We start from the raw sequence: 72089 nt of genomic DNA, 5'->3' as shown, positions 1-72089 counted from the left end.
AAAATTGAAAAAAAAGTTGACCTGATTTATAGAGAACAACATAAACCCTTAAAAAGGACAAAACGACACATTTTTTAAGGCAGTAAAGTCTAACAATTGGATGGTGATATAATATGTTTGTTTGGTCTTCTAGAATGTATAAGGAATACATTTTGCACCACTAGATTTTACTATAGATTTTTCAGGCAAATAAGATTCTTGGATCCAAGAACTCAACACTAAAATTAGTGTCGTCGTCAGTTAAATAAATTTCAAGAAAAAAGTTAATCTGATTTATAAAGAACGATATAAACCCAAAATGAGAAAACAAACAAATCCTAATTTTTTAAGGCAATGAAGTCTAATAGTTGGGATGGTGATATCATATCATATGGTGGTTGGGTCTTCTTGAGTGTGTATAGGGAATGCATTCTGCACCAATAGATTTTGTTTTAGTTTTTTCAGACAAATAAGATTCTTGGATTGAAGAAGTAGCTCAATTTCACATATGTAAGAGTTAAGACTAACCACAATTCAAGCAAGGCATTCCTTGAGTACTAGAGGAACTAAATACGTGATAGTGTTTTATTTATTTAAAAAATAATTTATGGAGAAAAAAATAATGAATTGGTGTGCATTCTAATTTAAATAAACTTATAAGAAGGGAGAGAAGTCAAAAACGGGGCGTCGGTTGTAGGCGATTTGATCTAACGGACACCCTTTGAACTTAATATGCCTCATCTAACACCGTTTGACCAATATTTCCCGAAGTAACACCCTTTCGGTTGAGGTGGCACAAAGGCGCATCCCTGAGGACGCGCTTTACCTGGGTTTTAGCTGACTGGGATGCCACGCGGGTAAGGCGCATCCCTGGGAACGTGCTTTCACGGGATTTTGTTGAGTCAGATGCCACGCTGTTTTTTTAATAAAGATTTAATTTTATTATTATTATAAATTAGTAATATATTATGTAAAGTGTTTCAGTTATAATTTAAGAATTATCGAATGTATTTTTTAAATGTGTGTTAAAGGTGGAGTGAATTTAGGTTAAAATGTTATATGTTTCAGGGATTTTGGCATTCGCCCATTCCACGCGACATTAATTGGATGGAACTATACAGTGTTCGACCCTCGGACAATGAAACAATAGATGAAAACCAGCTTTGATCGTATTGTAGTTCTAGGAAAAATGTATGAAATTATAATATTACACATATGGTTATTTATCTATTATTTTTTTTCTATTTTGATTATCGATCTATTAATCTTATCACTTAATTATTTAAATGTTATCAATCAAGTCATCTGTTGTCAATATTTAATGGAAATATTGATGCATCAGTTAATAAAATTAGTATAATTACACATTTAATCTTTAATACTTATATATTTTATCAATTTAATCTTAATTTTAATTTCATTTAATAAATTAATCCTCCAATTAGAACATGATATGTGTCATCGTATACATAAAGTTTTTTTTTCTAACTTTTAATTTGTTTAATTTAATATTCTTTTCTCTAATTAGAAGGTAGAATTATTATAATATTTTAAAATTAATAATAATTTTTTATAATAAATAATATTAATTATTATATTCAATAATTATAATTAATCATTTTAAAAAATTACCAATAAAAATAATTTATAGAATATTAACCAAATATCATAAAATAATTTTTAAATACTAATTTTTAAAAAATATAATTTATTTAGGTGTACATACATTTAGAAATTATAGAAAATACAATTACATTTAAATATTAGAAACAAAAACTTTCATTGAAAATATAATTTAAATATTTTTTCTATTGTGCCCGATGTTTCTGCAATGCCTACATCTTTTTTGTTTTGTTGACTTCTCCCGAATATCCATATCACAATGTATTTTAGTCGATTTTGGACGACCTGAGTCCCTCAATAGCAACGGATCTGGTACAATTGCAAGCCAAGTTTGAATCTCATCTAGGTCTCTTTCGTTACCTATGGGCGGAAACTCAAATTCATATACCTTGAATACTTGTGAAAGTTGGTATACGAGATCAACATAATTTTTGTAGTCTAAATACGAATGTGAGCAAGTTGCAATGACATGAGAGCATAGATATTTGAGTGCTTGAAAGAAACCACAATCACACCACATCTCTTGCAGATTAACTCTGAAAGAGTTAGATTCAATCCCTTGCAGCGGACGTGGCATTTCGGTTACACGAAATAATTCACGGGTGCGAGAAAAATTTGTAACCAATATCCCATTTGATGCAACCACTTTTTTCTGTAAATCAGTTACTAGTCTTGGGTGGTAAATATGGTCGTTCTGCATCCAAGTAAGAGCTTGTCCACCGAGCTTTGCAAAGAGTTGACCCAAACGAAAATAAGTCATTTTGACTAACGCCGGTGACTGGTAAATGACGCGCCCCTTTAAGGTTGAATTGATTATTTCAGCTAAGTTGGTTGTCATATGCCATAGCGATACCCCCCGTCATATGTATTTGTCCACATTTCTTTGCTGATGTCCATAATGTACTCGTACCCCTTCTTATTTTTGCCAAACAATTCTTGTAGCATAGACTCAAACCTTTGAGGTAAGAGTTCGAAACCTAAGCCATTAAGAATATGTAATAGTTAACATGAAGTATAAATAAGTAATATGAAAATGATTGAAAATTTGGAAAAAAGTAACATACCCATGCGCACGACTAACTGACGTTCATCGTTCTTCTTGTATTTTCCATAATAGTTTGCAGCAATATGACGGACACAATAACGATGTTGATCATGTGGAGGTTTCCACATTGGACCCAAAGAGTCCATTGCTGCTTTTATCCCGGCTTCTCGGTCTGAAATAATGCATACTCGTTCCCTTGTGACAACATATAAACTTAAAATTTTAAGGAAAAAATCCCAAGACTCAGTGTATTCTCCTTGAACGAGGACAAACGCAACAAGAAGAATATTGCGGTTACCATCTTGGACTAGAACAATAATAAAGCTTGTTTGTATTTCCCATACAAGAAAGTACTATCAATTTGGACAAATGATTTACAATACTTCACTGCATTAATACACTGGGGGTAAGTCCAAAAGACACAATAGAATTGGTAGCGATCGCGAACCACTCGATCATACACGTAATGATGTTGAGTTTCGAACTCAATAATTGTCCCGAGATTAAGTCTTTACATAACATGAAACCAATTGGGCAGCTCATTGTAAGAGGAATCCCATTCACCATGAAGTTTGACAATAGCATTATGTTTTGCCAACCAAGTTTTTTATAGGAGACGGTGTACCCATATTGTGACTGTATAGCAGAAATCAACAATGCAACAGCTATATGAGAGCTTTGTTTCACAATGGGCATGATTGCTTGGCAAATGATGTTGGAGTCCAAGTTGGGATGATCTTGGTTTATACCTCTTGCACAATACGTATGAGGACTGTTGTATCTAGTTAGTTCCCATAAATTGTTCTTGCTCTTCCTCTTTGATACACAGACCATCCATTTACATCCGTTGTCACGTTGGACACAGTAGCAGACATATTTCTCCATGGTAGATCGATCAACTCGATACTGAACTGAGTTACGAATATTGTAACTCTTTATTGTCATCATTGCTCCCTCTTTCGATGCGAATTCTATTCCAATATGTAAATCACCGTCATTGACTGATGACTGAAGTCCATAGTTGCCAATATCAGGGAGATCCGAAAATTCAGGCTCGTACATTACTTCATAATCAACCCCATACATATGTGCAGAAAGTTCGTATAACACCCCCAACCCGTATCCGACCCGGATCCGAGTCCGAAGTGTCATATTGACTTTTCAAAAACCTTTACTTGTATAAAATAGTGAGTAATTAAAATTTATTATTACATATAACTTATTCAAAACTTTTATTGAACTATTCAGAGCTTATACAATATATTATTTAAATACATGCCAACTAGAACTTTATGTATTAAAATACATATTATTCACCTTTCTTCTGATCTGACCTTTGGTAATGAGAACTGACATGTCTTGCTCCACATTGCTCTTTACTCTTCTCACTTCTGTAACCTACGTGTGAAATAATCACACGCTAAGTCGATGACTTAGTGAGGCAATAAACATAAAATTATAACTATAGCTTGTAATCATGCATGAACAATTACTACTATCACTCATACCCTTATTCATGTAACAAATCTGTAACACCCCCAACCCGTACCTAACCCGGATACGAGTCCGAGGTGTCACATTGACTTTTCAAACTTTGACTCTTGACAAAATTCAAAGAAAATTTAAAGCTTTCATTAAAGTAAAAGCAGTTTAGTTACATAATTTGACCACAATAACCAAAATCGATCAGAGCATATTTAACTCAATCAATTAGTACATGCCAACTATATTCAAAATAACAAAAATCATTTAACTCATCTATTTTCTGATCTGAAATCTTGTAAGGGAGATGCTGACCTGTATTGCTCCTCACAGCTTCTATATTCACTTTTTGTAACCTGCTTGTGAAACACTCACACGCTAAGTCGATGACTCAGTGACGCATAAAGAAAACACATCTAATGGAATTCATACCCACTAATCATGCATGATTGTTTTATGCTATCAAATTATACAACTCATTTACATATACATCAACATATATTCATGTATATTATGTAACAGATACCATAACCCCTATCACACATATATCATATCATGCAATTCATATCACACATCATATACATATATCACATACATTGTTCTCATATCACCAACCTGTTTATCCTTACTAATTCCCTTGTCATTACTTCAATTCCGTCATATGAGCATATAATGAATATAAACATATTATATATTTTTTAATATGCCACAATACGTTACTAATTTCTATAATCATATAATAAATAAACGCATAGCATCTCATATCACCATGACATATATGCACTTCTACCATGTCACGAGAAATACACATATCATTATATAAAAATTATGTTCTCTTTTCAAAGCCCATGTACACATGTGAGAACTATAGATATGTGAGTCTATAGAGGTTGTGCACTATGCTGTCACCACAGCTCGTATAATTGCACCGAAGTGCCACGTAGAATTGCACCGAAGTGCCGCGTAGAATTGCACCGTAGTGCCATATAATAATGTCCATAAGGACCACATATCATTCCTTAAGAATCATATACATATACTAGGGATCAAGTATGTGTCTCACCAGACTTCACACATGTTCCAAAGAATACATATATGTCCCGAAGGACCGCGTAAACCCTCGACTCTTGGCATGCCAACTATACCCCTAGCTCTCATGACACATAACATGGGCATTAATATTTATGTTAAAATACATTCACATATACACATAGTCATGTAGTTCTTTCACATAGCTCATCGTCATATAAATCACATATCCCATATACATATAAACTCATGGTTCACTTACGCGTAGAACATTTCCATATAATCGCATAGTCATATAATATTTCATATAACATATATTTTCTCTTTCATATATCTCATATCATGTATCATATCTTGTGATCATATAATCATGTTACTTATAATCATATAACTTCTACTCATAGGGTTTAACATCATTAAACTTAGTAATATTTTCATATTTTTTTAATATACCACAATACTTCAATTCCCTTGTAATTGGATACTAGAAACTTAAACGAACTTATTAAACGAACTTATTAAACTCATATTCACAATTTTCCTTTAAGGGGGAATCAGTTCCCTCCTGTGGGGGAATTGGTTCCCCTATGAGATTCTGGAATTTCTGGTTCGATTGAGGGGGTATCGATACCCCTTGAATGGGTACCGATTCCCCTAGCCCAGAAATCATATTTTCAACACGAAATTTACTTCATTTCATCTTAAACACTTCATATTTCAACCTCTTTTATATACTAAACTCAAACACACATACTTAAGCCCATTTGTACTCGTTTAACCCATCTTAATTCTCAAAATCGTATCCTCTTAATGAAATTCAATAATTATACTCAAATTTCAACATGTTCTAAATTCCTTTCTATCACTCCAAATCTCTTAATTCAACTATTGACAAGTCAAATTCAACTTAAAATTCAACTTATCAACTTTATTTCAAGATTTCATTCAAAAACTCAAAATCTTTAATCTCTCCTAATTCCACCATCCTTTGCTTTTAAGATGATTTAAGCTTTCCTTAAGCTTAATTATCATCCAATAATCATAACCAAATCCTAAATTCAACTAAATATCAACTAACAAGAGATCTTACCTTTGCTTATGGCTTCACGGTGGAAAAGAAGAGAATGAAGAAGAGAAGTCTGGAACTCTCTCATTTTCCCACGTTTATAATACTAAAAAAGGGAAGATAAAAATCTTTCCCATGAAAAGACCATTTTGCCCCTTTAGTTCATCCATCTTTGCTATTTAATCCAATATTAAAATTCTTTACTTAAATCCCAAGACTTTTAAATTTCATTTCTAAATTGAACACAAAACTTTCAAAATTTGCAATTTAGTCACTGACCCTAATTTGGGATGTTACAAAATCCCTATAACATATATGCAATTCATATCATTACATATAAAAACATATACACATATATATTCATCACTCATCATTTCCATCATTAGCCTTATTTCATTATCAATATTCTTATTGTTTATATCACTTAATACATATCCTCTTATACCTAGCATTTTAACCAACATTTGCCTCATTTAATCATACAATACACATATCATCATATAAATCATATAATACCATTCATATCACAAAAGCATACAAATCACATGTAATATATTTGTTGTTTTTCTTATTAGCCCATGTACACATGTGAGAACTATAGATATATGAGTCTATAGAGGTTGTGCACTAATGATGTCACCACAGCTCGTATAAATGCACCGAAGTGCCACGTAGAATTGCACCGTAGTGCCGCTTAGAAATGCACCGAAGTGCCATATAAGGTTGTCCCTAAGGACCACATATCATTCCTTAAGAATCATATACATATATATCCCGAAGGACCGCGTAGACCCTCAACTCTTGGCATGCCAACTATACCCTAGCTCTCATGACACATAACATGTGCATAATCATTTATGTCATTTCACATTTTCACATAAGCACGTAGTTCACTTTCACATAGCACGTAGATTATGTCACATAAGTTGAATCACACATACGTATAAACACGTAAATCACTTTCACATATCACGTAGCTCATATTCACTTTTCATACTATTTTACATTTCTTGTCACAATGTTTATATCTTATTTTTATGTCTTATCCTATATATATAGATATTCACATGTTCATATAATCCATCATTTCATCATCTAAATGTGTATTCATATAATTTATCTATATATATATATATATATATATCATTTTTCCTATACTTGTATTCACATCATTTATATTCTCCTTCTCATAATCTCATATGTCCTGATTAATAGCTTATATCATATATGTATAAAATAACTTATCTCATATCATATAGCTTATACCTCATTCTATGATATTCACCTAGATCATATCACATCTGTCACACTCATAAACATATATCACTTCTATTATTTCATTTATATACTAATCTAATCTATTTACCTAATTCAATTCATATAGTACATATAACGTTCTAATATGATTACGTAGATTTCCATCATACAACCCATATATCATAATTTTATTTAAGCATATGTATATTTCCCATCTAACTCATCTTATATGTTTCTATTATCACTTATGTTCAAGTCTCATATCATCATATAGGCCAATATTATCTATCTTGTTTCAATTCTATTTCAATGATATAATTCTATTTTACTATTTCACATAAATGTTCATACCACTATTCACTTACCCAACTCACATTCTTATTGTTTATATAACCTTTACACTTGAGTACTTCATTCCCATCATTTCTTCTAAACTCACTTTTTACCGTATTCCCATATTATTACCTAATTTATCCCATATCATGTATTCGCATAATCTTATATTCCATTTCTATATTTATCTTAAAGTTCTTATCACATAACTTCTCTTTTATATTCATATAATTTCTTATCATATCATCATAACATAGCATATATTCATATCAACCATGAAATACATATACAATAACATGTCAACACATACCATAACATATAACTCAGACACTCATAACAAACACATGTTCATGTTTCATGCACAATACTATAGAAATTAGACTTGTCACAAGTCTTATTTCCCATTAAACATCATATATATAAAATAATACGCACTCACCTTGGCCTCACTATGTTCCAATCCATTTTTATAATTTCCTCTCTTGCGATCAAATCATAACTTGATAATCGCTCCGGGACTTGTTCGTGCTCGATATCTATATAATCATACATTGATACATATTAGTATCCAATTGATATACACTAATCTATCATTTCTTAGACCAAAAGAAAGGTATAATTCTATTTCCCTTGAAGTGCATCGATGCATTCTACAGTGTATCGATGCATCCCTTAAAATGTGCATCGATGCACTCCTTATGCATCGATGAGTTAAATTGCATTTGATGTTTCCATTTTTAATGGGTGCATCGATGCACTTCCTGTGCATCGATACACTCTGAACAATTTATGGAAATTTACCCTTGATGCATCGGTGCACCTCGAATGTGCATTGATGCACATAGCCCAGAATTCATTTTTAAGCCCGAAAATCTACTCAAATCAACTCAAATACTTCATCTTTCAACCCCTTTCATGTTCTCAACTCATATACACATGCTTAAACCAATTTATATCCATATAAACCATCTTTAGCTTCAAAATTCTTTTCCTCATATGTAACTCAAGAATTAAACCAACTTTGCAATATGTTTTAATTCTAATTCTATGGCTTCTAACTTCTTAATTAGACCATTGACAAGTCAAATTTAACTTCCAACTCTAGTTATGAACTCTATTTCAAGATTTAACCCAAGAACCTCAAATCTTTAATCCCTCCTAACTCCATCATACTTTGATTTTAAGATAACTTAAGCTTTCCTTAAGCTTAGTTATCATCTAATAATCATAAACCAACTTTTATTTTAACAAATAATCAACTAACCACAAAACTCACCTTTGCCATAGTGACTCGCGGCTGAAGAAGAAGAAGAGAACTCTGGAATTTTATTTTGCCTTCTTTTCTCTTCCACGTGGCTTCCTTATCTAATAAAGGAAAAATAAAAATCTTCCATGTCAAATGACTATTTTACCTTTTACTTCATTCAATAATTACTAAATAACCTTCATCATATTTCCAATAAATCATTGAACTATTCAATTATCCCACTTTAATCACTAATTCCTAAAATTTTACAATTTGGTCACTAACTCGGTATTGAATATGTTACAAATCTCCCCTCATTTACAGAAAATTCGTCCTCAAATTTTCACTGAACAAATCAATAAGAACACATCTTCTATTGTTCTCATATTACCTCATTTCTTAATCTTTTATTCCTTTATTTCTTCAACTACTTTTTTTCTTTATACCTTTATCTACTGTCACTTTAATCCCTTTATGTCTTTTCTCTCCTTCCATTATGCATTTTCCTTTGACCATTTCTGCGACTTCATATAATATCACTAATCATGTAGACAGTAGCATCCATTTTCACCACCCAACATCATAAATTCATCTCTAATTGCCTTACAATAATAACCAAATTCGTTTTCCATCATCATTTAACCAAAAACAAGACCTTAAATATTCTTTAAATATGATTCAACATACACTTTAAAGAATCTTTTTATATCACCTTGCACACTTTTCTTACTTTTATATCAAAATTATCATCTACACTTCTATATAACCCTTATCGTATCTGATCCTTTAACTAAATTCCTTTCATTTCTTTACTCCATTACTCCTTTATTTATTCCTTATACCCCAAATCATATATTTCCTTTCATGTTCACATACTCTTGTCTTATCACTTATACTCATCTCTATGTACCAATCTTTATGACATCCTAATAACTTTAATAACTCATTTACTTATACAAAATTTCTTTCTTTATCATTCTTATACTTGTATTTTCCTTCCTTAAGGTTCCATGCAAATACTTATCTTCTTTTCTACATCATAGCTATCTGATCAGAATACACAACTACATTAATTTCATATCATAATTGATTAACTCAACTTTACCTTTTCTTCCAGTCTTATAACCTTTACTCTGATAATTAATCAATAGCATCTGTCCAATCGAGGGCACAAACCCTAGTCAGCCAATCACATACATCATTTCCAATCGAAATTATCTCAAAATTCGTTTACTTAACTTGTCAATTTCACCTCCATTCTCATACATCATGAAATTTCCGTTATTCAAACTCAACATCATACATTCCTTTGTCTTATAAACTGATCATTGATATATACATTCTCAAACTCTTCTTAGCAATCTTCAGCTTTACTCAAATATACAAATCTTTATTTCCTTTACTATATCACCTTACTATGGTCCAAATATACAATTGTATCCAGATCCATTTTATATTTGGTTGTCTTATCCTGACAACATCTCAAAATATTAAATTCTATACTTTTTCCATCAGATAATATGGTTAGCCAACGCTAACTCTATCCATCCAAAATGCAAACCCTTATTCTATCCACATTCTTGTTTATACACGATACTATTCCTTTATTTCAAACTCATCAACTCTGGCTGTATATATCTTATACGCTTGTCACTGATGCACTTATTCTCGAATTCTCCACAAATTCTAATCACATCTTTAGATCTTCTAACATCCTTATGGTGACACTTTCTCACCATATTCTATCTTATTCACTTTATAACAAAACTTCTCCATATATTTTTTTTCGATTCGAAACAGTGAAAACCTTTTATCACTATTTAAATATGATTTCAATTTCTGAAATTAACCTTTAATCTTATAAGACACTTTCTGAGGTTTCTGCTCTTCATCCTGCATGGCCAGGGTAGGTGAATTGCTATCACCATCAGATTTGTCAGTTATCAATTCACTTCGATAATTTCTATAATCAATTTTTTTACTATATTATACAAATCTTGTTCTATTGGCAAGACAACATACTCCTTACCCTATCAGATCATAAATTTTCACTCTGAGTTGGCATGTACACATTTTATGACACTTTGGACTTTACTTTATGCCAAGAATCAACTAAACCGTAGCTCTGATACCATTAAATGTAACACCCCAACCCGTATCCGACCCGGATCCGAGTCCGAAGTGTCACATTGACTTTTCAAAAACCTTTACTTGTATAAAATAGTGAGTAATTAAAATTTATTATTACATATAACTTATTTAAAACCTTTATCGAACTATTCAGATCTTATGCAATATACTATTTTAAATACATGCCAACTAGAACTTTATGTATTAAAATACATATTATTCACCTTTCTTCTGATCTGACCTTTGGTAAGGAGAACTGACTTGTCTTGCTCCACATTTCTCTTTACTCTTCTCACTTCGGTAACCTACGTGTGAAATAATCACATGCTAAGTCGATGACTTAGTGAGGCAATAAGCATAAAATATAACTATAGCTTGTAATCATGCATGAACAATTACTACTATCACCCATACCCTTATTCATGTAACAAATCCCTATAACACATATGCAATATATATCATTACATATAAAAACATATACACATATATATTCATCACTCATTATTTCCATCATTAGCCTTATTTCATTATCAATATTATTATCGTTTATATCACTTAATACATATCCTCTTATACCTAGCATTTTAACCAACATTTGCCTCATTTAATCATACAATCCACATATCATCATATAAATCATATAATACCATTCATATCACAAAAGCATACAAATCACATGTAATATATTTGTTGTTTTTCTTATTAGCTCATGTACACATGTGAGAACTATAGATATATGAGTCTATAGAGGTTGTGCACTAATGCTGTCACCACAGCTCGTATAAATACACCAAAGTGCCACGTATAATTGTACCGTAGTGCCGCGTAGAAATGCACCGAAGTGCCATATAAGGTTATCTCTAAGGACCACATATCATTCCTTAAGAATCATATACATATGCCAAGGATAAAGTATGTGTCTCAAAAGACCTCACACATGTTCCAAAGAATACATATATGTCCCGAAGGACCGCGTAGACCCTCGACTCTTGGCATACCAACTATACCCTAGCTCTCATGGCACATAATATGGGCATCATCATTTATGTCATTTCACATTTTCACATAAACACGTAGTTCACTTTCACATAGTACGCAGATTATGTCACATAAGTTGAATCACATATGCGTATAAATACGTAAATCACTTTCACATATCACGTAGCTCATATTCACTTTTCATACTATTTCACATTTCTTGTCACATTGCTTATATCTTATTTTTATGTCTTATCCTATATATATAGATATTCACATGTTCATATAATCCATCATTTCATCATCTAAATGTGTATTCATATAATTCATCTTCCTATATATATATATATATCATTTTTCCTATACTTGTATTCACATCATTTATATTCTCCTTCTCATAATCTCATATGTCCTGATTAATAGCTTATATCATATATGTATAAAATAACTTATCTCATATCATATAGCTTATACCTCATTCTATGATATTCACCTAGATCATATCATATCTGTCACACTCATAAACATATGTCACTTATATTATTTCATTTATATACTAATCTAATCTATTTACCTAATTCAATTCATATAGTACCTATAACTTTCTAATATGATTACGTAGATTTCCATCATACAACCCATATATCATAATTTTATTTAAGCATATGTATCTTTCCCATCTAACTCATCTTATGTTTTCCTATTATCACTTATGTTCAAGTCTCATATCATCATATAGGTCAATATTATCTATCTTGTTTCAATTCTCATTCAATGATATAATTCTATTTTACTATTTCACATAAATGTTCATACCACTATTCACTTACCCAACTCACATTCTTATTGTTTATATAACCTTTACACTTGAGTACTTCATTCCCATCATTTCTTCTAAACTCACTTTTTACCGTATTCACATATTATTACCTAATTTATCCCATATCATGTATTCGCGTAATCTTATATTCCATTTCTATATATATCTTAAAGATCTTATCACATAATTTCTCTTTTATATTCATATAATTTCTTATCATATCATCATAACATAGCATATATTCACATCAACCATGAAATACATATACAATAACATGTCAACACATACCATAACATATAACTCAGACATTCATAACAAACACATGTTCATGTTCATGTTTCATGCACAATACTATAGAAATTAGACTAGTCACAAGTCTTATTTCCCATTAAACATCATATATATAAAATAATACGCACTCACCTTGGCCTCACTAAGTTCCAATCCATTTTTATAATTTCCTCTCTTGCGATCGAATCATAACTTGATAATCGCTCCGGGACTTATTCGTGCTCGATATCTATATAATCATACATTGATACATATTAGTATCCGATTGATATACACTAATCTATCATTTCTTAGACCAAAAGAAAGGTATAATTCTATTTCCCTTGAAGTGCATCGATGCATTATACAGTGTATCGATGCATCCCTTAACATGTGCATCGATTCACTCTTTATGCATCGATGCATTAATTACATTCGATGTTTCCATTTTTAATGGGTGCATTGATGCACTTCCTGTGCATCGATACACTCTGAACAATTTCTGGAAATTTACCCTTGATGCATCGGTGCACCTTGAATGTGCATCGATGCACATAGCCCATAATTCATTTTTAAGCCCAAAAATCTACTCAAATGCTTCATCTTTCAACCTTTTTCATGTTCTCAACTCATATACACATGCTTAAACCAATTTATATCCATATAAACCATCTTTAGCTTCAAAATTCTTTTCCTCATATGTAACTCAAGAATTAAACCAACTTTGCAATATGTTTTAATCCCAATCTATGTCTTCTAACTTCTTAATTAGACCATTGACAAGTCAAATTTAACTTCCAACTCTAGTTATGAACTCTATTTCAAGATTTCACCCAAGAACCTCAAATCTTTAATCCATCCTAACTCCATCATACTTTGATTTTGAGATAACTTAAGCTTTCCTTAAGCTTAGTTATCATCTAATAATCATAAACCAACTTTTATTTTAACAAATAATGAACTAACCACAAAACTCACCTTTGTCATGGTGACTCACGGCTGAAGAAGAAGAAGAGAATTCTGGAATTTTATTTTGCCTTCTTTTCTCTTCCACGTGGTTTCCTTATCTAATAAAGGAAAAATAAAAATCTTCCATGTCAAATGACTATTTTACCCTTTACTTCATTCAATATTTACTAAATAATCTTCATCATATTTCCAATAAATCATTGAACTATTCAATTATCCCACTTTAATCACCAATTCCTGAAATTTTACAATTTGGTCACTAACCCGGTATTGAAGATGTTACAGTTTGGCTGATGTTGTATTTATGGGAACGTCATCCTCATCATCATCATAGTGTACGTTAAACTGTGGTGAGTCAGGTTCAATGAATAATCTTGTTTCAACACCATCTGCACCTGGCTCCAGAAGAGGTTTTTCTAGTGGAGATGAGGGTTCCTCAGATAATCCAATGTTGATGTCAAAGAAGTTGCCACTTGCGTATCCTCCCCTTGAACTTGAGTTCATTGTATCATGTTGGTTGTGAACAGACTGTCGTCTCGATGGCATTTCTATGTGTAAGTCGAAAACAATGACAAATGAATGTTTGCCCCTTGAAGTAGATGAGATGTTGCCATATGGATTATTGGTGAAGCCATGTGGGTTAAGATCATAAGGAGTTGTTGATGAATGCCTTCCTATTGAACTTGATGGCATGACATCTGGTGTTGGATTTACCATTAATGATGTGAAATCATTACATACTAGTTACGTCGGGCTATCAACTTGATCAGCTTGATATGAAATGCCAAAGTGAGAGGAATATGAGAGACCACGAGAAGCACGAACCTCAGTAAAAGTGGCATACATTTCAATAAGAGATTGCGAACTTCCCATATGAGCATCAATTTTCATAAAAACATCATCATCGTTGGAAAGCTGAAATAGTGTATATGTGAGTGGAAAAAGTTCAGTAGGAAATCTATGCTGAAGTGAAGATAGTCTTCTCCGGCCTGCTACACAAATCTTTAACAATTTTTTTGTGATTAACTCCTCAAGAGTGATGTTTCTCTTCAAGGTTAAGGGGATATAATGATCTGATTAAAAAACAACCCCCTCTTCAGCTTCCTTAATTTCTCCATCATATAAAACAACATCAGAAAGATGACTCATTTTTAGAGAATAGAGGATTGAGATTTTTGAGAAATTTAGAGTTTGAGATTTTGAAAGCTTGGGAGCTAAAGTGTGTTTTGAAAGTTTATAATACGTTGCATATAATAGTGCCTATAACCGGGGTACTATTCATGTGAAGACGCGTTTCTGGGGGCGCACCTTCCATTATTTTGTCAGAAAATATGTTATCATTGCCTTATTATGTCACTCATGTCCCTCGGGGGCACTATTCATGTCAGTACCTAAAATGGTGAAAGCGCGTTTCCGAGGGCGCGCCTTCCATTATTTTGTTAGAGAATATGTTATCATTGCCCTATTATGTTACTCATGTCCCTCGGGGGCACTATTCATGTCAGTACCTAAAGTGATAAAAACGCGTTTTCGGGGGCGCGCCTTCCATTATTTTGTCAGAGAATATGTTATCATTGCCCTATTATGTCACTCATATCCCTCGGGGCACTATTCATGTCAGTGCCTAAAGTGGTGAAAGTGCATTTTCGGGGGGGCACCTTCTATTATTTTATCAGAGAATATGTTATCATTGCCCTATTATATCACTCATGTCCCCCCGAGGTACTATTCATGCCAGTACCTATTATGTTTGAGGGGAAGCAGCGAAATGGTGAAAGCGAGTTTCCGGGGGCGTGCCTTCGATTATTATGTCAGAGAATATGTTATAATTGCCCTATTATGTCACTCATGTCTCCGGAGGCGCAACAAAGTGGTGAAATCGGGTAAATTATAACCTAAATTTAAGTTCTTTTTGGAGGTTGAGCAAGTTAAGGATAAAATCATACATATGGATAAATTTAAGTTCATAACTTAAATTAAAACGTTATGTGAAGTTTGAATAAATTGGATAAAATGTTATGGATAAATTGAATAAATGTGAAGTGATAAAGTCAACATTTATGTTGTGACATTGAAATTGTATGGAATGAGCATCGAAATATTTTTACGAATTATTTTCCATTGTGAGCCTTTGTTAATGGGATTATAACACGTGGGTTTTAATGTATATGTTTTATAATAATGCTCCTTAAGTACTGTGGAATTATTTTTAAATAATGTTTACAAGACAATGTAATTTAATTTCAATTTAAGTACTGTAAACTTTAATTGGAATATAACTTTAAATTTCGAATACAATTTTAAATTTCAATTGGAATAAATTTGGATTTGTATTTTAAAAACATTTAATGTTAAATTTGAATAAAAAATAACATTAAAAATATTTTTGTAACAACCATTAAACATTTAAATAACATTACAAAATTATATAAATTTCTGAAATATAATTATTTAAATAACATTAAAATACAACTGGATCACCGATGTCGTCTTCTCGAATGAGTTCCACATAGCGGTAGTTGTCTATTTCGCTGAGGATTTCTTCGTACAACTTGCTATTAAGTCTCCTCATATTCACTATCATCATCATCTTCGGCATTTTCTTCATTTGGCGTAGATGACGCTGAAAGGCCTGTATAAAATAACGACCCTGGAGGAGTATTACTAACAATCCCACCGCTCATAGAGAATTGAGAAAACTGTGAAAATATTGACATCGATGTCTGTGATCCAGATGGAGATTGAGGTGTCCGTGGAGAAACACCAATAGCCAAATAAGATGCATATGAACTATATGTTGGATCATTAAACATAACCATATATGCACCTCCATAGGGTGTCATAAAACCCTGCGGGCTAGGCATGTAACCTGGTAGGCTAGGAATGTAACCCTGTGGGCTAGAAATATAACCTTGCAGAGATGACATATGAACTGGTGGGCTTGGCATATACCCTTGCAGAGATGGCATCTAAACTGGAGGGATGGCATGTACCCCTGTGGCATCATTATCGGTGGATATGGATGTTGTGGTAGGACTGATGCCGAATCGGTAGCGCCTTCTCTCCGTCCACGAGTCAGGGGACAATGATATTGAGACGGTGGACGTTTATCTCGGCTCCTATGAATGCTAACCCCTCGTGCTTCCTCTGAAAGTAGAAACAACTTTCCATTTTCATTAAACCACTCCATATAGTTATCCGTAACCATATGACTAGTTTCAGGGTAAAATTGTCGAGGGGGAAACTGTGCATACCAGTTCTCCCAAATCGCAATCCAATCTCTGTGTCTCACCACCTAGTTGACCTCTTTCTTTCCTCATCTATCTATGTTATGCATGTCATCTAAATTCCTAGGTGCTCTAGGAATATATTGTGTACAACAAAACTGACGGAGCACACGATCAACCGGATGCCACTCAATAATAGCATAACATATAAGAGGTACAACTGACATCCAAACATCTAATGACCCACTCAGGTGGGGTAAGATGCAAGCCTTTACTTCATCATTCGCATAAGGTATATACTGAAACTGAAATATAAATATACAATTCAAATAAATATAATATTCTAATTATATCTAGCATTTTAAATTAAAATATTCATATTTAAACAAATTTAAAAACATACCTCAGACCCAACTTTTGTATCAATAAGTAAACGGGTTTTCTCTAGTTCAGTAGGGATATCTCTATGATTTTTTCTTTTTATCGACCACCTATGAAATATAATATAAACTAAATATCACCCTATTTAATTAAAAAAATTTAAATCAAAATTTAGTTCAGAAATTACCTCAATAATAAGGGGAATACGTATGGCTCATTAACAATTGGGTATAAGAAAGACATGCGAAACACGCCCATGATTAGAGAAGCAGAAGACATCCACCGATAGCAGTTTTTTATAATTCGTTGCACGACACATTTATCTAAAAAGAAATGCCAAAACTGCAGCGTCCCAATTATATCTTCCAGCTTCATCAAAATCAATCAGATGACGCAACCACATACAATGCACCTGGTTGCGTGATTTGTCGGGCATCAATATTCCTCCAATGATTCATAGAATATAAGCTCGAGCACATGCCTTTGCTTCATCCTCAGAAGCATTTTCATTCAAAACTTCAAAATTAGCTTTCAGCCATGATAAAGCTATTCTACCTCCATTAAAATCTGGCGGAGCAGCTCCAAGATACTTCATGTACATTGACTTCCAATCACCATCGGCCATACCACACATAATATTTCCGTCGACGGGAAGCCCCAGATGCATGGAGACATCCTCCAATGTAATTGTAGACTCTCCACATGGAAGATGAAATGTGTGTGTCTCGGGCCTCCACCTCTCAATCAATGCAGAAATTATGACATGTTCGAGTTTGCAACTACCAATAATATGTGCAATATACCTGAACCCGCCAGAAGAAAAATATGGCAAAATACGTGTTGGTGTCGGTATACGTGAAATTTTAATAAATGTCTCTAAAATACGATCATTTTCCTAATTAATAAGCATTAAAAAATTAAAATTAATATAAATTCATGATAAATTTAAATTAAAAATAATAATAAATATTAACATAAATTTAAAAAATTATTACTATATCACTAAAATGTCTGGAGATATGGTTTGTATCTAATCGCAGCAACATTTCACTTTCCATTATAATTGTAGACAAAAATATATATAATTAGCACAAATAATAATTAATTAATAAGTTTAAATAAATAATAATTATATAAATATTATTTTAATAAAAAATAATATTTATATAAATATAATAATAAAAAATATAAAAACTATTTAAAAAAATACTAACTTAAACAAAAATTTCTTACTACTAATAAGAAATTTAAAACTCAAATTAAAGGACAATTTAATTTGAGTTATATAAAAGAGGAAGAGATGTTTTGGTGTGAAGAATGAGGGGTGAAGGGGTTTATATAGGGGAGGAGGAGGGTGGTAGGTGAGGAAAAAATGGGTCGGCAATAATGGTATTTAATGGAAGACACGTCCCCGGGGAGACGCCTTACCCCCGTGACATCCGACTTAGCAAAACCCCGTGAAAGCGCGTGCCCAGGGATGCGCCTTACCCGCGTGGCATCTCAGTCAACTAAAACCCAGGTAAAGTGCATCCCCAGGGATGCACCTTTGTGTTAACTCAGCTGAAAGGGTGTTACTTCGGGAAATATTGGTCAAACGGTGTTAAATGAGACATATTACGTAAAAAGGGTGTCAGTTAGGTCAAATCGCTTCGGTTGTAGCTTTGACAGAAATATGAGTTCACACATTTTACAGTTCCCAATGGGCAGTGGGAAATGAAACTCTTAAACTCGTAATTAATATTATATCCTTCAAACAACTCACTCATAAACAACTTGTAATAACTTTCACCTAATTTTTTGTCATGAATGATGTATATATAATTTTTTAATAGTTTAGGACGATTATAAGGTAATGTTTGTTTAAAATTTTCTTTAATCGATTAACAATACACACCATGAAGACACACCTACTCATTTCTAATATCTCTAAGAATAACAACATTAACTTTTATCATTGAACTCAACAAACAAATTTATCAATTTATTGTTAATTTATATAAAAAATTATAGAAATTTATTAAAAATACAGTCCTTTAATGTAATTTATTCTATTTATAATAAAAAAATTAAAGTTTAAAAATTTATTATTTAAAAAAATTAATCTCATATTATTATTATTATTACTATTATAATATTCTTTTTATATTGACATTATTACCAAAATATATTATCAATAATAACTTCAGATTCCTTTTAAAAGCAAGAAGAAATGGTGTTGTAGGATGTTTTTCTCTATACTTAATTATATCTTTTTAGTTGATATTAGTCAACTCAATTTTTAAAAAGCGTAAAATACGATTTAGTTACCTAACTATTCTTATAGTTATGTTTTAGTCACCCAACTATTTTTCTTTTCAAAACCATACTTAAAATTATACTTTTTGTTCCATTTTTTCACCCAATGTTAAAAAACTAATGGTGATGTTGGTGTATCACCATAAGATAATACATTGTCATTATTAAAAACATATGTATATCACATTAGTAGTTCTGTTTATTTTTTAACAGTGAGTGATCAAAACGTAATTTTATGTGTAATTTTGAAAAAGAATAGTTATATGACCAAAACTAAATTACAAGAATAGAGTGACTAAATAAGTCGTTTAAAATAAAAAAACAATTATAAAAAGGCAAAAAGGTACCCGAGAACCTTATACTTTTTAAAAATTCAATAAGAGAACTATTTTTTTTTCACTTAATGTAACTCTTAAATATAGAAAAATAACTTAATGTGACACTTTGACCAACAGTTTTTGTCATTGACCGTTACGATACTTACGTGATATTTCATGGTGTCGACGTAATGATCCACAGTGGCTTGTGATATGACTAATGACATGATAGATGGGTCAAATTGTTTTTTTATTTAGTTCGAGGGCTGAACTAGTTTTTTTAAAGTACAAGGCTTATTTTCATTTTTTAAAAATATAAATATTTTAAATTTAAAATATAAAAATATTTAAAAAATTGAATATAATAAAATATCAAAAAAAAAAAATATATATATATATATATACATTATTATTTTTATTTTGAATTTAACCTAATTTTTATTTATATTAATTAAATTCGTTCATCTTGCACAAATTTTATTTTATATGTTTACTTTTAATTTTCTTAAACTCCAAATGCCTTTTTAATTCTATTTTACTAATTTTTTTATAAAATTAAATAAATATTATAAAACCTATAAAAATAAAATTTAAAAGTTATGAAATTAAAATTTATAAATTATCATGAAACTATATAATTTAAAAAGAGAAAATAACCTCAGTGACAAAAAATCCCAGATAATATACGATTTTGATCAACTTTTTTTGGATTTGCGAAAATGACCAACAAAATCGCAATGCGATCTCTAATTCGCATTGCGATCTCCACTATCGCAAATTCGCGTTGCATTTCGCGTTGCGATAATTGAAAATCGCGTTGCGATAGTTGAAAATCGCGTTGCGATTTTCCATTTCGCGTTGCGATTTTCCAGTTCACGTTGCGATAGTTGAAAATCGCGTTGCGATTTTCCATTTCGCGTTGCGATTTTCCAGTTCGAGTTGCGATAGTCTACAGTTATCGTTGTGATTTTCCAAATTCGTTGCGATAGTCTACAGTTGTCGTTGCGATTTTCCAAATTCGTTGCGAAAATCGCGTTGCGATTTTCCATTTCGCGTTGCGATTTTCCAGTTCGCGTTGCGATAGTTGAAAATCGCGTTGCGATTTTCCATTTCGCGTTGCGATTTTCCAGTTCGCGTTGCGATAGTTGAAAATTGCGTTGCGACAGTTTACAGTTGTCGTTGCGATTTTCCAAATTTGTTGCGATAGTCTACAGTTATCGTTGCGATTTTCCAAATTCGTTGCGAAAAGTCGTTGTGACAGTTAAAAAAAAGATTTTGTTTCTTAAGAATTTTCTCTAAAAAAATAGTATCCGCGCGGACGTGTCAAAGACACATATTACCACGACCCGAGACGAGACGAGACGGACGGCAGTGGCGGCGTGCGAGAGTCCCCCTTGTTCTCTCTCACTCAACAAGGAAGTGGGAAAGCCAAGCCTTAAATACCATTCTCTATAGTGTTTCCAATACTATGTGGGATTGAGCATTACCAACACTTGTTTCCAATACAATGTGATTATTCAGGAAACAATTAACAATCATGCACCTTAAAACAACTGAATCAGCAACCAATTGCATTAGTATTATACGATTAAATATGTCATAATTAAAAGTCAATCTACAATCAATCGCGATTATTGCAATTTTAAGCAAAACATTCAAAAATAATATCACTATTTAAGGCTCAATCCCACATAGTATTGGGAACAAGTGTTGGTAATGCTCAAATCCCACATAGTATTGGAAACACTATTGGGAATGGCATTTAAGGCTTGGCTTTCCCACTTCCTTGTTGAGAGATAGAGAACAAGGGGGACTCTCGCGCGCCGCCGTCGCCGTCCGTCCGTCTCGTCTCGGGTCGGGTCGGGTCGTGTCGTGGTCGTGGTCGTGGTCATACGTGTCTTCGACACGTCCGCGCAGATACTATCTTTTTAGAGAAAATTCTTAAGAAACAAAATCTTTTTTTTTAACTATCGCAACGAATTTGGAAAATCGCAATGACATTGTAGACTATCGCAACGCGATTTTCAACTATCGCAACGCGAAATGGAAAATCGCAACGCGATTTCCAACTATCGCAACGCGAAATGCAACGCGAATTTGCGATAGTGGAGATCGCAATGCGAATTAGAGATCGCATTGCGATTTTGTTGGTCATTTTCGCAAATCCAAAAAAAGTTGGTCAAAATCGTATATTATCTGAGATTTTTGATCACTGAAGTTATTTTCTCATTTAAAAATATATAAAAAAAAATAATTATATAATCAAGACGAGCATTTTAGTAAATTTATCATGATAGAAGAAAGTAAGATTTCACCTAAACTAGATCTAAAAAGTATTAACAAATTTGTCTCTATAAAATAAAAACAAAACAAAACTTACATTAGAATTGACTTGTATAAACATAACAATATAATTATACTACTAAATAAAATAAAACTCAAACTAAAATTCGTTTCTAAATTCGATGAATCATTTAACAATAATATTTTCAATCACTCTGGTCAATATATATATATATATATATATATATTATTTTTTTAATAAATTAACTTTTATTTTTAATATTTTATATTAAATTTTTTGTAGATTTATATATTTTAAATCTAAAATTTAAAATAATCTTTTAAAAAATAAATAAGTCATGAACTTTAATTTAACCATCGAATTCAATAAAAAAACAATAGCTTATATGTCATGTCATTAACCATTTTACTAGTCACCATAGACCACCACATCAGTTACTATAGACTATTACATTAATATCGTGAAATGTCATATTAATATCGTAATGATCATAGATGAAAATTGTTAGTCAATAGATTACATTTGATTTTTTTCTCTAAATTTGAAGATCACATTAAATGTAAAAATGATTTAAGAGGTAACATTAATTTTTTGAAAAAGTATATGTACCTCATCTACCTTTTCGCCTTATAAAAATGACTCTACCAATACTCGAATTCTGCCTTATAAAAATGACTCTACTAACACTCAGGTGGTGTTTGTTTTTACTGTGCAAGCTCTTCAAACCACTTATGTCTGCGTCGCGCAGACCACGCGCAGACATTAGGCTTCGCAGACTGTTTGTTTTTTAGAAGATAGAAGCTCTTCAAACGTCTGCGCGAGCTCTTCTTGGTGCAGACTTGGTTTTATGTCTTCAAAGGTCTTCAAACCTCTTCAAGAACAATTATAAAATAAAGTTATTTATTAAAATAATTTTAAATAATTTAATTAAGGTTATTTATTTTAAAATAATTTATTATAAAATAATTTATTATAAAATAAATTATTATAAAATAATTTATTTTAAATAATTTATTAGTATGATTTGATTTATTTTAAAATATGGATTGATTTATTATTGTAGTTGTATGGATTGATTTATTTTAAATAATTTATTAGTATAGATTGATTTATTTTAAAATATGGATTGATTTATTTTAAAAAATTTATTAGTATGAATTGATTTATTTTAAATAATTTATTTGTATGGATTGATTGATTGATTTATTTTAAAATATGAATTGATTTATTATTGTAGTTGTATGGATTGATTTATTTTAAATAATTTATTAGTATAAATTGATTTATTTTAAAATATAGATTGATTTATTTTAAATAATTTATTAGTATAAATTGATTTATTTTAAATAATTTATTTGTATGGATTGATTTATTTTAAAATATGGATTGATTTATTATTGTAGTTGTATGGATTAATTTATTTTAAATAATTTATTAGTATGGATTGATTTAATTTAAAATATGGATTGATTTATTTTAAATAATTTATTAGTATGGATTGATTTATTTTAAATAATTTATTTGTATGGATTGATTTATTTATTTTAAAATATGGATTGATTTATTATTGTAGTTGTATAGATTGCTTTATTATTGTAGTTTTATAGATTGATTTATTTTAAATAATTTATTAGTATATATTGATTTATTTTAAAATATGGATTGATTTATTTTAAATAATTTATTAGTATAGATTGATTTATTTTAAAATATGGATTGATTTATTTTAAATAATTTATTAATATGGATTGATTTATTTTAAATAATTTATTTGTATGGATTGGTTTATTTTAAAATATGGATTGATTTATTATTGTAGTTGTATGTATTATTTAAATTTCAGTATTGTAAAACTAAAATTATTTAAATATCAGTATTGTAAAACTCTTTTAAGTTTAAAAAATCAGTTTATTTATATTTCAGTTCATTTTAGCAGTCTACAGACGTTAAAAAACAAACAATCTTCTTTTTACAGACTGCAAACTTTTGATCTACCTCTTATACTGCAGATATCTATAAATGTGATCAGTAAACTACAAACTTTTTACTTCAGCAAAAATAAATATCACCTCACATCCAAAACAAGGTTTTAACAGTAACTGAGTGGCGGGTAAAAGCTGTTTGTGTTAATTGCTATATTTCAATTTCACTCTGGCTGTCAGGTATAAGCGTACAAACAAATTGATTCCTCTCTTCTCTTTCTTATCATTAATATATACATATATTCTGTTTTATTATTCTCATTATAATAACCATTGATTCTTTTCTCTTTCCCTTCTACTTAATTTATGCATTCATTAGGCATCTCATTTTCAAGTGATTTTTTCCCAATAAAGGAACTGGGGTTAGGTTGTGTTTATGTAATCTTTCTGCAAATTTTCCTTCAAAACTTCAATTGTTTCTCCTCTTCAATTATTCCTGGTTAATGCTCGGGTCGGTGGCTGTGGGTGTTGAGACTTCATTTCAGCTACTTGGTAAACAATCATGAATTTCGAATGAGAAAGGGAAACGGAAAGATCTGTATATGTTGTGCTTCATTTTATATTATTGTTTTCGTTTCTTTCCCTTTCAAATCTGAGGGGATGCTGATTTCTTCATAAATTTTGATTCACTAAGAAATCTGAATCTGATGTCGGTACTTCCTTGTTCATTTTTCCTTTTTAAATGCTTCTGGATTTGATTATATTATGGAAATGAAGGGGAAACATGTTTTTCTTTCCTCCCTGGTTTGCTGTGATTATTTTGTTTGAAATATAAGTTGATACTGGATTTGCTGATAATAAGATGCTGCTGCCACTCCAATGTGTTTTCTTTAGCTGTTGTTTTTACTATGGAATTGTTCATGTTTTGGATTAAAACTTTAGCATTCCTCCGTCTTTAGCAATTTGTCTATTTGGAGTTCTGGGAAAAAACTGCGGAAATAATAAAGACTGAACTTGATCTAAAACAGTCAACTGGATTCTGTTAGATTGAAGAATTTGTGAATAGGATTATGATAATTTAGAAATTTTATTTTCATTTCTTTTCCTACCTTATATGACCGGTGAAAGTTAGCATGTTTTGTTATTCGGACTTTTTCACTACAATACTTGTATTCAAGATTTGTGTTCGAGACACGTTCAGATATCTTAAGTTCAATCCTCTGGATGTATGGAAACGCTTAGGGAAAACTGAGGATTCCTGTGGAAACACATACTTGTATCCTATGTTTGCCTTAGTCCGGTAACATAGCATATAGACCTTGTTAGATGCTAATGATTGGTCTTTTAGATTAGAAAAATCACTGATTTTGTTGACCTCGGGATACAGCGCAAAATTGAATGATCACATATATGTTGTTCCTGTTATGTTCCTTCATATTGTTCATTAGGATTTGATTTGATTCATTGATTTTGAATGAACAGATATATGTCGCTGAAGAATTTGATGGAAGACAAGCAACTTGACTTTAACCGGCCACTTCTTTCCGTGAGACGCTTCACATCTCAGGTTGCAGGTTCTGAATCTGAGGGCAACAAGAAAACTGATAATTCACTCAACAAAATACCCAGTCCGCCCATTTATAAATCTGAACTGAAATCAGGTCCAATTAGGTACCCAGGGACAGTTCCTTTTGTATGGGAGAAAACCCCAGGTCAACCCAAGGAAGAAAAAAATACACAAGCTCGTGCTCTTGACAAGCCTCCCATTGCCCCAAAGCTTCCACCTGGGAGGGCTTTGAATGATAAGCAGCAGCCTTCAATAAAAGGGTCTGACGCTAAAACTTTTGCATCATGCCAAACAAAAATTGTGCCTTACAATTCTCAAAATGTTTCATCATTGGCTCTCAATGAAACTAAACATGAATGTGCAATTGGAGAAATGGAGGAGACAGGGAGCTCTGGCTCAAAGGATAGTGGTGAGGCATATGTGGATGCACTTGATACACTTTCACGGTCGGAGTCATTCTTCTTGAACTGTAGTGTTAGTGGGCTGAGTGAGTTGGATGGTTCAGATATGAAACCATCTGGAATCTTCTCATCAGATCCACAAACCCGGGATTTCATGATGGGCCGTTTTCTGCCTGCAGCAAAAGCTGTAGCATCTGAAACACCACCATATGCTACTAGGAAACAACCTATAGAACGAGAGCCACCAAGACAGATAAAGGAGCTCGTATCTGTGGATAAGCAGCAACCACATCGTGCGTTCAGTCCAAAGAAGTTCCTACATTATGCACAAGATGATTTGTTGGAAGAAACTGAAGATGATTGCTATAGCCAGTCTGATACTATTCAGCTAATGTCTGTGGCTTATTTCCTCAGTTCTTGCTTAAAAATTTCTTCTGCCTTTTGAACCCAATACCAGGGATGAAAATTCAGGCTCAAAAACCAGTGAAACCTGCATACTCTGTTCGTAGGCGAGAGGCTAAATCTTCATATTTGCGACCATGCTGTGAAACTGAACATGAGGTACCTATGATCATTTCTCCTAAAGGGATTGTCTAAATCTAACCTTTTCTTTTTCTTTTCTTTTGTAAATTAAATATTGATATCATTTCATTTTTCGTAGCATGCTGAGGCTGCTGGCAAGAAAGGCCTAACAGGTATTGCTCAAACAGAGGAGGTTATCGAGGATAAGAATAATCTAGGGAGTGGATCTAGCATGAATAGATATAGAAGTGATTGCCAGAATCCTGTTGGAGCTCCTCTTTTTAGGCATTTGCTGAGTAACAATGCATCATCGTCTCCTAGTCAAATTTCCCAGTTGGTACATCAAGAAAAAGGGTTTCTTGGTATTCCTGAAAAAGCTAAGAATTGCAGGGTTGGTAGCGTTGATCTGTTTAAAAAGAAAGGAAGAATTTTCAAGAATTGCTGGCAAGTGAGAGTATTGGCCAGGAATCAGGTTCGGCAAGCCCTGTTGAGAAAACTCTATATGTAGATTCCGTACACAGGGTCTTATCATCCAATTCAGATGAAACAGCACTAACTCAATGCACGAAGGATGATTTAGAGATCCCAGTTAATCCTGGGGAAATGGAGGAGACTTCTTCAATAGATTCTTCATTAAAGGATTCCAAGCACTTGACTCATGTTGTTGATGAGAATGCAGCAGTGCAGCATAAGACCATGGAGTCTGTGTATCCATATTCTCTTGAAAAACATGCTCCTTACTTGCAAATGGACGCATCAGACGGTACCAGAAGGGATCAAGATTTGATTCAATATTCAAGTAAATTGACATGCCTAGGTGTTACCCACAACAGGAAGAATGATATGGAATGCCCAGTGAAGTTTGTGTTAAGTCGACGAGAGCACATACAGGACCCTAAAACATTTATACACTCAAAAGCAGCTGAGCATGGAAAGGTTGATTCGGAAAGCCACCCACAAATTAAATCAAGTAACAGAGGAAGTTCTAGTGGCAGCAACTTAAAACTTCCACTTGCCCTACCTTTACCAAAAGCTCCATCAGAATCTTGGTTAAAGCGCACATTGCCCGCTGTTTCATCGAGAAATACATCCTCATGGTCTTCTCTTGGTACATGTAACTATACTGAAACTCAGGCCCACACCGCCCCGTCCAGTGATCTCAAGTGGGAAACCATTGTTAGATCTTCTAACGTTCATCACGTCCGTTTGCGGTTTTCAGAGGTAATTTCGGTAACTTCTTAGTCCTTGCTTTGATCTTCTTTATATTCATGTTTACTGTTATTGCATAAGTTCATACATTTACTATGCAATTCCTCGTGTATCAGGATCAACTTCCTCGAATACCAGAAGCTTAGAAGTACAAATACCTCGAGTCAGTAGGTTTCGCCATCTGATTCGGTCGGATCCGTTGCTTTAATGGATTTAAGGACGCATACCTGTCAAAAATTTTTATCTACATGTAGTCTTAAGTATATGATGGAAAGCTGTATAAGTGTAAGTCTACTATCTTACCTCCCCTTACCTCATTACATATAGAAACAAGAGACAATCATTTGCAATAAAAGTTTAAAATGGTTCTTATTTCATGAATGTTATTATTATTATTTTGTACAATAGACTGATATTTCATTAATAAAAGCAAGGAAATGGAGCCCCTCACGATTGTACAAATGATCAATTTGGCTTGTATCATTTTTCTTTTTAGATCACTTTAACTCTTTAATATTTTAATTTTTGGTCAAAATAACTTATGTTAGATGAAAATCGTTAGTTGACTAATCGTCAACATATATTACTGACGTGATATTTTTACGTGACATTTCTACATGTGTTTAATTACTGATATAATATGTGTCACATCAGCTCAAGTGATTACATGACATGTGTCACGTCACTAATTAAACACATGCAAAATTGTCAGAGCAACAACAAATTTTTATAGTTAATCAACTAATAATTTTTATCTGACAAAGTTAATTTTGACAAAAAAATATAATGGTAACTTTTATCATTTTTTTATATTTAATTTTTATCATTATATTCTACCTAATAAGGGGCCAACAGACCCTTGGTCATATTAGGGAAATTTCAATTTTTGGACATTAGTGAAAATACGTGTTACACCCCCTCTGTTTGAAGCTTTAAACAGATCAATAAAATAATTGGAGGCAACCTTAAGAATGCCTTCAATAATCGAAATCTAATAACAAAATAATTTATTTTTGTTTTAATTAAAAATATCATATACAAATTGATTTAATGTAACATCTCGAAAGTCGGTCTAGAATTTTTTTAACGTTTGATGATCAAATTTTTTTTTGTATGTTTATTTTAGTATTTGATAATTCCAAGAATTTGATTAATTTTGTTTTGTATGTTGGATTAAATAATAATTGATTAGGATAAAAGTTTAGTGATTAAAATGAAATAGATGAAGAATTTGAAAACTTTAGTAAACAAGATAAAAGTTAGATGCTAAAGTGAACGCAAGGGAAAAGTTGAACGACTTAAGGATTAATTAGACAACATGATGATTTTCAAGAGGTGCATAGTTGAGCGACTAAAAGTATAGTTTTACCAACTTTAAATTAATGAATAGACTACTAACTTGTCATTTCATTCATTTTGGTATAATTAGAATATCTCTTTAATTTCTTTGATTTCAGTTCAAATTAAGCAAACCAAATGATGAAGGCTTCCTCCACCGGTTATATGTAGTGCTAGGGAAGCTAGAGAGCTCTCGTCTTCAACCTTCAAAGTGTTTGAAACCCTAAATCAAGTTAAACCATACTTTCTCTCTCTAAAGATTAAAAACCTTCCTCTCACTCAAATTAGAAACTGAATATTGATGAGGTTGTCAAAACCATAAGTTGCTAGTTTTTAGGTTAAAGATTATAGAAAAATGTTTAATTTATGTTTTATAAACCTTTATTATAATTTTAAATATTTTTTAATAAAAAAGGATAAACTGCGCGTTTAGTACCTAAGCTATATTTTTGGAATGTTTAAACACTTACACTTTCATTTTTTTCTAAATCATACCTAACGTTTAATTTTTGTTTCATTTTAGTACCCCGCCATTAAACCCTTAACGAATGTGCTGATGTGGCATAGTTTTGGTGGACAGGTGACCAATCTGAATGTTGGACCATGAGAGAATGACGAGTCGACCAACATAATCTAATTTCAGGCCCATCGAACAGTGGACCGTGGAGATCGAAGGATGAAGAAATTGAAAAGTCCGTCGTTAATTTGTGGAGATTGAGGCATTTTCCAGTGAAATGGAGGTAAGAATCACATTTATAGGGTTGCAAAGGTATAAGCGGAAAGTTTAGGCTTCACCGATTGACGAATGAGATCACCGACGATTGTAGACGCAACGGCCGATAAATCCTGTTTGTTAAATTTTTAGCAGCAAGGTACCAATTATGGATAACTTTTTAATCCCTATGATATAAAACATCATGAACTAGCCATTAAAATATATGATAATACATTTATCCTTAAATCGTTGTGATCTTAATTCTAAAAAAAATTCAAGCATCAATCATTTTAACCTCACTTTCAAAGTTTTCAATCATCAACCATTTTAAATTTAATTCTAAAAATATGTATTAATTATTTTAATTTTAATTATAAAAAAAATGAACCATCAATATTATATCAATTAATTCTTATTTTAAAAATAATAATTAAGTAATTAATCATTTTGTAAGGCCAAATTTTAAAAGTAATTAATCAATTTATAACAAAAACGAAAGTTTTGTAAGAAAAAAAGAAAGTTACTCATAGATTACCCTAAAATAAAAAATCATTTATTACAAAACTTAAAGCCGTATATTATATTCTCCATACAAAGTAATTTATGGAAATAATTAGCAAAAATATTTATAGTTGACAATTTTCAATCAAATTCGTTTTACAAATTAGAATTCCTGTAAATAAAATCAAGTTGCCCATTAAATGATTAGAAAGATGACAACATTGTTCTACTTCTAGCATGTAATGACATAGGGGTTTATCTCGTCTTTCATCCCTCTATTTACATATCAAATACCACTAGTATCCTAATTTCACTTGAAGTCTTCCATGTTTCATCACCATTACAAACTAGTCCATTTCAAATTTGATATATGTATGTATGTATGTATGTATAAATTAAACATACCATTATCATACATATAAAAGGAAGGTAAAGATGAGCGAATCCCCAAGCAAAAAGATGGTGGTCACTGTTTGCAAGGCAACTCAGGACATGTCATGAATCCACATAATGATGTTCAATGTCTTTCCAGTTTAAATACCTGCAAAAAAAAGCTACATCATCAATGGATAATATGGCGATCGAACCAAGACGTTCGATCGAAGTTCTTCGTATATACGGGTGTTAGATGCTAAAACAACTTACTTTTGGAGGCAGCATTTAACCAATGAGGACATAACCTTCACCAGAAGGAAGTATACTTGCAGTTGTAGGGGGCTTAATAGCTCAAGCAACGCTCTTTCGGACCTGCGCATGAGATTCTGTCTCCTTTTAAAACATCCTAACCAGCTCCTCCAGCTCTAATTTTCTCACCTCAACATCCTCACAATGATTGGTTTCTTCAGCCCCAGATAGAGCAGACCAATGGAAATTAAAGCTACTCCTAGACACACGAGGATACCAGAAAATATAAGAAATGCATACGGGGAATTGTCGTTGTTTCCAGGTATTCCATCCACATTGATCCTGAAAAGTCCGGTGATGACAGAAAGAATAAGGCCACAGCCACCAAAGATTCCTAAATTATGTGACACGGTGAGACTTCTATCCTGAAAATAATATGGCCATGTTTTGGAAAAGCTTCGAGCAAGTAGAAAAAGTAATAACCGGATAGAGCCTAGTATTGTGACAAAAAGACCAAATTTGAATCTAGTCATGAGAGGTTAACCTGTAACCATGCGCGAACTGTACTCTGCATGACGTCTTGAATTGTAAATAAGCGACCGCGAACCGCCTCTTGCTCTGAAATCATTTCCCTCGTACTCTTTCTCACTCCATTGAGCAATACCCTTGTTGCATTCCCTCTCAAATGTTGAAGAAGCTCAAACACAATCTCTTCTCTTGCATGGAGACACCATTTCACTCTTATGACCTGCAGTACAGATGGTTCTTAACATCTTCAAGAATCCTATTCTAGACTTGATCACCAGTCCAAAATAGAAGATTGATTTACCTGCGTCGACAACCTTCTGATCTCCTGGTTCAGAATTATTGTGAAAAGATGCAGATCCTCGTGGTTCCTCCTGTTGATGTAATAAGTATTGGTTAAATATGTCAAGCAAAGGAAAATGACTGAAGTCGGTATGAATAAGAAACTCATTTGGTTAACAAGATAAATAATCCAATATGCATGGAAACACCTGTTCATAAACTTCAACTCAATTTCATCTGCTTCACCAAAAATTTCTTTCCGAAACAACCTAAGATGTAAAATTTGAAGAAAAAATGTCATTTTGGATTAGAGTAGAAGGGATAAAGGAATGGCGGAACATATGATTGTCGATCATTATATTATTTAAGAATGATGATAAACTCTAATTCCATGAGATCCATAAATTGAAATTTATTAACCTGTCATCCCATCTTGCGAGGCGACAAGTGAGATGTGCTATAACCTCATGGATAGTTCTTGGGATATTAGTGCCTCCAGAAATAAGCATTTCCTGAAATCACTGCACTTCTAAGCATCGCAAGCATTTTACGAACTTTAGTTTATGAATATTTGCAGGGTACAGGAACGAACCTGAACTTCTGCAATACCTAAGACATTGATGTTTGATGCAGACCCTTTGACATGCAATGCTGTTATTAAAAAGTTTTGTGCATGCCATGATCTTAGAACAATTGGGATGTCATCTTCTTCTGCTAGAGGATCACCAGCTGACTGTCCCAATAGCTCAAATAACAGTCCACCAGCAACAATGACAGGAACCTGTAGATATACATGAAGCACATAATTGCATTAAATTTGACATAAGGTTTGGACTAGTCAGACTTAAAATATGAAATAAGAAGCCTAAATTATATAGTTTGGTGGATAAAATTGAGAATCCTGCTTTACTTCGAGGGCATAGATTTCACCTGGATTGCGCTAAACGTGTTAAGGAGGATGCTAACTTCATTCAAGGAAGTCTCAACTTGACCCGATGCATATGATAAAGAAACAAGCTGAATGTAGACCTTAATATAGTGAGTGTACCTCATAAAATAGGTACTTCATACGCTCGCTTATCAGCCTACTTTCATCTCGCAAAGCAACACTTATAGCAGGATGCAGCCAGGGAGCTGTACTTAACCATGCATTTATCGCTGGGTGATCTGCCGCAACATGACACCACCAAGTCGGACCAGATGGCCTTTCCCAGTAAGGAGCTGCTAGATCTGCAATAGTCACTTCATCTTCATTCTCTGACAGCTCAATTGGCTGAGAGTCCCATCCACCATCAACTTGCAGCATCTGGACCAGTTCATAAACTCTGCCCCAACCAATCGGTTTCCAATACGATCTTGGGAACTCTTCCCCGGGACTGAGATTTCTGGTACAAGGGTTTTCATATGATGCATCTTTAACTGTTACTGCAGACTCTTTCAAGATCGGGAAGTAAGCTATATTGTTAGAACTGGCATTTTCGATCAAAGAGTTTTCGGGTTCATATGCATAGATCCGCCTTCTAGAAGCTTCTTTCGAACCATATTGTGCAGACCAGAGCTTTGCAGGGGATTTCTGCTGACCTGTTTTACCTTGGCCTTCAACATATTCAAAAGCACAAATAAGTCCATCTGTCCAAAGATCACTTCCTATTGCATCATTTCGACTTTGAAGATTCTTTTGATAATCTTGTTTCTTCATTCCATTTCTCATGGAAGCTGAATAGCCATTGCCTGTTTTATTCATCTTGCATTCTCAACTCTGCAAAAACAAGTTAGCATTCCATTAGATGATCAGTTAATCATGCATTTAATCGCACCGTATTTCCTCAAAGAACACTGTCAGTCACTCCTTTTTTGATCAGAATTCAATGTCCAGTGACTTCATTCATTCATACGTACATACATTATTGATAACGTCAGTATACAAGTTTCTTCTAAATCTTTTCATATATTTGAAATCTGATAACGGATTGAAATAAGCATCAGACAAACATTTTTGAGAAAATAAAGAATCTGGGTAACAAGATATACCCATATCAATTACACAGGTAGACTTCCTGGTATCATGAATACAAGGACGAAAATCAAACACAGAGCAGATTATACACAAAGAACAGTAATCAACTGAAGAAAGTAAACGATACCCTTTTTAAAAAATACAAACTAAATAACATGAATGAAAAAACAACAACAACATTTATCAATCTAAAAAGCAAACCTGAAGCTCTGTATCAATGGAGAGATCCCTTTTTATTTTCTTTTGTGACGAATACGAAGAAGAAGAAGAAAGTACAGTAATGGGGTTTAGTTAAGCTTATTTAAATGCACCGCTGGGAAAGAAGTGGTGGTGTGGTTGACGGCTTGCTTGCTTGGCTACCATTTTTGGCAACACTTTTGAGTTACAAATAGGCACCACTTCAAACAATATTTTTGTTCATCCTTCACACGTGGTCATGTTCCCCTTTATATAATTTTATCAATATAATATTGATTTTAGAGTTAATTTCATCAACATTCTTCAATTATGACCCTCATTTTAAATTCATCCATAAAGTTTTAAAAATTCCAATTTCATCCTCAAATTATGATTAGCATTCTAAATTAGTCCTCAAACTTTTAAACATTACAATTTCATTCATAAACTATGTTTCTCTTTCTAAATTGGTCCCTAAGCTTTTAAATATTTTAATTTCATCTCAAATTGTTTGTATATGCTAATTATATCTCGTATTAATAAAATCGTTAGGTGTTATATTATTCCAGCCACCTATGACGAATATAGAAAAGTTTTATTAGGTGGGTCAACATAAATATAATAAAAAAATTATCTAACATAATTCATATATTTTTCAATTTAAAAATATAATAATTACATGTATTTAAACTGATTCTAGGAAAATATACTATCAATTAGGGGGTGTTTGGTTCAAGGAATGTGGGATTCCCATGGGATGGGAATCCCACATTCCCATGTTTGGTTGACTGGGAATCTCATTCCCGGTAATATTTTATTACCAATAGTAGATTTTTTGGGGTATATTACCGGGAATGTCATTACCTCCCTTCCCTTAGGTATTGTAACATTACCGGCGTTTTGGACTAAAATGCCCTTAAATTTTTATTTTTTTTCAAAAATATCCTTCTTCTGTCATTGAATAATAAAAATTCTACGAATGTTAAATTACAAATTTATCCTTAAATTATTTTAGATTTACAAAAAAAGTCTATAATTAAAATTTTATATGAAGTTTAGGGGTTAAATTTTTTTTACCCTTTCATTAAACATTTTTTATATTTTTAATTTTGTAAAAAATTATATAATATTATGAATTTAATTTTTTAAAGAAAATATATAAATATTTTACAATTTGTAATATTATACAAATATATAATAAGGACAATTTGGTCAAATATACATTCCAATAATCTTTTATTCCTTTGACCAAACACGGTAATCTTACATTCCTGCTAAACCAACCAAACACAAAATACAACATTCCCAGTAATCCTATTCCCTGGTAATCTTTTATTCCCACTGGTAATCTTACATTCCGTGAACCAAACGCACCCTTAGGCCAATATAATTTTTAATATAATTTAAACATATTTTTATTTAAATTATATTTTTTTTATTTTTTGGGAAATGGGGTGGGTTATAGTCTAAGTAGGCCCATATCTAAATACACCTTTGTTAGTCACATAAGCCGAGAGTGCTGCCAACTAAGAGCACTTTCGATAAGGCATGATTAGTTGAAAGTGCCTTCAGCCTAGATGACCGAAATATATATTTATCTCATAATATTGCCAACCAGTTAGCTAAGCTAAGGTTTGTATTTGGAATTGTTAATATAATTTGAAAATTAATTAAATCACCAATATCTTTAATCAAGAGAATGCTTAAGCCAAAAATGTTTTTTTAATATAAAAGAGGTCATAACTATAATTATTATACAAGTACAAAAGAGATTGTAATACTTTTTAAAAGATTAAATTATTAAAATTGATTTATTGGTAGAGTGGTCAAAGATATTCATATTGTCCTGTCTAACGTGAATTCGAACCTTGACGTTTTCCCTGAGTAACACAGACTTGATGGATTCTATTGGTAGTATCTAGGCAGCAGCAAATGAGGCATGCGATGGTGATGAAAATGGATTGCGTGGGATTCATTTTGGAGGCGGAGACAGTTGAAGGCACAGCACCAAAACATTTGAACCGTTTGCAATGGTAGTGTCTAAGATGGAAGAAGTTGTGCTGCAATTTTCACCATTGGCACTGCCTTACTTTAAACTTAATTAATTGGATGACAAAAGCAAACCAAAAAGTAGAGTGAAAGTTTACCTTGTGGATTCATACTGACATGTCCCTCTACCTGAAATCAATGTCCAAGGATGAGTAAAACCCCACATTCTATTTGTAACTTTAGCAAAGTGACAAGTCTTACTTGGATCAGTGCCGGTAGTAACCGCCGTTCCTCCAAAATTACAGCTGCTAGGAATCGGATTCTTCTGAAAATAGCTGTTAAACGCATAAGAAGCATGAGCACGAACGGTGTCCGGATTGTAACAGCTTCCACCAGGTTGAATTGCTCTACAGTCGGCTCCACCATGCCCACATGCATAGTCCAGTGCAACTTGTAATGCAGTCTCTGATGCACTTTGGCTAGCCACACACCAGCTGGCACCCGGAGTCATCATCGTTGTCGGAACTGTCACCGGTGACATGGTCACCGGAGACATCGAATGAGGGTTCAATACTGGACTGGATGGAGTAGGTACTGTTGTTAGTGGAGTTGTAATGTCCTTTTGGTCACTGGAAATCCCAACCTTCCTTGTATCACTTGGACCTTAATCAGGAATTAAAATTATAAATATTAAATCTCCTCCTTATTTTCTGGTAACTATAGACTTATAGCTAATCATATAATCAAATGAATTGAGGAAAAAAAGACAATAGTGGAAAAAACCAGCAGATGAAGAAGAAGTCACCTGGAAAGAAGAAGATGCAGTAGAAGAGGAATATGTTAGTGCTAATCTCCATGCTATGTATATTTCTCTATTTTTGGGACATAGAAAGCAAGGGCTGTAATAAACTCAGAGAATCATCAATGGTTCTATGAAAAAGAGAGATTTTTTTGGAATTTAGTTTTTGTTGAGTGATGACAGTAATGATGGCAGTGATGTGTGCATTTCTGCCTTTCACTTTTTCTTAAAAAGTAGGATTATAGTACTTAGAAAATTATGAACCACACGACTACATAATACATATATATATATATTTAGATTAAATTTAATTGCATAGTGGGTACTCAAAACTATGACTTCATTCTAAATTGATCTTTAAAGTTTATAACATTCTTTATCAGTATTCAAACTATGACCCAGTTTTAAATTAGTCTCTAAACTATATTCTATTAATTGCATAGAGAGCAACCCATGCTCACACGCCTATTCGACTTTCAAGAAATGGCACTGCGATTTTACTTCTCTTTTCCGCAGATGATTTAATTCTATATATCAAGGCTACTGAGGCTCAGATAGAGATAATGGATCTTATTCTATCGAAGTTTGGTAAATTCTCAGGATATCGGATTAGTAGAAAGAAATCTCAAATATTCTTCTCTCTCGACGTGCCACATGATTTGCGAGCCTCCATTGAGGCCAGTCTTGGGTTCAAATTGTGGATTCATTTGGGAAGTATCTTGGTGTTCCTGTCATTAATAAACATGCACGATGTTTAGATTATGACTTGGTCTTGGAAAAGATGAGGACTAAGCTCAATGGATGGTTTGCTCGCTCTCTTTCGTTAGCAGGACGTATTACCCCTATAAAGTCCGTTTTGGTCGTCATTCCTATCTATTTCATGCATTCATGCCAACTCCCTAAAAAGATTTGTAGTGACATTGAGTCTATTATTATTTGTCATTTCATTTGAGATTCGATGTTTAATGTTCGAAAAGTGCCCCTCGTCAAATGGGATTCCTTGTGTCAGCCCATTGATAGGGGAGGGCTTGGTTTCTTCAAAATCTATGAGCAAAATGTGGCTTTCATCATGAAAATTGGAAACACCTAGTTACTCGGCCTGATTCTCTTGGATCACTTTGCTCCATGAGAAATATAAAGTGATAGGGTTATGTCCCTTATCTATCAGACGTGCGAACTACTCCCCCTTGCAGCGCGCCCCTATTTCTGTGTGAGAAGATCTGCGACAAAACATAACTTGGTCAGTTGAAAATGGGTTAGGAGTACGTCTTTGGGATGATATATGGGTGCCGCAACTTGGCCCTTTGCGTCGCTATGCCCTTCGCTCTACAATCATAGATGAGAATGTTAGCATTACTGATCTTGTCACCTCAGAAGGATTATGGAACATTGAGGCTCTTGATTCATTGTTGACGCGCAATGCTCTACCTTACAACTTAGGCATTCGACCTCCAGTCAACATCGACATGGCTGATTCTTGCATGTGGAGATGGGGTCTGAAGTACTAATTTGGCTTACCACTCCCTAGTTGAACACAACTGGGATGTTCGATCTCCAGTTTGAGAGTCCTGGCATCTTCAAGTTCCGCGGCGCATATGACGCTTTCTTTGGACAACTTTCGTCAAAAACTCATGACGAATCTCGAATGAGTTAAACGTATTTTTGTGAGTCTTACCGATGATCCGTCTTGCATGAATTGCAATGCCCCGCAAGAGTCCACAATCCATGTGCTCCGAGATTGTCCTCAAGCTCATTCCCTATGGGATCGCATTGTTCCGTCGACTCGTGCGATTGAATTCTTTTCATCGGATATTGAGAGATGACTAAGTTCTAATATTCTTGATAACAGCATTGTGAGGGAGCTCTATGTTCCTTGGTGCCTACTTTTCTCTTCTCTCGCTTGGCAGATATGGAAAAAAAGCAACGACCAAGTTTTTACGGCTTCTTGTCGCCCTCAACGCTCGGTCTTTTCTCATAGTACTGCATGGGCGAAGCTCTTCTATGGCTGTAAAAAAGTTGTAGATCCCTTGCTTGAGAGAGTAATTGTGTCGTTTCAATGGCAAAGACCGCCCGTTGGCTGGTATTGCCTTAATGCAGATGGTGCTCTCTTCGGTGCTTCAAATTCTGTTTCTATTGGAGGTGCCATTGGGAACTCCGCTGGTAATTAGTTAGTTTCCACAGAACTGTAGTGTAACAACCCAACCCGGATACGAATCCGAGATATCACATTGACTATTCAAATTTTTTTAAAACTTATAGAAATAATGAAAATTCAAACTTTCGTAAAAAATAAAGTTAACCATTTACATAAGTATCATCAAAATATTACAAAACTGACCAGAGCATACGTAAATCACAATTTGTTTACATGCCAACACCTTTAATACAACAAAAGACATACTGTGTAATTTACTTATGATCTGATCTTCAAGTGTAGATATGTTGTTCTGCAGATCCTATGTCTGATCCTCTTGTTTCTCAATACCTACGTGTAAAAAAAAACTTACATGCTAAATAGACTTAGTGGGACATAAAAAAACATAATAATATATTTCCTATAAATATGAACATGTAATGTAATTATTCAAATAAAATCATAATTATCATATCACATATGATTTATTGTAAACAATAATAACATGATAGCACATAATAATGTAAACACTTTTTATATCTTTTATAGGCCCATGTACACTACTGAGGACTTAATGTATGTGAGTACATTGAGGTTGTCCACATATGCTATCATCACAACTCGTATAAGAATCCACTAAGTGGCATGTGAAATATGTCCCGAAAGACCTCGTGTATGTCCCAAAGGACCTATATATATGTCCCGAAAGACCTATGTAACCCTTGACTCTTGGCATGCCAACTATACCTATAACTCTTATATCACATAACATGGGCATTATCATTATGCTTTATATATTCATATAATCATTACTTCACCACATATTCATATACTCATGTCATTCATCTTATAATCATATATGTCTTATCTTTTGTCACATATCACATGTACATATAGCATGTTTCAAATCATATAAACATATATATCTTATGCATGTGTTTATAATTATCATAATATATATATATATATATATATATATATATACATATATATGCATGTTCATATCTATTGTACAATGAAAACCTACATAGGAAATAGACTTATCACAAGTCTGCTTTCCATTGAATTACACCTATAATATGCACTCACCTTAACCTCACTTAATTCCAAATCCACTTCTATGATTTTATCTCTTTGGATTGATCCTAACTCTGCAGTCGTTTCGGAACTTGCTTGTACTCGATATCTACACAATCATACATTTTATATACATATCAGCAATCTAAACATCATAATTCGATCCTAATAATCTTAAGCTAAAAGAAAGGCTTTATATAATTTTCTACTTGAGTAGTATCGATACCCTCCTCAACGGTATCAATATATCACTAGCTGTGGTATCGATACCAAGCCGAGGTATCGATATCCATTTTCGATTATGTAATCCTTATTTCAAAAATTATACCGATACTGACCTTATGGTATCAGTACCCTTGGTATCGATACTACCTTCTCAGGTATCGATGCTCCATGAATAACTTTATCAAATTCAGGCTTATGGTATCGATACTTATCAAATTCAGGCTTATGGTATCAATACTGTTCAACTAGTATCGACCCTAAACCAAAAATCACTATTTTACTATTAAAGTATCGGTATTGGATGAAGAAGTATCTATACTCATAACCAAACTTTCACTTTTTAAACCCGAAAATTTACCCATATCAGCTCAAATCCTTCATGTCTTATTCTCTTTCATACTCTTAACTCAAGTACACATACTCAAACTAATTTCTATTCATCTAACACATCTTTATCTTCAAAATCTCCTCCTATATCTTGAAATTAAGAATCCTACCAAATTTCCAACATGTTCTAATTTCAATTCTAACACTTCATACTTCTTAATTTAACTGACGACAAGTCAAATTTAGTTTCAAATTCTACTTATCAACTCTTTTCTAAGATTTCACTTATAAACCCCTTATCTTTAATCATTCCTAACTTCTTTGTCTTTTGATTTTAAGATTACTTAAACTTTCCTTAAGCTTAAGTATCATCTAAGGATCATAAACCAAACTTAAATTCAATTCAAAATCAACTAACAAGAAGACTCACCTTGTTATGGTAGCTCACGACTGAAGAGAAAGAAGAGTGAACAAGAGTTCTCTCAAAACTTTCTTTTTCCTTTAATTCTTCAACTCCACGTGTATATATCCTTACCACAATATATTTTTAATTCATCTCTAGATCAAATGACCATTTTGCCCTTTCATTCATCCTTTTTTCTATTTAGTCCTATATAAAATTTTCCATATAAGTCCTTGAATTGTTCAATTTATATACTTTAGTCAATAAATTTTGAAATTTTATAATTTAGTCACTAACCCGGTATTGAGGATGTTACATGTAGGCACCACAACACCTCTACAAACTGAACTTTGGGTTATGTTCATCGATTTGGAAGTTGCTTGGACTCATGGCTTCGAGTTGCTCTCTGTTCAATCTGACAGTTATGATGTGGTGAAGCTTGTAACTGATCCTCACTGTTCGACGAGTACCCATCCGTTGGTGCGTTCGATTCATCAGATACGCCACTGGCGAAGCCAACATGCATTAAGGGGTGTCAATTGACACCCCAAAAGTGTCTAAACTTTTATTTTAGCCCATATAAATTATATATATAATATAAAAAAAAAATGACACTCCTTTTAAAAATGTTTTGATACCCTTTAAAAAAAGAAATTGATCCTATATTTTAAAAAATATTTAACAATAAAAAAAATTAAAATTCAATTTTTATATAATTTCTAAATTTGACGTTTTAAAATATTTCTTCCAACTCCACCCTGAGATACGCCAACGATGTTGGATGACGAAGGTCATCTGAGTTCCCAGAAAAACTAATATGCTTGGTAACGGAATTGCTAAGCTTTGCTTGCCTTTGCCGAATGAGACTCTGATTATTTCTTCGCCTCCATCGTCCCTACAAAATATTCTTAACCGTGATGTGATGGATCCCCTTACAGTAAAATAACCACGGTTTAGTTCCATGGCTTAGGCCTTTAATTCAAAATAATGATAAAAGATCATTAAAATATATTTATTACATTTATTTTTTTAGACATATTAATTATAACATTAATTAAAATAATTGGGTTAATATGACATTTGTTACCTAAGTTTGGTTAACACAAATACAAATGATTGGGATAATATACCATTTATAGTCTAAATTTGGTTAACATTAATGTTATAATTATATTTCAATTAATTTTATAATTTAATAATAATATATCTTTATAAAATAAATATGAAAACTGTAATCAAATATGAAAAGTATAAACTCCAAGATTAAGAAAACCTATAATAATAAAATATCAATCTAAATAATTATTTTTACTATTCAAGTAGTAATATTCTTGGTATATTTCCTTATCATTCTTTTATCTCTTAAATATTTAGTTTTTATATATTACAAAAATAATAATTATCCATTAACATAGCCATTAAGTTTGCATAGGGAAAGTTTAATTTTTTAATCTAATTTATGAATATATAATTATTTTTTCTTTTGAAGATGATAAAGATCGACTTAATGTCCAACCTAATAAATACTTTTTAATAAATATATGTGTGTTTTGTCAAAAATAGTATGGATTAGATTAGCTTTTACCCCACCCCTAAAAAAGTTATATAAACTTATTACATATAATAATAAATCATTTCATAAATAAAAAAATTGGGCCAACCTAGAAAAAGGTTTTTTTTTTCTTCAAAAAACCCTATTTATTTTTATTTGTTTCTTATTTAAACGCATTCAGTTGAAGAATTAATGAAAATTTTACATAAATTTATTTTGATAAATATAAAATTAATTTTGTTTGTGTCTTTTGACTTTATTATAATGTTTTTCCCTTATAAACTTCTAATATTTTATATTAACACACACACACATATATATATATATTTGGGTCAAATAAGCATAAAGATAAGGTTGGCCTGGGAAATAAATAATGGAAAATAAAGAGGTCGAACAATAAAATTAAAAGAAGGCTTTTTTTTGACAATTTGTCTCTTAAAATATGCCAATAGGAAATATCAATTATATTAAATTAATATTATATTAAATGTAACATTAATTGCATTTTCTTTTATTTTTATTTCAATAAAAATGTCGTGTCAATGTGGATGTGGTTAAAATATTATGTGATCTGTTTTTATTCGTTTATAATTTTTTTATTTAATATAATATTATAATTAAAATTATTAATAAATATATTTTATTATTTTAATAATTAATATTTTTATTAAAATATTGTATTAATATTCAATACATAAAATAATATTATTTTTAATATTTATATTTTAAGGAGAAAATTTTAGAAAATAACTTTAGATAAATAATATGTAAGTTACACTATAGAAAATACAAAAATAAATTTATTAACTAAGAAAATAAATTATATTGATCAATATATTTTTGGTAATCTATAAACCGAAAATAAAAAAAATTATTCTGAAAATGTTTTACGAAAATATTAAATATTAAATTGGACATAGATATAAATACTAAATTTGAAAAATAGATACCAACAATTAATTAATATAGCGGGATAAAACATTAGATTCTTTAAATAAGATCGTAAATTTTAATCCAAATGTTTGAAAATAGAGTAAAATAAATTGGAATAGTCGTCTTTGTCTCTACCGCACTTAATCCGAAATATCCGATATATAAATCGCAAACAGATTATAAAAAAATGGAAAAATAGATATATATTTTAGAAGTCAAATAGTCAATAAAGCCAAAACCTTAAAGAAAGACTTCTGAACAGCAACAGCTTCATCTCAAATCCAACCGCCTCGTATTTTGACGTGAACTTCAAGTTCAAACCTTCAAAAGCTTCATTCAAACTACACAGAAACTTCATTTTCTTCTATTTTCCTTTTATTTCACACTCATATTTCTGGATTTCTCTTTGCTTTCCTCGAATCTTTCTCCCTATAGACTTTATCTTCTCTTCCCTTTATTTTTCATTGCACTCGTCAACTTTTCTCTTATTCTTTCTTTATACCAAACCACATCCCAAGGTTCTTTCAAAAAGAATACTAAAAAGATCCATCAACAATTCAGGTTTTTAGCTATATCTATATATATATATACACACACATATCAGTCTGTGTTTTCATTGATTCTTTGTTTGTTTACATGTATAGGATGTTTACTTGCTTGCTTAGGACTGCTTAGTTTCAGCTTTCTTTTTTTCTCGCTTCATCTTTGTTGTTAATGATATCTACATATATGTATCAATCTGGTTTGAAGTTTGATCATTTTTTCTCAGGCGGGTTCTTTTTAGTTTTGTTTGTATGTTATTCTTTCTGTGATGGCTGATGCATTGACCATTTCTTCCATGACCCATGTTGCTTCCTTTTTTGACTTTGTCCTGGTCTTGAATGATATTTTTGACTGGAATTGTGGCTTAAAATTTTATTTTGTTAATTAGATGATTTGTTTTTGTTTAATTCTATTTTCTTATGTGATTAAGAAGAAAAGAAACAGTGTTTTGATTAATTTTATTACATGGCAAGGTAGTTTCAGACAAAGATGAAGAAATGGTTGGGAAGTGTCTTAATGGGGTCTTTCATTGTGGTCTTGATATTAAGATATAATGTGATGATCAAGGTCCCTTTTGCAAATAACTCCCTTCGAAGTAGTATCAACATCAACGTGACCGATCCTCCTCTTAAATGGGTTCAACAACCTGCCGTTTCTCCGACTGTTCATAGTTCGGAATCCGTTAATCAAGTCGTTTTTGCAGACAAGTTGGTTTCGGGACTGTTCGTCGACAGGAACTTCTCTAATGAAGTTCAAAGTTCTTTGTTAACATGGAATGAGATGAAGCATATAGTTAACTATAGCAAAGGGCTATCAAATGCATTAGAGGCCGTTCGAGAAGCTCGGATTGCGTGGGAAAATCTTATGGATATTGTTGCAAAGAAGCAGCAAATCGAGGCGAATGAAAGTGCAGTTGATCATAAGGGGAAACAATGCCCCTACTTCTTAAGTAAAATGGATGATGCAGATTTTGGGGATAAAGGTTATAAGCTAAGAATCCCTTGTGGCCTAATTCAAGGTTCTGCAATCACTATCATTGGTATTCCAGATGGTCTTTCGGGAAGCTTCAGGATCGATTTAACAGCGGAATCAGTTCAGGAAAAGCCGGACCCTCCTATCGTTTTGCATTACAATGTGCGTCTCCAAGGTGATAAGGTTACTGAGGATCCTGTTATTGTTCAGAACACATGGACTGCTGCTCATGATTGGGGCGAGGAAGAGCGGTGCCCCTCTTCAACTGTAGGAAACAATAAGAAAGGTACTTCTCCAGCTCTATGACAAAGTTCTGAATCTTAGCTACATAGGTTTACTCTATTCTTTTTGCTTGATATGCAGAGGATGATTTGAAACAATGCAGTGAAAAGGTCGGGAAAATCGAAAACTGGAGGCCTGTAACCAATGAATCCTCAGGCATTTCTCTATGGTCATCTAGGGTTGAAAACAGAAATCGAAGCAGGCCTTACTTTCCATTCAAGTTAGGATATTTATCCGTCATGACACTTCGGGTGGGAGAAGAAGGATTTCATATGACCGTCGACGGAAAGCATATAACATCGTTCGCATACCGTGAAGTATTTTCTTAACACTTAATTTTCTATATTTTTACACCTTTAAGGTGCCATTTCCTAACTCTTCTAATCTTATAGGGTTTAGAACCATGGCTTGTGAATGAAGTAAAGATATTTGGTGATATAAAGTTAACATCTGTGTTAGCTAGTGGGTTACCTGCATCTGAGGACTTGAAGCATATCAATGATTTGGATGCTTTGAGAGCTGTTCCTCTCAAACCACACCATCCATTAGACCTATTTATCGGTGTCTTTTCAACGGCAAACAACTTTAAGCGGCGGATGGCCGTTAGAAGGACTTGGATGCAGTATCCTGCAGTAAAGTCTGCAACGGTCGCAGTCCGCTTTTTCGCCGGTCTAGTATGTTCCATTAATTTGATTATCAGTATATGAATATTGTCTTTAATAACACAAAATGTATACTTAAATTCCTTTTCCATATAACATTGCAGCACAAGAACCAGATAGTGAATGAGGAACTTTGGAGTGAGATAAAAACGTATGGAGACATTCAATTGATGCCTTTTGTAGATTACTATGGTCTTATAACATGGAAGACTGTAGCAATATGCATTTTTGGGGTAAGCTTTTGAGTCTTAAGTTTAAAAATGAAAACCCTGTTTTACTCATGGGATTTTACCTAGTTGGGTAAGCATTATTTTGTGTTTTTTTAACAGACAGAGGTGGTTTCGGCCAACTATGTGATGAAAACTGACGATGACGCCTTTGTTCGAGTCGACGAAGTGTTGGCTACTATACGCAAAGAAAATGTGAGGAATGGGCTACTTTATGGTCTCATAAACTATGATGCTCAGCCTCATAGGAATGCTGATAGTAAATGGTATATCAGTCCTGAGGTAATTTTTATCTGCAGAATCTTATTCGTTTTTTGTTATTCGGATTCGGGTGTGAGTCTAAACTGCTCTTGTGTTTGCTTATATGAAGGAATATCCTGAAAAGAAATACCCTCCCTGGGCACATGGCCCTGGTTATGTGGTCTCAAATGACATAGCTAAAGCTGTCTATACAAAGCACAAAGAAGGATCTTTACGAGTAAGTTTCTTCCCCCAAACTGATATGTATGTATGTATGTATGTATATATATATGTATGTACGTATGAGTTAATAAATGTTTATACGTGGAAACAGATGATTAAGCTGGAGGATGTAGCAATGGGGATATGGATAGCAGAGATGAAAAGGGAAGGATTGAGAGTGAATTACATGAATGAAAAGCGGGTTTACAATGAAGGGTGCAATGATGGTTTTGTTGTAGCTCATTACCAAAGCCCCAGAGAGATGCTTTGCCTATGGCACAAGTTGAAGGATGAGGATATTGCTAAATGCTGCAATTGATAAGAGATGCGAGTATCGGGTACAAATACATTTGATTTTTTTTTTTATAAGTTTTTCATGTATTTAAGTGTCCGAGGTTATATCGGACAGGAGATGCAAAAAACTTTAGGAAAATTAAGAGTAAAAATGAATATAGGTTAACTATAGGTTTTCTTCTGAAATTTTAGCTCAAACATGGATGCAAAAACCACAAGGGTTCGTCTAAGATGATCTTTTGAGGGGGAGAGATTGTATAGCACATTCATTAGATAACATTTCTTTTCTCAATATATATATTATGGTTTCGTATGATATAAAATATATAAAATAATAAAATAATTACATTACAAATTATATATATTAGTGATTGGGATCCAAAAATCTCATTGTTTTGGACTTTCAAAACTGTTAAGTTATAAATTGCCAATTATGTCTACAAGAGATGTGTACGTACCGAATATAACCACAATAACACCCATTACAATTATGAGGCTTAAAGCAACCATTTCACCATTGAATTTCTGATAACTCCCTGTAATCTTCAAGTAACATGCGCACGGGAGTATGACAGAAGCAGTGATGCTTAAAAATGCACCAACCAGGGACATGAGGGAACCGAAAAAGGGGACCACCAGAGCCACCAACATGGTGCTGATCACCACGGTTGTCCCAATCAAGTGGTGGAGGAATCGCTTGTTGCAGTGATATGAAAACCGGGCTTTCGTAGCATTGATGATCGGCGTGACCATCAATGCATATTTAGATATGGGGTTCACCAATGTGGTGTAAATTGCAATTCTTGAGCTTAGCTTGTTAGTCGGAAGGTTCAATGTTATCTGTGACTGAACATCTGATCCGAACATTAGGTACCCGAGAATTGCCATCGATGCATAACATACGGTGCAGAAGATAAAGCATACAACCATAACCTGTAAAAAAGGTACTCGTATAACTCTAGGTCCGAGTAACATATATCGCAACACAATCGAATACAGAAAGTGAGTACTTACATTGGAGAAGTGATGCCTTTTCTGCATTGAAGTGTAAAGGGTAGGGAAAACCGGATGTGCACAATAACAAAAGGCAAATAAGCTGACAGCAGTGGGGATTCCATCCCAATTCACCAACTTTCCCTTTTGTTGAAACCCGATTCCATCAACTGCACCAGTCCATAGAACTGAACCGATGATGGTTAAAGAAGCTAAAACCCCAGTTGCAGAGATGTAAGAAAGAAGGCTCAAGTTATTCAACCAGACAGTAGGCAGAATTATGAGGGCAACGATTATGATGAATCCTTGTTTCCCACCGATGGTTAGCCCTGCAAACTCGAAGTGCTCAACGCTCGGTAGCAGAGTCTGCAGGTTATCTCCTTGGAGAATGAGAAATCCGGTGGCGACCAAGTAGAGCTCGACATGCATCAAAACCGATACTATTAGTCTCCCTTTCTTGCCAAATGCTTGATAGCCGATGTCGGGATAAGTTTTGATGTTGGAATCGGAGACCATGCATCTTTGAATCAATAAAGCTGAGTAGAATGTTGCAGTGGCAATTGCAAAAAGAAGAATCAAGCTCATCCATCCTCCTGATGCCACTGCATATGGTGTTGATAATATCCCAACTCCTGCAAATAGATGATTGATTAGAAACAAATAATTGAAAGGAAAATTGAGATTAATCAATGAGAAATATGTGTGTGTATATACCTGATAAAGCATTGAGTCCATTGAAACAAGTCTTGGAAAAAGAGGAGGCTGCTCTGAAATTTACATCATCACCATGATTTGCAGGTGCCTCTAAATCCTGTAATTTGCTTTGATTTTGGTCAAGAAGAAAAGGGACGTTAAGATCAAGTGGTGATCCCCCATTGTTATGCTCACTTGCCATTGATTTGCAGATAATGAAAAGATATAACGAAATTAAAGAAACTGTAGAATTTGCATGGAAGAAAACTTAGTAGCGAAACAGAACTTATAAGCAACAATTTCCTCACAGCAGACCTAATTTTACCGGCCAATTAAACGCGCCTTTAATTTCCCACGTTTTTTAAACATGAGTCACTCTACAAGTAGGAATAATTGAGGTGGGAAACCATTTGTTTACAAGTAGGAATAATTGAGGTGGGAAACCATTTGTTTGTCTATATATATATATAATTGCAGACAAGTAGGGTTTGAATCACGAATAATTAGGGTTAATGTGGTTCAATTACGAAGATAATAAAATTATTTAGTTAATTATATGTCAACTACAGTTCTAATTGGTAATTAAATTATATTTTATTATAATTTTAGTATTTGAAATTATTTGGTAATTAAATTTATTTAATGAGTAAATATTTAGTTATCGAGAAATTTTAAGTTTTTTATGATCAAGTATTTGACTCGAAATATATTTATATAGATCGAGTTATATGATACATGAGATATCATGTATTTGTACTATTTATAGTTATAGTTAATTATTTATTTCTCTCATCTGTGGAGGTAGACAAGATTAAATCACATTACATCTCTTTTTTATTATACATGTCTTATTTTTATATTAATCTTAAATTAAAATATCAATAGTTATTTTATATTATGTCTCTGTCTCTAGAATTAAGAGTCTAAATAATTTAACAGATATGATTAATTATTATTTATTTTCATTTGTAAATAAAATTATACCAACCCAATTGTACCTAAAATGTAACATTTCTATCCGACTTGGATGTGTATTCGTATAAGAGAAATCACATTCGAACGATGAAATAAAAAGGGGACCAAATTAAAAAACTTTTTCAACTTTTATGCAGGGGCGGAATATCGTGAATTGTTTTTTAATTATTAATTAATATTAAAATATATTTTTTTACCCCGTCATCCCGTTAAATTGACGATGTGGCAACGTTATCAAAATGGTTAATTTATAGTTTTACCCCTAAATTACTACTAAAACAATGATTTTTTATCTAATTAATCCTAAATACTTTCTAATTTCCTTTTTTTCTGATCACCCTCAATACTTCCATTATATTTGAACCACCCATTTTGCTCCGGGAGAGTAGAATTTGCTGAAGATGTCGAGCATAATACTTTACGACGATATTTTTGTAGTTCATAAGCTTGACCTAGATGATAAAAAGTTAGTGATACTTCCTTCATCCTTCAACAGTTTACTCGTTTAGGGGTTTCCCCTTTTTTATTTGTAATATTTTGCAGGTATATTTATGTGCTGTCAACTTACCTTCGTTGTGAAAAGGTTATTTTTTTAGTTTTATATTGTGAGTTTTGACTATGAAATTTTGATTATTTTCTTGTTTTCCCAATTGACGTACCTGGTAATAGTCTAAATCGGATCATTACATTACATTATATTATTTGATCTCCTTGCGCTGTTATAGTTCTCTGATCTTCTTTGGGGTCTAACACTAAAAACAACACCTTTGGAGAATGGATCCAAAGAGTCACTAGTTCAAGTTCTGCATCTCCCCCAAGCGTGATCGTCTGCTCAGCTCAGTAAGAAGCAGATAACAGAGAAAAAAAAGGAGGGAAATGAAGGGAATTAATTGTATTAACAAGGGCCTCAGTTTTCGCGTGGTGTAAGGACAGACCTGATAATTTCCATGTTCATCTATTAACTATTAAAAGAAGAAACGATTCATGCATTTGTACAAAGCCACTGTTTTTTTCTTTGCCATAAGGAATATATAGGAATGGTAAAGGAAGAAAATAAAAAACCTTCTGCACTTTCTAGTTCTCTTGAACTGTAAACGCTTCTGCTCTATTTCTTTGAACATGCCATGCATCTTATCCTTCCCCTCAATGATTCGTTCTTTCTCCTCCTTTGAGTACTCCACAATCCCCTTTGTTAATTTCTTCACCATTTTCTCGCCCGTCTCTATTTGAACCTTTTGACGGTTGATCTCTACGCTGCTCTTGTCAATATCCTAACAAAGTTAGAAGCGTTACTTATCAATTACCAATGAATATAGAATGAAGGAATTTGTAAATTCTGAGTCATGCAGAACTTACAGATTCTATCTTTTCAACCTTAGACTTCTGTGTTTTCAACCTTTCACCGCCAGCATTTTCTAATTTATTCTGCAGATCCGAAGCCTAAAAGTGAATCAACCATATTACCAAGGTCTTTCTCAACAGCGATAACAGTTTCTCTAGACACGCTGTTGGCTCTAATAGATGTCCCCATCTTACCACCACGCCGCTTGCTTCCTCCACCACTCATGGTGCCAGGTCTTTCGATAAGGGCACCATCAAGCCACACTTCGAAACTCTTATTTCCACCATATGCTATAGGTGTTGCCTGAGTTGGAGAGAAAACAGTTCAGTTGCTACTCATGTAGAAATGAAAATTCACTGAAATAATATGTCAAGCCTCCTTATATAACAACCACATCAAAAGGTTTGCATTTTCCTACGAGCTTTAATGTCTGCTGCCATTACTTAAAATCTCATATGCCTCTCTAAACTCATCTAAATTCTGAAATTCTAGCAGATATTCAAATGTTATCATGTGGCACATGAAACAAATTATGTATGAATATGCTTAATCATGGAGAAATGGTTATGTACCTGATCAAGATCCTTCCCTACAATTGTGTTTCCCAGGGAAGCATAGAAAGCAAGTTTCATTCTTTCATCCTAAACATGACAATTCCCAGTTATTTAGATCCAGATGACCACATTATGGCAACCGCACAGCTTTATCCACTATATAGCATGTGAAATATTAATAAGTTCTACAGCTCCAGGTGACCACATTATGGCAACTGCACAGCTTTATCCACTATAAAACATCTGAAGATATTAAAAATTTTAACAGCACAAAGTTGGTAAATTTCCATCCAATGCATCTCTTGCCAGATTTCTTCCCAAATTGATTTAAATTATAGAGAGTATGCTCAACCGAATTGTATAAACGGTAACAAAAATTTAGCATGCATTTAGTTTCTAAGATCAGAATCAACAATCAGCAAGATCAGAAAGTTCTGTTCACTTAGGACGAGCATATTTATCACATTTTCTCAGAGAATGGCTCATACCAGAATCATGAATGTCGCAATACCAAGCGGTCCAAGCCGCTCCCTACGGAGTAGTTCAACACATGATTGTGCTGCAGCATTGGTTTCCACCACAATATAATCAAGTCCAACACATGCAGTTGAGATGGCAACATCATACTTTGCTGCAGGACAACATCAAAGTAAAGACCAAAGAATAAATTCATTGTAAATATCATAGGAAAATATGGGATAGAAAGTGATAATATTAGTCTTAAACACCATAGCATGCAACTAAATGACTAGAAAAGGAAGATCTGCAACAAAAAAAGTGCTTATCATTCTATGAATTTTAATCAAAATAAAATATACTAGGAGTAAAAAGAAGGAAAGAATGAAGGGAGAGCAGGATGAAAGTGGAGAGAGACACAGAAAGAATGATACATGTACATGCGCATTCAGGCAATTTAACAAATAAAGTCACAAAGAGTGCCACCAGACACCAGCTATTACTCCCACAATATGGAAAAGATGCAAGAGCTAATAGAAGATAATTTGAAAGAATGGAGAAAACTAACCATCAATAGCCCCCCATATCACCCATTCTGCCATATATTCCCTCAATTTGCTTGGATTCTTTAGCCTGCAAAATTGCTTTTAAAACTGATCTCTGGCTCTTCTCAGAACCGAGCACCGACTTTAGTTCAACAAACTTCCCTGTTGCTGCTTGTTCAAGAGGAATCAGTGTTTCTTGTTCTTTGATGCATTCCTGCAAAACGTTAGTTGTTCACAACATATTCCATGATGGAAAAAGAATTTGAAAAAGAAAATTAGCAATAAAGAAAATCTCTGTATCAACCAACCAATGGTCATGGAATCATGAACCTGTTCCAATTTGCGTGCTTCCAATGCTTCAAGCTTTTTCTTTTCCAGATCAATTTGCTTATCTTTAATGGCTGCAGTCATAGTTTCAGTTTTCCCCAATATGTTGTCCATCTCTTTTCGAGCATCCTTGAAAGCTGTATGAGCAGCTTCATGCTAAAAGAGTCAACATTCAAATTAAGCCATGTTTTCTATCTGTCTCTAACAAAGATACTCACACTAAACTCCCTAAGAATAGGAATGCAGGAAGCCAGGAACAAATGCAAAATGAGCTTTCCATGAATTGTTTAATTGCAAGTATGCAATTTCGTTGCTAACTCATTCATGAGCAAACAAGGTCTCTCAAACTATCCTGTCTGGTGGACATTTGTACAATTGCAGCAAATGAGATCAGACAGCAATCTTTAGCTGTCTATGGTAGAATAAGAAACTTTGAACAAATGAATTTCATGATAGTTGCTTATAAAAATCCATTTAACTTCTACAGGTAATACAGTACAATTGCATTATCAAGTTCCTAATTATTTAGGATAAAAACTATTCAACTAATCATTTCAATAAGCCAATCCTGAATGTTAAAGCTAACATAATCATCACATAGACTGCTGCCTAACCCCTTTCTAAGGAATATAATAATATCAATAGATGCGACTTCTTTACCATTTTTTTTTAAGATAAAAAATATTTTTATTCATATTTAACAGTCTTACAATCATTTGGATACTCAATAGATGTGATTTATTCATATCTCTCTGTATGTATTATAATTATAGGGGGGAAATTCACATTTAAGTGTTTGATCTTTAAGTTGAAACAAAACTTGATTTCAAGATTTTTTTTATCTCAAATATTCTCGTTAAATAATCAATATATTTTTTTAAACTTCTTAGGAGTTCCAATAATATTCAAATTATCAATATATACAATAATATTAACATGTTTTGATCTTGATGTATTTATAAAGACATGTGAGCAAGTTGGATCATCTTTATAAATATTCATCGAGATAGGTATACCACATACGCTCGAACTAATTTATTATATCTAAATATTTAAACAGACATTTGTGTACAAATTTCCAAGGAATTTCCAAATGATTATGCATTTTAAATCATTTAGCGATAAATTTCATTATATATGGATCCACAAGATCATTAAACACGTTCTAAAAAATTTTCATAACTGTCGAACTAATAAAATAATTGAATCCACCATAAATAGATTTAAAAGTTCTTCATACCTCAAATCGGATTTTAGATCTTACCAATAATTATATCTCACTTGCATTACATCTTTAGGTGTTTGGACTTTTGGTCCAAAATCTTCATGTTTTGGAAGTTGACTAATTGCACCTGGATAATGCCTTTCTATTTTGACCAATAATTTCTATATTTATACTCCTTGATAAAATTTATATTCGATAACCTTATTTTATTTCTTTATTTTTTATAGAAACATTATTTGTAAAATTGTATTACAGTAAATTTTGGATCTGTTTGGTATCTATATTTTTTTATGGAATCATTTATGAATCAAATCTTGTTCTTTGCACTGTGACTGATGCGCATAACAGAACTCCATTGCCTATAGTTCTATCTTCCAAGTGTTTTGGAGACAAGCATCATTCCTAAGGGTGTAAATTAATAAAGCATTTGGTGAATTGTTCGTGAACCATTCGTATAACGTTCGTTATGTTCATTTGTTAAGCTAAATAAACGAGTATGAACAAAAAGTTTTATGTTCATTTAATAAATCAACAAACATAAATAGAGGTGTGTTCGGTTCGTTTATGTTCACGAACAAACTCGTTTACTCGTTTATCGACTCATTCATTTATGTTCATGAACAAACTTGTTTACCCGGTTCTCCTTTTCGTTTTTTTTTACATTTAAAATATTGGTTAATGTGGGGACTAAATTGAACATATGGTAAAAGTTGAAATTTAAACTGTTAATTTTAAGGAGTTTAAACACTTGTAGCATAATTTTAGCATTTTTCTTTAACTTGGAAATGAAAGGCTAAAACTAAAAATTGAACATATAAATGAAAACGAACACTAAATGAATAAGTTCACGAACATATAAATGAACACATTCGTGAATATTAAACGAATATGTTCGTGAATAATAAATAAACGAATACGAACACTATCAATAATAAATAAACGAATACGAATATAATATTAAAAATTTAAACGAATATGAACCGAACACGAAAATAAGCTTATTCGTTCAAGCTAGTTATTTTGAACCCCTAATCATTCCTGAATGTTCAGAAAGGTGCAAAACAGGTGGATCTGAAACATCAATTGGCGTTTCTATGGTCATTGATTTGTTCTTCATGATTAAGTATTTGTGCCAAAAGATGGTTTGATTTTGCAGCCATCAATGCTACCGCATCTGATGTTTTAATAGAATATTAGCTGAACCTTATTCCGATATGTAATGGGATAAGAGGAGGTAGGATAGTAGGCTACCCTCAACGTCAGGTTGAGAGCAGCTTCCGTAGGAGACCTCCAAATTATGAAATGCCCTCTTTGAAACTCGATCCCACGACCCCAAAATTAAAAACCTTATGCTCTACCAACTGAGCTGGATGGTCATTTCATTAATGTTTTAATAGAATATTCAATACAATCACCCAAATCTGGTTGGTCCTAAATTCAAAATTGTAAGTGACCCACCAATCCATTGAATGCTGCAATCGGTCAGTTTGCATGTGCTTACACGTTCTTCGTTCTTTTTCTTTTTCCTTTCCTTTTCAAGATTAAAACTCAGAGCAAAAAAATGTTGGAAAAAAAATTGGTCATATAAAAGTGTATGGAAAATTATTTTTTCAAAAACAGTATTTGTTATAGTATACATTAGAAGTCATCTGGAATACATAATAATTTTTTAAAGTCGTCTAGATTGTAAGGTATCTTCTTCATACTTTATGCATACACAATGATAAAAATAGGTGGTAGCGACGTTTAAAAATTATCTTGTGATCCAAGCGACTTTCAATAAGTATTATTTTCATTAACTAGAGAAATTTTCCATTAAAGCTCAAATTATAATCTCAATTCAACTGATTAAACCAATCCAATGGAGAAAAGAAAGATAAATTTGGCAATTCCAAAAGAATGGGGGCAGATTGTAGATAAATAACAGCGTCTTGATTAATAAATAGAGCAAAGGTTAGCCACTCTCATTTAATAATGGGGTGACACAAAACCCAGATCCGAAAACTACATAAACCCACCAGTAACAACCAACCTCGTAAATATAAAGTTAGCATTACAGTGCAACAAATTTATGCTTAATCATAAAAATTAAGGTAATAATAAAATAAACTTGGTGTAGTAATTTAAGGGCATTTGGGGCCTCCTTCCTTGGTCTTCCAGTTGTTGTAACAAGGGCAAACTTGTTTGTTCCCATAATACCCTGGTGGCACACACAGGCAAGTCCTGCAGCATTTCTGACAGAAGAACATGCATGGTTTGTGGTACTGGGTCTGGCTACATCTCCTTGTGCACTCCGATGGGCATTCTGGTCATTTCATTCCACCAAAAAAAAAATACAGTGTTAGTCCCCATGAGATTGACCACGTTTCAACTTTCCACCGGGCTTTGAAAAAGCTTCAGATTTCACCAGTCATTGTCAGATTCTTCAAAGGAATTTAACAATGGACCATGTTCCAGATCACATCTTTTAATAAAGGAAAGCTTTGAAAGAGGAAATTTTGGTTTGCTTACGGTTAATCTTGAGACTTCCAGGGCCATAACGTTTCTGCAAATGGAAAATTTTAATTTCCAGAGAAACAAACATATCAGAATGTGATACAATAAAAACTTCTTTATTCTAAAAACAATAAGCCATTTTCAAAGCTTTAGCATTTACTTGATCATAATGGTGACCGCCATGTCCATGCGATGCCATAACCTACAATGAAGACAGAAAACCAAAGATCAGATTGCTGTAAACTGCCATTTGTTTCTGCAACTTCTCTTTCAAGTTTTCAAGGTAATGTGGGAAAAAGGAAAAGTACCCACCATAGTTTGAAGCATGGAGATGGCAATGAGAGCCAAGAGGAAAGCAGCAACAAGCTTAGCCATGGAGTTGTTTGGGAAAGGAAGAGGGGATTGGATGAAGAAGTTTGAAATGGTGTGGGGTATATATAGGAGAAAGTTTGAGATTTTGGGAAGGGAAATTTCCATAGTGTACTTTACTCTTACAAATTACATAGTTTTGATGACAACTATCCACTAAGGGTTAAATTATAGGGTAAAAAATAAAAAAAAAGTTCCCATGCTATAGGGCATTATTTTGTAGAGTTTCCTGATTATTAGAAATTATAAAATGATCCCTTAATTATAAGATGTTGCATAGTTGAGTCTCCTGACTATTAAAAGTTACAAAATGACTAATCATATATTCAAACCTATCATTTTTCGTTAAAAATTTGATGACAATCTGAATGGGTTGCTATCTTGTTAACTGGATATAATAAAATATGATCTCATAATCTCAAACGGCTATACAACTGAAACAGTTCTAAAATCAAATTTTATTATATCTCAGTTATTAAGTTAACGTCCATCTTAGACGACCACTAATTTTTTTAATGAAAAAGGATAAGTTTGGAACATATGCATAATCAAGTGATAATTTTATAACTTTTAATAGTCAGGAACTCAACAAAGTAGTGCCCTATAGTCAGGGATCATTTGTGTATTTTACCCAGAATTGTATTCTTCCTTGTAATATTATTTAAAAATTATTTAAAATATTCATTAAAATTAATTAAATTATTTTTTACAATAATAAAAATTTAAATATTATAATTAATTATAAAATCACCTCAATTTTTTCGGTGACTCGAGAATTGAAGGGTTCAATTGAAATTATTTAACTACATTTAATTTAATGAGATCAGATTATTCAAAAATATAATTATAAATAATTATTTTCAAATCTTATTTAATAATTTTCCGAATATACTATAACTTACTAAATTGATGTGATTTGATAAACAAACCCAATTCAATCATATGTTTTATAATTAATATAAAAAAAACTTTTCTGGATTAAGATGAGTGGGGACAAAACTGATTTCCTTTGATTAAGGATCTGTTAAATTATATGGCCACGTTATTCATAATTGTGGGGACTTAATGCTTGTTTCTCTAAAAAATATATATTTACTTTTAATGAGAAAATATATATTTACTTATGTATTATAAAAAATAATAATATCAAATTAATTAAGATTTAGTTAGCATTTTTTAAATTAATGATATAATTAAATAATATTTTTTCTAATATATTTATATAATAAATATAATAATTAATTATTTTCAATGTAATGAACAACAAGAATATTGTTATAAAACAAACATTTAAATAACCGATAAATAAATTAGTTATTTCTTTAAAAGGACGGTGTATTGCATTGAAGTGCAAAGACATGAGTTAGTTATGTAGTTGAATGGGGTCCCACAGCGAAAAAACTGTCTCAAAAAAATATAAAACCTTTCCCAAAAATAATATTTTATAAGCTATTTAACATTTTATAAAAATAAATATTTTAATATTTTTTTTAATTGAATGGTAAAAACACTTGTAAAAAAAGCATTAAAATCTTTGATCCATTTTAACATTTAATATAAAACACCATCTCATTAATTAATTTTTTATGTAAAAACCACTAAATTCTAAAAATATAAATTCTATGGATTTTATAAAATGTTTATAAGTAAAAGTGATAAAAAAAATATGCATAATTTCATCAATTATAATTTTAATGTTTAAGTAGAGATTTTTATGCAAATATAAAAATATTTAATTATTTCCATTTCAATTAAATTGGATAGCTATATAAATATAGTAAAATCTGAATATTATACACTTTAAAGATTTTGGCATATCGACCAGTTGATTCAAATAATAAGTCGTTTAATATCATTTAATTAGATCTCATGTTTAAATAATTATGTAAACAAAAATTTTATGCTGAGGGACTCACATATTAAAACTAATGTGTGTAATACGGTCAAATTAAATTAATTAGTACGAAGACTTTGAAATAAGAAAGAAAAAAGAAGGTAAAAAAGGCTTTGGCATGTGCGGAGACAACGAGACTGAGCAGAGCTCGTGACCCAAAGGTGCGCCGTTTTGACAAAAGTGAGCACCGTGCGTTGTAAACCATGAACAACTGTCTTCTATGTTTATTTTGTTTATACAAAAATAAGAGATAATTGTACCATATATCTCTTAATTATAATTATTATTTCAAATTGATCTATACATTTTAAAATGATTCATATCAATCCCTGATTTATGATCGCATTTTAAATTAGTCTTTAAATCTTACAATATTTTATAGAGAAAATAACCTCAGTGACCGAAAATGCCTTATAATACACGATTTTAACCAACTTTTTTTGGATTTGCCAAAATGACCAACAAATTCGCAACGCGAAAGTCGAAATTCCAAAATCACAATGCATTTGTTTCTTAAGAATTTTCTCTAAAAAAATAGTATCCGCGCGGACGTGTCGAAGACACGTATTACCACGACCACGACCACGACCACGACCACGACCACGACCACGACCACGACCACGACCACGACCACGACCACGACCACGACCACGACGACGACGACGACGACGGGACGGGACGGGACGGCGGCGGCGGTGCGCGAGAGTCCCCCTTGTTCTCTTTCACTCAACAAGGAAGTGGGAAATCCAAGCCTTAAATACCCATTCCCAATAGTGGTTCCAATACTATGTGGGATTGAGTGTTACCAACACTTGTTTCCAATGCTAAGTTGAAACATTTAACATTTGGAAGTTGGAACACATTTAACCAAGTGAACATCCTTTCGGTGGCCAAGATAATTAAGTTGGAACATATTTAATCAATGCTTGAGAAGGCAATGTACTTGGCGAAAGTTGGGTTAAGAGAAGATAAAAGAGATGATGTGAAGCAAGAGTAAGCACTTCGTCGTGTTCCCCCGACGATGTCGCCATCACACCATGTAGCCAACACAAAAGACATTTGATTAACCCCAATGTGTTGTGTACATCCTGGCACGTAATAATGGAATAGGATCTTATGTTAAAAACAAATATCACTTAAATATTGCAAAACAAACCAAGTTTTCCCAACTCGATTACAAATATCACTTAATTATCTTGTCCACCGAAAGGATGTTCACTTGGTTAAATGTGTTCCAACTTCCAAATGTTAAATGTTAAATGTTTCAACTTAGCATTGGAAACAAGTGTTGGTAATACTCAATCCCACATAGTATTGGAAACATTATTGAGAATGGGTATTTAAGGCTTGGATTTCCCACTTCCTTGTTGAGTGAAAGAGAACAAGGGGGACTCTCGCACATCGCCGCCGCCGTCCGTCCCGTCGTGGTCGTGGTTATTTTCGGTCACTGAGGTTATTTTCTCTATTTTATATTAGTTCTCAAATTATCTAATTCATTTCATTTTGATCCTTCTACTTTTTTAAATTAATCACTGGTATTCAATCTATTGACCAACTAGTCTAAATCGAGTTTTGCAGAAACCCATTATGGGACGACCCTCCTAACCTAGTTTACTTCATTCGCTATCGCCAGAGTTTGATTGTTAAACCTAGTTTGAAGATCTAACCTTACTTAAACATAATGTCTCATCTCACTAGATCAACTGATTGTTAGTATTTTGATCTTTCTATAAATATATCATTAACTCTATTGGTTAAAAAGTGATATGTTTTTATAAGTTGTAAAAAAAATTAGAATGTCATGTGTTCAATTCTTAAGACCTTAAAAATTAAATTATTTTTCTAATCAATAAAGTTATTAATACTCTGTGGAAGAGTTAAAATGGGATAATAGTAATAATTTGAAGATTGATATATAATGTTTTAAAGTTTAGAGATTAATTTAGAATGGAGTCATAATTTGAAGAATGGTATAAAATTTTAAAAATTAAAGACCAATATAAAATAGGATCTTAATTTAAGGACATCTTATTCAATTAACTCTAATGAAATTAATATGGTGCCATTGCTAATTAGCAACATTTCACCGACACGTCAGTAGGTTTCTTACACGCTTTTGGTCCATTTCAATCATAATAATTATTGTATCTATATATTGTTTACAATAAAAGATTTCCACATTGAATTGGACATTCAAATTTCATCTTGATTTTCCTTCAAAAAAAAAATTCATCTTGATTTCATTATTCATTCTCACTTTTTCAATCGTTAAATCGTTTTCTTTATTTATATTTTTTTATCAGAGTTAAATTTGATATTATTATAATTGATCAAGATAACGTTTATTTGTTATTATGATTTTTTTTTTGTTTTAGGCTATCGTATTATATGCAGATATATTATTTGCATTCTTAGATAGTTTTATCATGTCGTTCAACTCTGATTATCGATTTGTCGATAGCTCTTCAATAGTTTAATCCATTTTTTATTAGTTTGTCGATGCGATTAGATCTATTCATATATATCTTTCGTTCGAGTTTATTTGATTAGATTTTTTAACCTTGTCCTTATATGGTTCTTTTGTAATCTTAATTGAACAATTTATTTGTGTTAATTATTAAAGGAAAAATATCATCTTATAAATTTAGTTTACGGTTATAATTATAAATATATATTGTGATTCTAGATATTTCCAATTTTTAATAAAACTAACCATTTTTAACTGTGAAAAGAAATTATAAATTTAAATGCGTTTAATTATACATCAAGGTAGTTAAATTTACAAACATTAATCTTATGTCCATATTTTATAGTAAAAAGGTTCTTTTTTATAATGCAACATGATGTTGTAGTTGTTCGAATTCATAGTTTCAAGTAATATTCGATATATAATACAAAAGTTATTTTGAATTATAATATTTGATTTAAATAATTTTAAATAACATATAATTTCTAAAAATTTGAATATAAAATTTTTTACACAATGATTAAAATATTTAATTTTTTTAATAGTCTGATTGATTATAAGGTAGTATATTCATGGTCAGTGAGTTTTAAAATATTTAAAATTTTAAAATAAAGAATAATTTATAGATTAAAGTACGCTTCTTTTTAGAGAAGGGCGGTTTTATAGAAATGGAAGTATTTGAGTTCTGTTTAGTATGGCTTTGGATCGGTCAATGATGGATAACAGTTGAAATAAATAACATCAAATGCCAAATTTATTGGTTGCAATAAATACTAACCCTATCTACCTTATACTTGTAGGTTCCTAAACCCAATGTTCCCAATTCTATTTCAATTCAAACTATAATTTTGTCCAAATGTTAGTTAATTTGTTAGACCTGAATAATTATTAGGGTAAATTTGTAACCCTAGATACAATCTATACGTTACATCTGAATCTCGAAAATAACACTAATAAGAATTCGTAAAATCGTTTTTTAAGAATTGTCAACAGTTACTGATATAGATTATGAAATAAATAAACATTAGTTGATAAACTTATAAATAAATAATAAAAACACATATATTTATATAATAATACATGTCAAAATATAGTTCAAGAATATTCCAAAAATACAAATACATAACACCTCAAAATTCGATAATAGTTTTAATATATAATAATAGTTCAATGATAATCATACTATGCAAAATAAAAAGTGTCGCTAGATGATCCTCTAAGTATCAAAATTATAGAGCTCAGTATATTTTCTAAGTGCATGTCAAACAACACAAAGTATATCCTGCAATCAATTCACGATAAATGATCATTTAGATATAAAATGTTCATACAACATCAAATACGATATGAATGCAACAGAATCCACAGTCTCGTATACATTACTAATTAGTTACTCGATGATTGAATATTACCATTCGATAAGGATGAATTAGTATGTTATTTGGTTATGGGACGTTACATCTGTTAAGGATGAACCATCTCAATGCAACATATAAGATGAGTGTCATTTTATCATTGTAATGACTCGAATTTCGAAGTCAATGATCGAGCATTAACCCAAAGTTTTTTGAATGATTAATTATCATGTAGAGGTTACATGGGTCAAATTTGGGCACAATTGAATGAGCAATGGACGCAATTTATGATAAAATAGAGATTTTTAAGTTTAGAGTTAAAGAATAGAGATCTACTGTGCAATTTTCTCATTAAGAAAAATCATGCTAATTTTAGAGGATTTCTAGCTGATTTCTGCCATGGTTTTTTGGTGCAAGTAGACCACCCTTTTCTTCTCTCATTCTAAAAGCTTCTTTTTTCCCTTACATTCATTTCATTCCTCATCTCTCTTCACCCAAGTATGGAAGTTGGAGGAAGACTTCATTTTTTTCTTGATCACCTTCATTAATCCCTGAATCCAAGGTAAGATTCATGCTTTTGGGACCATGAGCCTCATGGGGAGTTCATCATCTTCTTCAATGGTCTTCTTAAGCTCCCATTAAGTTTTAGGAAGGTTTAAGCTTTAACAAATCCCTTCAGTAACATCTATATGAATTTCATGTACTTTAAGTGTTGTTTATCAAGTTATAAGCATCATTTTATTGTTAAAAATTGTTTTGGTGGCTCATGTTTAGTGGAAGGGTTGACTCAACCTCCCAAGAACAAAGACAAGAAAAAGTTGACCATTGGTTGGGTCAGAACTGTTTTGGAGTAGTTGTTAGTTGAAGTAACACCTTGTAAGTCTTCCTTAGTACTTTTAGCTCATAATGTAGGTTTTGTTTTGTGTGGGTGGGAAAGTATGTTGGGGGCTTGGGTTTTTACGAATTATTATGGATGATTTAGACATTGGAAATGTGTTTAATGGTGTTAAAATACCTATAATGACTTCCATAAGTTTTAAAAATCATCTTAGGGCTTAATGCTTGTGTTTAGGGTGAGTTCAGGATGGTTCATGAGTAAAATAAGACATTTCTAAGTTGTGATATGGATACTAAATGAACTGATATTGGTACCATATGAATTGGACAAATCTAGGCCTTTTACAAGGGTAGTATCAATATCATATTCTTGGTGTATTAATATTAATTCTCTGGTATCAATATCGAGGGCTTCATATTGATACTAGAGTGATTTTTTACAACTTTGAGGTTTAAATTGATATTGATACTCAAGGAGAGTATCAATATCCTAGAGGTTGGTATCGATACTCAATGTATGGTATCGATACCAAGGGTAGTCTAGGGACTTTATGGTTATTTTTGTATCGATACTCAAAAGTGAGTATGAATACCCATGGGTTGATATCGATACCATCGGTGGATTTTGATTAGTGGACATTGAATTATCGACTAAGGTTCAAGGATAAAGAGTTGGATAGATATTACGATTGGTTAATGGATATGACTTGAGAGTGAAGAGCCTAATAGCTTTCCAGTGTGAGAATTAAGCGTGAGAGTGATGATTTTATATTAAGAACTTGACAAAATGTGATTGAACGTCTAGATCCAAGGCGAGAGCTTGATTAATATGCGAATGTTTAATAACGTGATTGATAACAATGTGATTGAATAATGACATGATACTCGAGTGAGGAGTCTAGAAGCGTTGTAATTGAATAATAATAAGTTTGAAAGTGTAACACTCCAATTTAGGGGTTAAATTTAAGAAATTATAAAGTATTGGATTTAATTGGTATTTTGGAAGAAAATTGATGATTAAATATAAGATTTAAAAGTTTGCAGACCGTTTTAAGAAGTGCATGAAATTCAGTAACTAAATTCATGATTTGACCATTTTTCTTTTGGGATGAATTATAACACTCATTCCCGTATGTTTTTCTGCAGAATTTCCTTATTTTCCTCCTATAGTCAACTCACTTTGATCTCCGATCTACTCACCGTACTGTGTCTGTTTGACGAAACGAAACCACCATCGTGTTCGTTGTCAACTGATGAACAAAACCCCCTCAAACCTTTTGTTGTGAATCGTCGTCGCTCGTCGTTAATTTCAGTCGAAAGTGTCGTCGGTAATAACTCGATTTCAGTTGGTTTTTCGTCGATTCACGATGATCCGTTTACGACACCTCCCACACCATCGTGTTCCTTGCATCGTTCCGAGTCTGCCGGTGTCATCCTTGGTCTTCGTCGAGGGCGGCGCGTGAGGAGGTGAAGCGGTCAAAGTTTCCGATTCGTCGGAATCGAACTCTCCGCCGTTCAAAATTATGAACCGAGCTCTTTAAATGCCTTAAAATCGCTTAAAATAATTTTTAGAAATTTTTTCGGGAATTTTCCGACACCGTAGCACTGTTCACGCGCCGCACGCACCACCCCCGAGAGTGGGCATCGTTTGGGTGATAATTTTGTAATTAATTTATATTTGCTGCTATTTGTGTAAAATTTGGGTGTTAGTCTAGTAAATATTTTCAGAATGTGGCTAATTTAGTAATTAATTTTTGTTATGGTGATATTTGTGTAAAATGGTCGACTGTTGAGCGTTGACTGTTGACCGGCGTTGACCACAGTTGACCAGAACTTTGATCGGCTTTGACTAGGCATTAAACGACCTTTGACTTTGACTGAGTATACCTATCCTGACGTTTTTCGACGTTCCGAATCCGATTCCGCAGTTCGTTTTTCGAAATTCGGATCTGAATGTCTCGAAATTGCCAGTCAAACCTGTTGACTTTGATTTTGACCCAAAATTCCAATTTTTTAAAAAGTCATATTTTATGCTTTCGAAGTCATGAATCCGAATCTGAAGTCCGTTTTGCCAAATTCGAACTCGGTAAGCTGCTTTTTCACTGATTTATGATCCGATTCGATCCGTTTTTCAGATTAAGCTCCGTTTTTGATGTAATTTCTGTTGATATGGATCCGAGAAAATATTGGAAAATGATTTCAAGATCGAGGGCGTTCGAATGGAATTTAATGGTCGATCAGTATTGCATGAAAATCGAGATAATATTTTACTACCTCTTTATGCTTATTGGAATATATTGATATTGGTAAATGCATGAATAAGATAATGTTGGTCACATTTGTGGAGTTGATTAATTTCTACACTCGATCTGAATACGGTAAAAAGGTTCAATAATTGATTATGGTTCAGATGACTTTTATAAGAAATTGAGGAATTGTTAGGATTAAATTACAAGTTAGGATTAAATTACAAGTTATGTGCTTAGTGATAAAGAAATCAACATGGATCTGTAACTTATAATTTATTTCATCAAAGGTTAAATGTTAAAGGTACTTGGATGAGAAATTATGAGAATACTTCGGTAGGGTAAAATTACGGAAATACCCTTATGCTATAAAAAGACAAGATTTGGAATATGGAAGTTTGATAAGAGGTTTTTACAGAGATATTGATATGATAAAAATATTGATGTGCATAAGAAATGTTAGTTTTACTTGGAATTATGGATAACTGGTTTTGATCCTAGGAGGGTTTGTGAATGATACTAGAAGTTTGTTAAGAGAATCGTTTCAAGATCAGAGAGTGTTCAAGAAAGTAATTAATCATAAGATCTCTAAATTATATTATTTTCGTTAAGAGCTAATATCGAAATTATCTGGTTAAGAAATTACAAAAAATGCCCTTGAGAGATAAAATAGTCTGAGATGACCCTGAATGAGAAAGTACTTTGAGGATTTGTACTTAACTCGATTAAGTACAAATTTAATTGTTAAGGTCCTGTCTTTGTACAGAAAAATTCATGATATTCCGTTTGTAAAATTTGAGAAGGCACTTGACCCAAAAATATTCGAGTAATTAGTAAATACCAGAAGAATAATTTATGGGGGGTATTCTGCTGTCAGAATTGTTCGAAAGGACTGAAATAAATGATAAGATTGAATTTAATAGTAAGATCGGACAAAAGAAAAGGATTAAAATACACTTAATCTGTAAAATGACCAAAATACCCCTGTAATGGAAATGACCCAAGAATATCACCAAGCTCAGGAATGATTGGATATCCTCGAGCTCTGAAGTGAATGGAATAAAACTGAATACCAAAATTACCAAAGTAACCTTATGGCCTAGACTAAGTAGTTTTTTTAAATTAATTAAGGAATGTAGTTGTTTTAAATTAATTAAGGAATCCAAGTAAATATGGGTGTTGTACTACCCTTAAAAGTTATGGAACAACTTAAGTGAGCCGATCAACCTTAATAATATGTCAGTACATGAACTACATAGATATTATTTGAATGCGTGTTTGTCTTCTCAAGTTTGGATCGATGATAATTTTAGAAGTATTCAGCTCAACTCTAGATCGCATTCAGTACTATGAATTGGACGTTTGTTCGACAAATCAACCACGAAGACCAAATTGAATGGAATGGAAGTACAACATGTATCTGAAATTCAATAACGTTTGAATTACTCTGGAAAATCTCGAAGTAACTGGAATAGACTTGAATGCTAAATGAACCAAGTAACCTCAAGGACTGAGGATTAAGTAAGAGATTGGAATAAGTTTGGAAACTCTGATGAACTTATGTGATGTATTATCTCTATGGATTATGAACCACAAATCAAGTACGCCAACATTTCCTGGTATAGTTAAAACATGGAAATGAAATAAAGACCATTAGAATATTTGTTCGTCTCCTTAAGATCTGTTCGGTGATGACTCAGAAGATGATCCATGGATAAGAATATTTGGTATTAAAGAGTGAATAACCTGGAAGGTTAATGAATTGACAAGTTGATAAGTATTGGTTCTGGAAGCTATTCATCTAGAGTTGTTCGATAATCGGATTAATCGTCATAGATTGTAAAGATTCTGAATACCCTTCAGATTTCGTAGAGCTTCCGAAAATTATCCGAATAATATGATCCTAATAAATTATATTCTGAATAACTGATGATCCGTCAGTTATTGAACTCTTCTAATAGTGATTCTAAATTCCAACATTCTATCGACATACTGAAGATCTGTGTTTCTCTGCTTGATTAGATTATCCAGTACCTCTGAATAATATCTGTAAACTCTGGTGTGTTACCTAATCATATAAATATTTTATCTGATTTCCGACTTGAATTCTGTTTTGATACATGACCTGAATTTTGTTCTGATTTCTGATTTGGATTTTTGTTCTGATATATGTTCTGAATTCTGTTTTGATTTCTGATATCTCCGTTTAATGACGGAAAAATGTTTTAATTGGGGGTATTGTTGAAGTAAGTATTTTCGCAGGTTCCTCGGCTTTATGCTCAGGGCCTTACAAGTTGTGTGGACTGGGTGTATGGTTCTGGGGAACCTACACATTATGTTGTTTTGGGATGGGGGTATATATATGTTTTAAAAAGATCTAAAAAGTTACATGGTTTTTGGGAACACACTAGATAATCTATTCTGATCTCCTGAACTCAGTCATATGAAATATTTCTCTGAACTGAAAGCTCATTGTCCGTTACCACATGAAATATCAGTAGGATCTCTGCTCAGTATAAAAATCTGTAAATGTTCGGAAACAATAAGGAAATATATGTTTATCTGTATCTGTACGTTCATCAGCATCATTTGGTAGTATTGTATTACTGAGCTTTCCAAAGCTCACTCTATTACTCACATTTTCAGGTTAAAAGAACTGTACCAGTGCATCTATATTCATCAGTAAGGGAGTTCTTCTTGTGCTGTTTGTAGAGTACGGTACATACGATTAGGGGGCATGTAATTGTATTTTTTTTATATAAGAGTCTGAAAATCTGTTTTATTTCTGCATACTGATAAATGATTTTATAAGTTACATGTTTTAATAAAAGTTTTAAAATTTTCACCATTTTTACAATGGGTCGCTCCGGTGGCCCTAATGTGATACTCCAGATCGGATCGGGTTACTCGCATCGGTCTGGGGGGTTACAGAAAGTGAGAACCTGACTAAATGTGTATGATAAGTATAAAAATATTATGAGATAAGATCCCATGATATTTATATCTTTGTTTGACACTCGAGAAATAATTAGGTCACTCAAGTTACTTGTGTATGACGATTGCCATTTATATGCGATATGTTATCCAAATACCCTAAGAGTCGTACTAAGACACTAAAAGTATTCTAGTCAGATGATGTTGTAATCCTTTTGTGACCTAGACTCATATGTATACTGTTGGGATTGAAGAGGCTCAAATTAAACAACTGAAAAGTGTGCAAGATGGGTGAATTGGTAAAAATTTGTTTAGGGAGTAAGGAGAATAAAAGATAGAAAAATTGACACATCGATTTATAGTGGTTCGACATATCAACTAAGTCTACCTCCACTACCTTAGCTCCTCACCAAGGATTTTCTAACAAATTCACTAATGTGTTCTTTCTTTTTACAGGATCAAGAGATAACCTTTACACTCCCTAGTTTTTCACTTGGCTAAACTAGAACCAAACCCCTTTTTACAAAAGGAAAAGAAATGTAAACAAGAAAACCTTTCTAAGGTAAGTGTTTACAAAGAATTAAAGCTCACAATAATAAAAATATTTACAAGAGAATATAATAAAGAGTGAAAAGCTCTTTTCTTGTGTTTGATTACTTGGATAGGTGTTCTAACCCTTCTTCAAGTGTCTTGAACTTGTATTTTTATGTTGGAATGAAGTTGTGGCCGTTTCTAGCCGTTGGGAGTCTTTTAGAACCGTTGGGGATGTTTTTCTCGACAAAACAAAACTTCCCAGTACAGAGGGTATCAGTACTCCTACAAGGAGTATCGGTACTACCTTTGTTATTTTTAAATAAAACTAGTCGTTATCGATACCATATAGACAGTATCGATATTGTTCATGAGGTATCGATACTGTAAGAATAATATCCGTACTGCTTGTCCAGAAAATATTTTGTGCTCAATTCCAAGTTAAATGGACTTTGAATTATTTTTGAAAACTTTAAATAAATTCAATTCAAGTCCAAAAACATTTTATCATAAATTGTTATATAAAAATATAGTTCAACCTATACTCTAGAAGAGTATGCATTGGGGGGGGAACTTAAATCAAATACTATAGTAAACATGATTTTTGATTCATGTAACACTTATTTTGCTAATTCTATCGTTAATGAGTCTAAATTTGGAAGAAAATAACTTTTTCTTAATATCTCCCTACCTAACTTCCCTTAAATTTCACTAATTGTTTCCAAAATTATAAAAAAAATTTAAAAAAAAGGGGACAATCCAAACTATTTTTTATTGCCTTTGCCACTTGAGATTCCTAATAAAGAAAGCAAGTGGAGTTTGTCGCTTTATTCTCCATCACGTTCTTCCGGATAAATACCCGTTTATTTTCCGTATAAAAAGATAAAGGTAAAATATATATTTTTAAATATTATGATTTATATATAAATATTATATGAATATAAAATAAAATATAATAACGTTAAAATAATAAAAACGCTATATAATATATAATATAAATTACTATTATGCAATATCAATTTAAAATACTTATATACACATTTTCTTTTGAATTACTTATATACACAATTAATTTTTATATATATATATATATATATATATATATATATATATATATATTTAATAGTTGTTCATAATTGTATATAAATATACAATTTTTCATTTCTAAAATTGAGTCGGTTTCTATAATCTTTATCATGTGATGTAAACAAATCACATGGGTCTATCAAATGAAAAGACATCTATACATATATTGTAATTATTAAATTATAAAAGTGTAAGTCCATTAATAATAATAAAGTGAAATCTCTATAAATTATTAACATCGAAATTATATAATTTTATTAATTTAAAGAGGTTTTAATAAATTAATAAATTATTAATTTAATTTTTTTTAGATTTAATGAACCTATATTTTTCTTCATGAATAAAACATATATATGATATTAACTATTTGAATGATGTTCATGTATAATATGACTGATTAAATATAATTAGGAATGGGCATGAGTTAGGTTTGGGTCAGGTTTAGGCCAACTCGACCCGACCCAAAAACTTTACATCCTTCACCCGATCCGAAAAATATATACCCTCCACCCGACCCAAATCTGACCCGATTTTTTGAGATAAAATCCAAACCTGATTCGATCTGACCCGAAATAATAAAAAAATATAATTTTTATTCAATAAAAAAGCAATTTAATTGAAAAATAATATATAGGGGGCTATTATTGTAATTATTCCTAAATATATAAGGTAAAATTATATTTTTTTGATCATGTCAGGTCAGGTATTTTTCACCCTAAACCCGAATCTAACCCAACCCGAACATCACCTTTAAAAATCCCGACCCGACCTGAACCTGATTTTTTTTAAAACCTGACCTGATCGGGTCGGGTCGATTCTGGTCCCATGCTCATCCCTAAATATAATACATACCCCCAAAAACTACAGTTATATTTATATTTTAAGAAGAAATAAACAACAATATAATCATATATTTCTAAGTTATCTTAGTTATATTTGTAACTTTATAAAAAAAATTAATTTACAATATTGAAGAGACCATAAATTTATATAAGGTTTTTTGAAAATTTTGTTATCTTATTAATTTAGAGCTTGGGTTAAGTCTGGACCGAAAAATTTTATTATTTTAGAAAGATTATTAATTTATCAAGAATTAATTTATAGAGATTCTATTGTATATAGGAGGAGTATAATTTAATATATTTAAATATTTAATAATTTTAAATTTATAATAAAAAATTTTAAATAATATAAATTATTTTTAATTTTAAATTATTCTGTTGATTATATCATTAAACAAGGAATAACATATCCATCAATTTTTGGAAAGCAGCCATAAATGAGGTAGGGCATGCACGGAAAGGACGATGTGTACACTCTCATGTTATTGC

At 32.3% G+C, this 72089-nt stretch overlaps 8 protein-coding genes across 9 annotated transcripts; 3 read left to right on the top strand and 5 right to left on the bottom strand.

Annotated features, from left to right (window-relative positions):
- Positions 1 to 26054: 26054 nt before the first annotated feature.
- Positions 26055 to 28625, top strand: LOC120140392. Of its 2 annotated transcripts, XM_039155380.1 has the most exons (4): positions 26055 to 26534; positions 26610 to 27203; positions 27304 to 28385; positions 28490 to 28625. In XM_039155380.1, the coding sequence occupies exons 1-2, from the start codon at positions 26149 to 26151 to the stop codon at positions 27085 to 27087; spliced, it is 864 nt and encodes a 287-aa protein (XP_039011311.1). In that variant the 5' UTR covers positions 26055 to 26148; the 3' UTR covers positions 27088 to 27203; positions 27304 to 28385; positions 28490 to 28625. The 2 variants fall into 2 exon arrangements, with proteins under 2 accessions (XP_039011311.1, XP_039011310.1); XM_039155379.1 differs by having other exon boundaries at positions 26055 to 27203.
- On the top strand, positions 27102 to 28519 carry LOC120140291. Its single transcript, XM_039155290.1, has 4 exons — positions 27102 to 27203; positions 27304 to 27555; positions 27630 to 28385; positions 28490 to 28519. Exons 1-4 carry the CDS (start codon positions 27102 to 27104, stop codon positions 28517 to 28519), a joined length of 1140 nt encoding a protein of 379 aa, XP_039011221.1.
- Positions 28626 to 31698: 3073 nt separating the features above from the next.
- LOC120140290 (zinc transport protein ZntB-like) lies at positions 31699 to 34102 on the bottom strand. Its single transcript, XM_039155289.1, has 7 exons — positions 33407 to 34102; positions 32951 to 33139; positions 32779 to 32870; positions 32568 to 32627; positions 32381 to 32450; positions 32096 to 32299; positions 31699 to 31976 (listed from the first exon to the last, which is right to left on the bottom strand). Exons 1-7 carry the CDS (start codon positions 34100 to 34102, stop codon positions 31737 to 31739), a joined length of 1551 nt encoding a protein of 516 aa, XP_039011220.1. The 3' UTR covers positions 31699 to 31736.
- Positions 34103 to 36387: 2285 nt separating this feature from the next.
- Positions 36388 to 37451, bottom strand: LOC120140230 (major pollen allergen Ole e 10-like). Its single transcript, XM_039155240.1, has 4 exons — positions 37347 to 37451; positions 36803 to 37204; positions 36700 to 36730; positions 36388 to 36612 (listed from the first exon to the last, which is right to left on the bottom strand). The coding sequence occupies exons 1-4, from the start codon at positions 37396 to 37398 to the stop codon at positions 36525 to 36527; spliced, it is 573 nt and encodes a 190-aa protein (XP_039011171.1). The 5' UTR covers positions 37399 to 37451; the 3' UTR covers positions 36388 to 36524.
- Positions 37452 to 44342: 6891 nt separating this feature from the next.
- LOC120140227 (beta-1,3-galactosyltransferase GALT1-like) lies at positions 44343 to 47498 on the top strand. The gene is made up of 8 exons (XM_039155238.1): positions 44343 to 44552; positions 44984 to 45792; positions 45870 to 46105; positions 46181 to 46462; positions 46555 to 46683; positions 46780 to 46959; positions 47048 to 47155; positions 47252 to 47498. The coding sequence occupies exons 2-8, from the start codon at positions 45024 to 45026 to the stop codon at positions 47456 to 47458; spliced, it is 1911 nt and encodes a 636-aa protein (XP_039011169.1). The 5' UTR covers positions 44343 to 44552; positions 44984 to 45023; the 3' UTR covers positions 47459 to 47498.
- A 331-nt stretch (positions 47499 to 47829) lies between these two features.
- LOC120140222 (amino acid transporter AVT1I-like) lies at positions 47830 to 49361 on the bottom strand. The gene is made up of 3 exons (XM_039155234.1): positions 49141 to 49361; positions 48448 to 49058; positions 47830 to 48366 (listed from the first exon to the last, which is right to left on the bottom strand). Exons 1-3 carry the CDS (start codon positions 49319 to 49321, stop codon positions 47851 to 47853), a joined length of 1308 nt encoding a protein of 435 aa, XP_039011165.1. The 5' UTR covers positions 49322 to 49361; the 3' UTR covers positions 47830 to 47850.
- A 1524-nt stretch (positions 49362 to 50885) lies between these two features.
- LOC120140289 (structural maintenance of chromosomes protein 4-like) lies at positions 50886 to 53495 on the bottom strand. Its single transcript, XM_039155288.1, has 8 exons — positions 53322 to 53495; positions 53025 to 53205; positions 52479 to 52621; positions 52009 to 52077; positions 51584 to 51739; positions 51451 to 51534; positions 51157 to 51365; positions 50886 to 50922 (listed from the first exon to the last, which is right to left on the bottom strand). Exons 1-8 carry the CDS (start codon positions 53430 to 53432, stop codon positions 50886 to 50888), a joined length of 990 nt encoding a protein of 329 aa, XP_039011219.1. The 5' UTR covers positions 53433 to 53495.
- A 2963-nt stretch (positions 53496 to 56458) lies between these two features.
- Positions 56459 to 57456, bottom strand: LOC120140201 (gibberellin-regulated protein 4-like). Its single transcript, XM_039155216.1, has 4 exons — positions 57352 to 57456; positions 57200 to 57241; positions 57055 to 57088; positions 56459 to 56848 (listed from the first exon to the last, which is right to left on the bottom strand). The coding sequence occupies exons 1-4, from the start codon at positions 57412 to 57414 to the stop codon at positions 56667 to 56669; spliced, it is 321 nt and encodes a 106-aa protein (XP_039011147.1). The 5' UTR covers positions 57415 to 57456; the 3' UTR covers positions 56459 to 56666.
- Positions 57457 to 72089: the final 14633 nt, after the last annotated feature.

This window comes from Hibiscus syriacus, unplaced genomic scaffold, assembly GCF_006381635.1.
Source record: "Hibiscus syriacus cultivar Baekdansim isolate YM2019G1 unplaced genomic scaffold, ASM638163v2 tig00110783_pilon, whole genome shotgun sequence".
Lineage (NCBI taxonomy): Eukaryota > Viridiplantae > Streptophyta > Magnoliopsida > Malvales > Malvaceae > Hibiscus > Hibiscus syriacus.
The sequence above is the reverse complement of the archived record's forward strand: the minus strand, read 5'-3'. Positions and strand labels throughout refer to the sequence as shown.

Coding starts and splice junctions, on each gene's coding strand:
- LOC120140392 (XM_039155379.1), top strand. CDS start 26,149: ATGAACAGATATATGTCGCTGAAGAATTTGATGGAAGACAAGCAACTT.
- LOC120140291 (XM_039155290.1), top strand. CDS start 27,102: ATGAAAATTCAGGCTCAAAAACCAGTGAAACCTGCATACTCTGTTCGT. Junction 27,204..27,303: donor GCTGTGAAACTGAACATGAG/GTACCTATGATC, acceptor CATTTTTCGTAG/CATGCTGAGGCTGCTGGCAA. Junction 27,556..27,629: donor AAAAAGCTAAGAATTGCAGG/GTTGGTAGCGTT, acceptor AGTATTGGCCAG/GAATCAGGTTCGGCAAGCCC.
- LOC120140290 (XM_039155289.1), bottom strand. CDS start 34,102: ATGAATAAAACAGGCAATGGCTATTCAGCTTCCATGAGAAATGGAATG. Junction 32,871..32,950: donor TAGGTATTGCAGAAGTTCAG/GTTCGTTCCTGT, acceptor CAGTGATTTCAG/GAAATGCTTATTTCTGGAGG. Junction 32,451..32,567: donor GAGTTGAAGTTTATGAACAG/GTGTTTCCATGC, acceptor TTACATCAACAG/GAGGAACCACGAGGATCTGC.
- LOC120140230 (XM_039155240.1), bottom strand. CDS start 37,398: ATGGAGATTAGCACTAACATATTCCTCTTCTACTGCATCTTCTTCTTT. Junction 37,205..37,346: donor CTGCATCTTCTTCTTTCCAG/GTGACTTCTTCT, acceptor TTCCTGATTAAG/GTCCAAGTGATACAAGGAAG. Junction 36,731..36,802: donor TACTACCGGCACTGATCCAA/GTAAGACTTGTC, acceptor CATTGATTTCAG/GTAGAGGGACATGTCAGTAT.
- LOC120140227 (XM_039155238.1), top strand. CDS start 45,024: ATGAAGAAATGGTTGGGAAGTGTCTTAATGGGGTCTTTCATTGTGGTC. Junction 46,106..46,180: donor CATCGTTCGCATACCGTGAA/GTATTTTCTTAA, acceptor CTAATCTTATAG/GGTTTAGAACCATGGCTTGT. Junction 46,960..47,047: donor AATGGTATATCAGTCCTGAG/GTAATTTTTATC, acceptor GCTTATATGAAG/GAATATCCTGAAAAGAAATA.
- LOC120140222 (XM_039155234.1), bottom strand. CDS start 49,321: ATGGCAAGTGAGCATAACAATGGGGGATCACCACTTGATCTTAACGTC. Junction 49,059..49,140: donor TGGACTCAATGCTTTATCAG/GTATATACACAC, acceptor ATCTATTTGCAG/GAGTTGGGATATTATCAACA. Junction 48,367..48,447: donor AAAGGCATCACTTCTCCAAT/GTAAGTACTCAC, acceptor CCTTTTTTACAG/GTTATGGTTGTATGCTTTAT.
- LOC120140289 (XM_039155288.1), bottom strand. CDS start 53,432: ATGGACAACATATTGGGGAAAACTGAAACTATGACTGCAGCCATTAAA. Junction 52,622..53,024: donor CAGAATGGGTGATATGGGGG/GCTATTGATGGT, acceptor GTTGTCCTGCAG/CAAAGTATGATGTTGCCATC. Junction 51,535..51,583: donor ACAGCGTGTCTAGAGAAACT/GTTATCGCTGTT, acceptor ATTCACTTTTAG/GCTTCGGATCTGCAGAATAA.
- LOC120140201 (XM_039155216.1), bottom strand. CDS start 57,414: ATGGCTAAGCTTGTTGCTGCTTTCCTCTTGGCTCTCATTGCCATCTCC. Junction 57,089..57,199: donor GCGGTCACCATTATGATCAA/GTAAATGCTAAA, acceptor TTCCATTTGCAG/AAACGTTATGGCCCTGGAAG. Junction 56,849..57,054: donor TGGAAGTCTCAAGATTAACC/GTAAGCAAACCA, acceptor TGAAATGACCAG/AATGCCCATCGGAGTGCACA.